The sequence below is a fragment of the Pipistrellus hanaki genome, assembly GCF_964339955.1.
Source record: "Pipistrellus hanaki genome assembly, chromosome: 16".
Classification (NCBI taxonomy): domain Eukaryota; kingdom Metazoa; phylum Chordata; class Mammalia; order Chiroptera; family Vespertilionidae; genus Pipistrellus; species Pipistrellus hanaki.
The window spans coordinates 47,572,860-47,633,807 of record NC_140518.1 but is presented as its reverse complement, the minus strand read 5'-3'; the positions used below and the strand labels follow the sequence as shown (position 1 = coordinate 47,633,807).

Below are 60,948 nucleotides of genomic sequence, written 5' to 3'. Positions count from 1 at the left end.
CCACCGCGGAGGCGGCGCGGGCCCGGGACCCTCCGACACGGAGGGCCACTGAGCGCCGGCGGACGGTGCGGAGTCGGGGGCCCAGGGGCCGGCAGGGGGGCCGTGCCCGGGCCTGCGGCTCGGCTCGTCGCCCCGCCCCTTTGCCGCAGAGCTCGGCCGGGGCGAACCGGATCCGGGGCCCAGCGCCACCCTCCTCGCCTTTTCACGGCTGGAGACCGGAAGCGGGAGGCGGTCCCGAGCCAGACGGACGACGCTGGCAACCAACCACCGCCGCCGCTGGTGACGAAGGCCAGCGGGCGACCAATGGCGCGGCGCGGGGCGGTGCCTCTGGCTCCCAGCCTCCGCCGCGCGGCCCGGAGCGGGGGACCAGGCGGCGACCTGCGTGGAGGCGCCGTGGCCTCGCGCCCCCCCGCGCCTCCAGTCCGTCTTTGTCCGCGCCCCGCGCCCGTCCCGCCGCCGGCCGGGCCGCCCCCGCCGCGCTGGCGTCGTCCTCGCCCCCGTCGCCGCCCCCCGCGCGCGGCCGGGCCTTGCCCCCGATGGTGTCCCGGCCCGAGCCCGAGAGCGAGGCCATGGACGCGGAGCTGGCGGTGGCGCCGCCGGGCTGCACGCACCTGAGCAGCTTCAAGGTGGACAACTGGAAGCAGAACCTGCGCGCCATCTACCAGTGCTTCGTGTGGGGCGGCACGGCCGAGGCCCGCCGGCGCAAGGTGAACCCCGCCGCCCGGCCGGCCTGGCTCCGCGGACCCTCGGGGCGCGCGCGCCGGGGTCCCTCCCCCTCCCCCGCCGCCCCTCCTTTCCCCTCCGCCGCCCCCGGCGCCTCCTCCCTGGCTCCCGTCTTGACCCTCCTCCCCTCCCTCGCCACCCCTTTCCCCTCCCCCTTCTCCACTCCATCTCTTCCTCCCTGGCCGCTCCCTCGCCGCCCCTCCCCCACCGCCCCTTCCCCCTCTCCCGCCGCCCCCGCCTCGCCCCCCCCATTCCGCCTCTCCCCCACTCCGCCCCTCCCTCCCCGCCCCTCCCCCACCGCCCCTTCCCCCTCTCCCGCCGCCTCGCCCCTCCCCCACTCCGCCCCTCCCCCACTCCGCCCCTCCCTCCCCGCCCCTCCCCCACCACCCCTTCCCCCTCCCCCGCCGCCCCCGCCTCGCCACTCCCCCACTCCGCCTCTCCCTCCCGCCCCCTCCCCCACCGCCCCTTCCCCCTCCCCCGCCGCCTCGCCCCTCCCCCACTCCGCCCCTCCCTCCCCGCCCCTCCCCCACCACCCCTTCCCCCTCCCCCGCCGCCCCCGCCTCGCCCCCCCACTCAGCCTCTCCCTCCCGCCCCCTCCCCCACCGCTCCTTCCCCCTCCCCGCCGCCCCCGCCTCGCCCCTCCCCCACTCCGCCCCTCCCTCCCCGTCGCCCCAGCCCCCGGTCTCCCTCCGCCTCCGGCGCGGGGTGTTGGGAGGGGGCGGACAGGGCCTTTGGGGCGGACGAGGGCGGGCCTGGGGGGGCGTTTTCCCTTCCCGGTTGGCCGTCTAGTGCGAGGAGGCCGGTCTCCTCCGTCCCGGCCGGAGGAGGCGGGTTCGGGGTGGGTGCCCGGAGAGGAAGACACCAACGTAGTCGATGGGCCTGGAGGGCCGCGGCGGCCTGGGGAGGGCCCGGCTGCGCCCGCCCCGGGGGGCGCTCCTGTGCGGGGCTGAGGCCCTCGGGGCGCCGCGCGGCAGGCTCGGGGCCAGAACCGGGTCCGGGCGTGTGGGAGGGGAGGCGCTGCAGTCCTCGCGGACCGGTTCTAGGGAGCCGCAGAGAAGCCCTTGCAGCGGGAGCGGGGAGCGGGAGCGGATTGGACAGACCGGTGAGGCTGGGGGCAGGTGGGACCAGGGTGCCTTCTTCGACCAGAGAAATGAACCACCTCCGTAGACACGGAGGAAAGAGTGTGTAGTGCTGTATTATTTTTAGGTACACATTTCATCCGAGTGATTTGGCTTAATCATTTGGAAACCAGGAAATACCCGTATTTTTCATCTGAATAAGCCTTGGATTTTACAGTGAAATGCGGTTGTTCAAGTTTACAGTTTGAGGTTGGGTGTTGGGCGTTTACCACCTTCAGTGGCATGTTTTAAAATTAACTTTTAAATCACAAATGAAGGAGATCAGTCTTGTCAAGTAGAGAAGATCAGATTCTTAAGGAGCTGGTTGGGGACCTACCTCAATGGGAAGACGCTCTGTGGCCTTCCGGTGTTGGGTCTATTTACCTAGCACTTCCGCAGGCTTTCCAGGGGGTCTCCTCCTCCCGGGCCTCACTTCCTAATTCCTTACCAGGTCCTGGCTGGCGGTGCAGGGGGTCTGTGTTACTCTGTCCCTCCCGGTGTTTCCCACGGTGTTTCCCAGGAAGCATAAGACATAGTGTTTGCGGGTCCTCAGGTCTAGCCGTAGCTTGGTTAATTGGTTCTCCACCTCCAGGGCGGACTCTGCAGCTTGTCCGCTGCTCCCCAGTCATCTATTTCAGGCCCCTTAGTTAGCATTGATGGCAGGTTTTACTCACATCCTCTCTGATGGCTTACACAGCTTTCTATGTCCTTCACCTCAGCTCGGTGGTCAAAGAAGGTGGCAAAAAGAAGTTGTACTGAGTCTTCAATGGAATTACAGGCCATCTATCTATCTAATACATATATAGATTAAATAGGGGAGTGCCACTTGGCTGGCTGGGGTGAGCAGCACTCCCACAGCAGGAGCAGCCGCTCAGGGCAGGTCCACAGCCGCTTGGCCGACCAGGATGAGGGCGCTCCCACAGCGGGCAAATCCCCGCAGGCCACACAGCCCCACCAGTGCACAGATCCGTGCGCCAGGCCTCTAGTAGCTAAATGAGCACCCCTGATGTGCAGCTCATAAGAAGGGGCATGCTTTATAATGGGAAAACTTAACAGATTCACTGACTTGAAGGGCATGTTTACCTTAATTTTTCTTTTATCAGTAATGGTATTGGGAAGCATTACCTTTTAGGATACCTAAAATCAGAGATGATGAAATTCTTGCTAATGGAATTGTATGCCTTTGGGGAAAAAATCGACTGGCCGAAACCAGTTCTTTTATTTTTTTATTTTTATTTATGTACCCAGGTACATTACATCTGTTTTTTTGTACTAGAGGCCCTGCCCACCTGCCCGCAGCCCCGCCCACCCGCCTGCTGCCCTTCCTTTCAACCTAACTTTTCCACCCAGAGTTTGAGTGCACCACCCCCAACCCCTCCCATCTTCTCTGGCCATTTCAAGCCCCGCCCTCAGTCCCACAAGGCTCCTCGGGCTGGTCCCGCCTCCCCCAGGTGCCTTCCCGCTTCCACCCAGTGTCCAGAGCAACTCTGTGGCTCCGCCCCTCAGGGCACTGGAGGAGAGCGTGAAAGCTTCGTGCCTGCTACAGAGTTTCGAGTGCTGCTTCCTGGTGGCGCGTGCGCTGCACTCCTTCCCCCGGCGGGCGGGCGGGTGGCCGAGCGCTCTGAGTGGAGTGGTGAGTGGCGAAGGACTGGTGAGGGGGCCCTCCCTGCCACAGGATGGTCCCGCCTCCTCCAGGTGCCTCCGGCTATGCACCCAACCTCCTGCTGAACGGTTGTTATGGTGTGAGGGCTTGTTATGGTGTGAGGGCGTCATGACCATTAGCATACTATAATAGCTCTTTGTTTTATAGGACTAGGGGCTGCACTGGGGAGGGGTCCTCAGCCCAGCCTGCCCCCTCTCACATACTGGGAGCCCTCAGGGGATGTCCTACTGATGGCTTAGGCCCACTCCCATTGAGAGCAGACCTAAGCTGCAGTCTGATCTCCCTTTGTGGGGAGACTGATCAGGGGAAGGCACAGCCCCATCACCCCCTGCTGCAGCCACTGCCAGTCACCACAGCCGCCAAGGTGTTTTCATCAACACGGACTCCAGTCCCTTCACCAAGAAAAAATGACACTTTCTTTAGGCGTTTTCAAGATGTGTCTTTCATAGGATATGACATTTCTTTATTTTTATCTTCACCTGAGGATATATTTCCATTGATTTTTTTACCCCCTTCCCTCCAATTGCAGGCTTGACCCCTTCCCAAGCCTAAAGCCTGAGCATGGATGTAAAGGAGCATCTGTGCTGTGGTCCTAGAGTGCTCACAGCTCGCTCTGACCAGTGGTTCAGCTCGGGGCCGTCTCCCGCCAACTCCTCAACACCCCTGTGCAGCTCTCTTAGGACAGTTTTCCACGGTTCCTGTCTTATGGAAGCAAAGGTTGCAGACTGGTGCGCAGGCCTGCACGCCACATGCACGAGTGCTCTGCCTGTCCCTTCTGGGCTGGGCCCTTGCTTGGCCTTGTGTGTGCAGAGGGAAGCTTAGAAGGGACAGTCTGCGGCTGCGAGGGCGAGTGGGCTCCTAGGATCAGGCAGGCCCTGGTCCACCTTCCAGCTGTGCCTCTCCTGGCTTTCCTGCCACAGCATTTACACTGTTTCCTCCATGTCAGAAGGGCTGCCAGCCCACCTCATGGGCGAGTGTGCGGATTGAAGGAGAACAACAGCCCAGTGTCTAGTGAGCAGTCAGCAAGCAGCAGGTAATGTTGGTGTTGCCGGCTGTTATTTTCAGAGGCCCTTTCAGTATTTGTTTTAAAACGTTTTATTGATTTCAGAGAGAATGGGAGATGGGAGAGAGAGCGAGAAACATCAGCGATGAGAGAGAATCATTGACCGGCTGCCTCCTGCACGCCCGCTGCGAGCGCGGCGCGGAGTGTTCGTGCGGAGAGCCTGTGGAGCGACGTGGGCGGTGAGCTCGCAGAGCGGGCGGCCAGGGCACGGTGTGCATTGCAGAGTGCGGAGAGAGCAGCGCGGGCATCATGGGGTGGTGGCAGTGTCATGGTGTGTCTCAGGGCAGCGGTCATGGCCCTGATCGCAGGCTAGGCCTAGGAACCCTACTCGTGCACGATTTTGTGCGCTGGGCCTCTTGTATTTAAAACAAGTGTGATTGCCATATTGTGCTAGAAAACTGAGCTTGGTTTTTGAGTTACTGTGTGAGTTATTGTCCATTGGGCTTATGATTGCTGTGACTAAAGTTTTATGTTTCTGTGGTCTAATTCTTGGCAAAAAAAAACTTCCTTTTTCCTGTTTTTGTATATTGCTTTGGATCATGTCCCTTTCTGTCTATTTTTTGCTTCTAAATTTGCTGCGGTTGGGGGTTATCAAATTTAAAATGCTACCCAGACCCAGGCAGGTAGGCCGTGAGTTGCTAGCCTGCTGTGGGGCTAGGAGCTGGGGCTGAGGCCGGGCCTGGCGGCTGGTGGGGACAGAATGCAGACTTTGCTTCTAAAACCGAATGTGGTGCACATCTAAGGAGCTCGCAGGTTTGGGTGAACTGTGGACGTGCTCTGACATGGAGCTAGTGTTGAAGTTGGTCTGAAGGGTGTGGGTTATTGTTCAGCTGATTAACGATGGAGCTAGTGTTGAAGTTGGTCTGAAGGGTGTGGGTTATTGTTCAGCTGATTAACGATGGAGCTAGTGTTGAGCTAAATGAAGGAGGTGCCTCTAGGGGTCTGGAGGCCATTGAGACGATAAACAGAGTGATCCGTTCACAAAATTACACTCTGAGGAAAGTCCCTGCTTTCCCTCCTGCCCACACTGTGCCCCTGTGGATGGATGGACCCCCTTGCTCGCAGTGCTGGTTTTCATTCTCTTCTCTGTTCCAGGCCAAGTCCTGCGTCTGCCACGTCTGTGGTGTCCACCTGAGCAGGCTGCACTCCTGCCTCCACTGTGTCTTCTTCGGCTGTTTCACAAAGAAGCACATTCACGAACACGCGAAGTCCAAACGGCACAACCTGGGTAAGGCCACCTTGACGGCGTTGGGGAGTTACCGCCCTCTGCTGTCTGGATTTAGATTTGCAGTTCCACAGTCCTGAAGTCCATTTCTTCTGAAACTTCACAGGGGAAACGAAAGACAAAGGGAACCCAAACAGGTCATTTACCCAGCTTGCCTGTGGCGTTTAAGTTGGTGGTGTAATCTTTTTAAAAGAATATTTTTTATTAATTTCAGAGAAGAAGGGGGAGGGAGAGAGAGATAGAAACATCAGTCATGAGAGAGAATCATCAATCTGCTGCCTCCTGCACACCCTACACTGGGGATCAAGCCCACAACCTGGGCATGTGCCCTGACTGGGAATCAAACCGTGACCTCCTGGTTCATAGGTCGACTTTCAACCGCTGAGAAATGATGGCCGACGGTGATGTAATTTTAAATGATAAATTATGATGGCTTACCCCTTATATCCTGCTAATTTTCTTTGATGGATTATTAGAGCCTCAACTTGCCTTCTGAAAAACATGGTTAGGATTTAGGTTAGGCAAATGTTCAAAAGAAAGATCTTAAATGCAGTATTAGGTTACTGGTGTTAACAGGAGCTGTGTACATGGGCGCTGTTTTGCTTTCAGTAATGGATTTTATTGTTGTGAGTAACACTCGTTCACTGACATGCTGACAGCACTGAGTGGCATCAGGATATGGCTGGCTCCCTTTCGTACTGGCAGATAGAACTCTCATGTCTGGAACTTCACTTAAAGCAAGGTTTTATTTTCTTAGGGTAGTTGTTAAACATTTGTCTCCTTCACAATAGTGTTTCTGTTAAATTTGTGAGATTGTCACTGTATCCTTAAGAAAATCACTTCCAGCCGAAACCGGTTTGGCTCAGTGGATAGTAGGGGTGTCGAACTCAATCAGAGAAGGGGCCAAAATCTAAAATCCAGCCTAAATCGCGGGCCGAATGGTTTACTGAACAGTCATAAACTGACAATGTCACAAACTGACAGCGGAGTGCAGTGATGACAGCGCGGTGCGGGCCACATTGCAAGGCCTGGCGGGCTGGATTTGGCCCGCGGGCCGTGTGTTTGACACATGTGGGATAGAGCGTCAACCTGCGGACTGAAGGGTCCCAGGTTCAATTCCAGGGCAAGGGCATGTACCTTGGTTGCTGGCACATCCCCAGTAGGGGGTGTGCAAGAGGCAGTTGATGGATGATTCTCTCTCATCCATGTTTCTAGCTCTCTATCTCTCTCCCTTCCTCTCTGTAAAAAATCAATAAAATATATCTTTAAAAAAGAAAGAAAGAAAAAAAATCACTTCCAAAGGTATAAGCCAGAGAATGTGCCACAAAGTGCTTCATGTCGCTCTAATTGAAAAAGGTATTTCACAGATTGCAGAGTCACTGTGCTGATGCGTGTCCCTTAAAGCTCCTGTAAGCGGTGTACAGAGAAGGTAAAGCATGCCTGATTTTTCCTAAAAGTTTTTTCTTAGGAAGCAGAGTGAGGTTAAACAGTACAGACCTCTATCTTATATGATGTGTTCATGAGCCAGTTGTTTTATTGTGAGCACAGGGAAGCTGTAACCTCAATATCTTGCTGTTTTCAGTAGATACAATTACTGAAATTTTGTTGTTAATCCTCACCTGAGGATATTTTTCCTTTTTTTAAAATATATTTTTATTGATTTCAGGGAAGAAGGGAGAGGGATGGGGGAGGGGGGGAAACAGCAATGTTGATAGAAAATCATTGATTGGCGGCCTTATGCAAACCCTACTAGGGATCTAGCCCACAACCCTGGCGTGTGCCCTTGTTTGGAATTGAACCTGGGACCCTTCAGTCCGGAGGCTGATGTTCTATTCACTAAGCCAAAGCCAGCTAGGGCTCCATTGATTTTTAAGGAGAGTGGGTGAGAGAGGGAAAGTCAGAAAGAAACATTGAAGTGAAAGAAGCATCAACTGGTTGCCTCCTGCATGAGCCCTGACCAGGGCCTGGGCTGGGGAGAAGCCTGCAACCAAGGTACATGCCCCTGACGGGTACCAAACTCGGGACCCTTTGGTCCACAGGGCAGTGCTCCATCCACTGAGCCAGACCACCTCAGGCAGTAGCTACAGTTATGATGGAAACGGAACCCGAAGTAAACCTGAGCCTAAATGGTCAGTTAAGACCTGGCCAGGTGGCTCCATTAGAACGTCCCCCCCTGTACCAAAAAGGTTGTGGGTTTGAATCCCAATCCAGGTGTGTGGGAGGCAAGTGATCAGTGTTTCTCTGTCACATACATTCTCTTTTTTCTTTCTCTCTCCCTTCGTCCTCTTAAATTAACAAAAACATATCCACAGATGAAGATTTTAAAATATTTTTTAAAAAGATCGATCTTTGACAAAGGATGCAAGAACATACAGTGGGGTGGGTAAAGGTAGTAGTCTATTCAGTAAAGGTTTTGAGAAAATTGGATAGATAGATGCAGAAAAATGAAACTAAACCACCTGGTTATTCCATATCCTATATAATAAAAGTCTAATATGCAAATTGATCAAATGGCAGAACAACCGGTGGAATGACCAGTGCTATGATGCACACTGACCACCAGGGGGCAGGCATTCAATGCAGGAGCTGCCCCCAGCCTGCAGGCCCCAGACCAGCTAAGGCGGGGGGTGGGGGGTGGGGGGAGCAGAGGGGAAAGTCTGATCGCCTTGCCAATTGCCCCGTAGAGGGAGGCTGCAGGGTTATCAAGGGACAGGGCTGGCTGGTGAATGGGCTCGCGCCGCCCCCAATTTTCCTGCCAAGTGCCTCTGGTAGCAGCGGGCAGAGCCAGGCCAGCCAAGGCAGGTGCCAGCAGGGCCCCCCGATTGCTCCGCCAGTCTAAAAATCCTAGAAGAAACTTCTGGGCAGCAAAATCTCAGACATCTCTCATAGCAATATGTTTTGAATACATCTAGAGCTAAGGAAACTAAGGAAAAAATAAACAAGTGGGTATACCTCAAAATAAAAGCTTCTGCACAACAAAAACCATCAACAAATGAACAGGGCCCACTGTATGGGAGACTGTATTTGACAATGATGCATCTGATAGAGGGTTAATATCCTAATATGTAAGGAACTCATACATAAGGACCTAAATAGACACTTCTCCAAAGTAGACATGCAGGTGGCCAAGGGACATACGAAAAAATGCTCAGAGTCACTGGTGATCAGAGAGATGCAAATTAAAACAATGAGGTATCACCTCACACCTGTCAGAATGGCTGCCATCAACAAATGACAAGTGCTAGCGAGGATCCGGAGAAAAGGGAACCCTAGTGCACAATATGGAGTTCCCTCAAAAAATTAAATATTGAATTGTCATTTGACCCAGTGATCCCACTTTAGGAATCATATATAATAAAGAGCTAATATGCTAATTAGACGGAACAGTAGAATGACCGTCCGGACTACATTCCATACAAAGCTGGGGCTGCGAGGACCGGCAGAGGCTGTGAGGGCCAAGCCCCTTGCGTGAATTTTGTGTATCGGACTTCTAGATATCCTAAGAAACCTGAAGCACCAATCAGAAAGAATGTATGCATCCCTATGTTCATAGCAGCACAATTTACAGTAGCTAAGGTATGGCTGAAGCAGATTCCTTTGTACACCTATTGTGAAGATGTACCACAGTTTGTTTATTTGTCCAATGCTAGGCGCTTGGATTGGTTCTTATAAACAACTAGAGGCTGGTGCATGAAATTGGTGCATGGGGTGTGTGCGTCCCTCTACCCAGCCTGCACCCTCTCCAATCTGGGACCCCTCAAGTGCAGTCGGACATCTCTCTCACAATCCAGGAGTGCTGGCTCCCAACCTCTCACCTGCCTGCCTGGCTGATTACCCCTAACCGCTTCTGCCTGCCAGCCTGATCACCCCTAACCACTCCCCTGCCAGCCTGATCAACATCTAACTGCTCCCCTGCCAGCCCGATTGCCCGTAACTGCCCTCCCCTGCTGGTTTGGTCACCCCTGACTGCCCTCCCCTGCTGGCCTGGTCACCCCTAACTGTCCTCTCCTGCAGGCCTGGGTCCCCCCTCCCCCCCCCCAATAGGCCAGGCTGCCTCTAACTGCCCTCGCCTGCCAGCCCAGTCACCCCCAACTGCCCTTCCCTGCTGGCCATCTTGTGTGTTGGAGTGATGGTTAATTTGCATATTGCCTCTTTATCATATAGGATGTCATAATAACATTGTTTATAAGCTTCGGTGTGCACATATGTCTTCCTTTCTGGGACGTGCCTGCAAGGGAAAGAAAGGGTGATTTCAGGTTAGTCAGCCCCGTCATATTCATGATCTGTAGATAGTCTTCCATCCTGTAGGTTGTCTCTCCCCTTTCTTAGTAATATCATCTTCTTCTTTTTTTTGTTTGTATTTATTTAACTCATTTTTATTCTACCTGAGTGATTATTCAGTTTTACATTCAAGGTATACATTTTTTTTTTAAACTTCTTTATTGATTATGGTATCACATAATTGTCCTCATCCCCCCATTACCATCCCAAACCCCTCCCCACGTATGCCCACCCCCTATTGTCCATGACCTCTGGTTAGGCTTATATGCATCCACACAAGTCCTTTGGTTGATCTCTCCCCTTTGCCCCGACCCTCCCCGGCCTTCCCTCTAAGGTTTAACAGTCTGATCGCTGATCTGTCTCTGGGTCTGTTTCTTTTCATCAATTTATGTTGTTCATTGTTTCCCCTAGATGTGTTAGGTCATGAGATACAAGGAATCCCCTTATAAGGACCAAAACAGAGACAACCCAGAATAGTTATGCTGAGAGGCAAATGAATCAGTCTATAGTGAGTTTCTTTCTTGGCCAACAGTTCTTTTGAGTCCCAATTTCAATGTCAAACAGTTCCTTATGTGTACATGTCAGCCATGGTATTTCAGATCTGGTTGGTGGACAAATGGTGGTGATGCAGGTCTGAGCATCTCTGGTTTGGTCCTAGGCATCCTTCAGTGACGCACAGCTCCTGTCTGCTAGTATGGCAAGCTGTTGTCAGCATCTTCCATCTCTGGACTGATTCTCTTCTGTCTTCATGGCTGGGGCACTCCTGTCAATTCCTCTCTGTTGCAGGAATCCACATGGTCTTGGAGTTGTTTTCTGAAAATATACATACATATTCTTGACCAAAAGTTAATAAAGGGATATTTTCTATAAATTTGACTTGGGATCCTTTTTCTTTTTTCCCAAATGATTTTCCTCTGGCTTGTTTTGACACTATGTATGTTTTTCATGGGTATTTCATATGAAAGTTAATTTTCTAAAGTACAAATTTTCTAGATGTAATTTACTTGCAGGATATTTTTCCTTACATGATATTTTCCCGTTATCACCAACTTTTTAAATTTAAATATTAGGAGGCTTTTGTCTTTAAAAAAAAAATCTTTATTGTTCAGATTATTACAGGTGTTCCTCTTCTCCCCTCCCATAGCTCCTCTCCACCTGATTCCCCACCCCACCCCATGCCCTTACCCCCCCCCCCCCCCCGCCCCGCCACTGTCTTCATCCATAGATGTAAGATTTTTGTCCAATCTCTTCCCACACCCCTCAGACCCCCTTCCCCCTGAGAATTGTCAGTCCACTCACTTTCTATGTCCTTGATTCTATTATGTTCACCAGTCCATTCTGTTTTTTAAGATTTTTTTATTCACTTGAATTTTAGATTCACTTGTTGGTAGGTATGTATTTTATGTCTTTTTGTTGTTCTTTTTTTTTTTTTTTTTTTACCTTTACCTTTTTTTCTTCTTTCTCTTCTTAAAGAATACCCTTCAGCATTTCCTGTAATCCTGGTTTGGTGGTGATGAACTCCTTTAGTTTTTTCTTGTCTGTGAAGCTCTTTATCTGACCTTCAGTTCTGAATGTCAACTTTGCTAGGTAGAGTAATCTTGTTTGTAGGTTCTTGCTGTTCATCACTTTGAATATTTCTTGCCACTCCCTTCTGGCCTGCATAGTTTCTGTTGAGAAATCAGCTGAGAGTCATGGGTACTCCCTTGTAGGTAACTATTTGTTTCCCTCTTGCTGCTTGTAAGATTCTCTCTTTGTCTTTTGCCCTTGGCATTTTAATTATGATGTGTCTTGGTGTGTTCCTCTTTGGATTCCTCTTGTTTTGGGTTCTGTATACTTCCTGAACTTGTAAGTCTATTTCTTTCACCAGGTAGGGAAAGTTTTCTGTCATTTCTTTCAATAGGCCTTCAATATCCTGCTCTCTCTCTTCTTCTGGCACCCCAAAAATCCGGATGTTGGTTTTCTTAAAGCTGTCCCAGAGGCTCCTTACACTATCCTCACACTTTTGGATTCTTCTTTCTGCCTCTCTGGTTGGGTGTTTTTTGCTTGCTCATATTCCAGAACTTTGGTTTGACTCTTGGGGTACGTTGATCTACAGTTGAGTTTCTGAATATTCTTTATTTCAGACAGTGTATGCTTAATTTCTGACTGGTCCTTTTCCATTTTTTTGGCATTCTCATTAAGGTCCTTGAAGATCTTACTAAGCTCCTTGGAGGTCTCATCAAGTTTCTCAACGGTTTTTAGAAGATTCTTGAGTAATCTTATAAATGTGGTTCTGAACTCTGTGTTGTCCAATAGTTTACTTTCCTCCATCTCTCCCATTTGTGACATGCTTCTGTGTCTCCGCATTTTGGTTTTCTCCCTGTGTTGCTGGAGTGGCTTTGTGTGGTAGGTGACCTATAGGGGCAGGTAGCTCAGCTTCCCCAATCACCTGAGGTGGTCGCTCTTGGTACACCCCTTTGTGGGCTGAGTGCAAAGTCTTGGTGTAGTTATGCCTTGATTGCTGTTGGTACGCTGGGAGGAATTGTCCTCCAGGTCAATTGGCTGTGAGGATCCGCTGTGTCTATAATGGAGGAACTGCTGCGCTGGAGACACGCTTATGGTGCAGGCCTGGTTTCAGTGGGGCTTTGGTGCTCACTGAGTCTGCCTCCCAAATGTTTCACTTATGGATGTGAGGAGTTGAAATCTGGTGTCTCACACTGATCACTAGGTACACTGGCTTCTGGATCTCCAATGGGGTGCAGGTCAACTACTGTCTGAGGTCACCCTGTAGGAGCTACAGTGAGAACCACAGTCTTCTCCTCCCTGCTTGGAGCTTGGAGGCTTTGGAGCCTGTCTGCACCAGGTTGCAAGTTTGCTAGGTTAAACTGCAATAGAGAAGGCCATTCATATGCAAAAGCCACTGCTGGGAGCTTGGGTGAGTTTGTAGATTGTGCGGGGCAGAGTCTCATAGGGCGTGGCAAACAACTATGGCTGCCAGTCAGCGGTCTCTGCCTCTCCAACCACGTCCCCGCGTCTTGCAACCCAGCACAGCAAACAGTTATTCTTGCGTACAGCTCTGCGAGCAAGCCACTCTCACTTTCTGACCCGATGGCAGACAGTACAGCTTCTCCCCAGAAACTGGATTTCAGAGAGATCGGGAGCTTGTCTCTCTCTGGGTTGAAGAAAGCAATGCCCGCTGCCAGCCGGGATCCACCACCAGCCCGTATTGCATGTGCCCCTGTTCCTCAGTTTTTCAGCACCTGTTCCCTGATTGGTCTTTTCTCTTTTCGTCTAGTTGTAGAACTTCCACTCAGCCAGCTTTCCCGTGGTTCTGAGTGATAGACGTTTTGTCTTTTAGTTGTAGTTTGAAATTGTTGTGAACGGCCGCAGTTTAGATGTTTACCTACGCCGCCATCTTGGATCAGTAATATCTTTGATGCAGAGTTTAATTTGGGTGAAGTCAGGTTCATCTTTCTCCCTTTGGTGCTCGTCCTTGTGGTGTTCAGTATTTTGATCCATGAAGACTTGCTATTGCGTCTTCTCAGGCTAATAAACTTCTAGCTCTTGTGTTTAGGTCCCAGGTCCAGTGAGTTGGTGTCTGTTTTGTCGGGTGAGGCCCAGCCTCACTCTGGCCTGTGGAGACCTCGTTGTCCCCCCACCGCTTGTTGAGAAGGCTGTCTTTCCACTGTTGACCCCCCACCCCACGTTAGTTTGCACAGTGCATGTGAACACACCCCAGATAATGGCATGCCTCTTCCTGGCTGGGAGTTTTGTGATTGGCTGTCTGCTTGGCGTATTTTTCTTTTTCTCTTTCTTTTTTTTTTTTTTTTTTTAAATCAATCTTTATTGTTCGTATTATTACAAAGGTTCCTCATTTCTTCCCCCCTCCACCAGGTTCCCACCCCACCCTCTGCCCCCTCCCCATCCCACATTGTCCTCATCCATAGGTGCACAGTTTATGTTCAGTGTCTTCCTCCCTCCCTTTCCCCGATAGTAAATCCCTTTTCAGATAGTAAATCTGTTACTTAGCATTTTCTCATATCAATAATACCTCCACATGCCCAATGATACACTTCACACAAAAGACATTTCCAAATAGGTCAACCAGCCTCATCCAGGCCCCACCCAAGGCACTCACAGATCAACACCCCAGCGCTATACTATATAACTCAACACATCCAGATCTAAGCCTTCATCACTTGATTCAGCAGACCCTCAAGTTCCCACAAAAGTTTCCAGCCATGTCTGAGAGGCAGCCGTGGGCAGGGACAGGCGAGGAGCGAGCTGTTTCGGGCCTGGCTGCTCCGGGCCTGGCCTCTGTTGCTCTGGTTCGTTCCACAACCAGCTGCTCCGGGTCTGGTCACTGCCGCTCCCGACCTAGTTGCTCTGGACTTGGCTGTTGCTGCTACAGGCCTGGCCGCACCCGACCCGGCTGCTCTGGGCCCGGTTGCTCCGGTCCCGGCCGCTCTGGGCCTAGCCGCTCCCAGCCTGGCAGCTGCTGCTCTGGGCCTGGCCACACCAGACCCGGCTGCTCCGGGCCTGGCCGCTCCCAGCCCGGCATCTGCTGCTCCGGGCCTGGCCGCTCCCAGCCTGGCAGCTGCTGCTCCTGGCCTGGCCGCACCCGACCCGGCTGCTCCGGGCCTGGCCGCTCCCAGCCTGGCAGCTGCTGCTCCAGGCCTGGCCGCTCCCAGCCTGGCAGCCGCTTCTCCAGGCCTGGCCACTCCCAGCCTGGCAGCCACTGCTCCGGGCCTGGCTGCACCAGACCCGGCTGCTCCGGGCCTGGCCGCTTCCAGCCTGGCAGCCGCTGCTCCGAGCCTGGCCGCTCCCAGCCTGGCAGCCACTGCTCCGGGCCTGGCCGCACCAGACCCGGCTGCTCCGGGCCTGGCCGCTCCCAGCCTGGCAGCCGCTGCTCTGGGCCTGGCCGCACCAGACCCGGCTGCTCCGGGCTTGGCCGCTCCCAGTGCTTGGTGTATTTTTCATGGAATGCCTTTGCTTTTCTGAAAATGTTTCTTCTCCCTGTTTAGCTTGTCCCATGGGTATCCCCATGCAGGACAGTGCCGTTAGCCTGTGGTGCCGTGCAGGGAGTGTGTTGGGTCTGGTTGGGGAGGCGGGCTCCTGTCCTGCTGGGTGTGTTGGAAGGGCCTGTTCCAGAGGACCTGGCTGGCCTGCTAGTGCTCTGAGCTGAGTCGTGGTCGCGGGAGACGCACTGGGAGGAGCTGCAGGTCACGAGGTGTGGCTGCGCACCGGGACGGCCGCGGTGTCCATGCGCTGACCAGTGACCAGACAGGACTGGGAGGATCCATGATACCAAACGGGACAGGCGGGGAGTAATTTGTCAAAGAGCATGACTACCAAGCACAGCACTGAATTACCCGTTACTCTAAGTTTGTGCTGTTTCCTCCATGCTCTTGCCTCTCAAATCTGATAATGCTTGTTGACTCCAAGCCAAAATAATTCCTTTAAATTGTTGAATTGATACTCATTCAGTTCAATTGTCCATTGCTCAAAGAGCTTCATCTTATTTACCTTTATAATGAACTAATTTGAAATCAGCTGTCTCCCTATTTTACAGAGATTGAGAAAGTACACAGGACCCACTCAAGGTGGGTAACTGGCAGCTCTGGTCAGAGAATAATTTACTGCTCTCCTTAAAATAAGAGTAGGAAACAGTTCCTGCCTTCCTGTTTGTAATAGGCCCGGGAATCCCAGGTGTAGGAGACCATGGTTACTGAATATCAGGCAAGAATTTTTATTTAAAACGCAATGAGAGTTTCCCTTTATTTAAATGTTACTCTTTCAGATACTTGACTATTGGGTTCTTTAAAAACGATGAATGTGGCACCTCAGCCTGATGGGGTGTCCCGAGCAGAGGCCCGCATCGTCTGCGTGGGACATGCTGCCTGAGGGGAGGAGCCTTCAGTGACAGCTCTGCGGGGGACGGGATGCTGCACACAGCCCGTGTCGAAAGCACTGTGTGTCCGATTCGTTTCCAGTCACCTTTGTCCTCTCTCCCTCTGTCTCTCCAGCCATAGAACTGATGTATGGAGGCATCTATTGCTTTTTGTGCCAGGACTACATCTATGACAAGGACATGGAAACCATCGCCAAGGAGGAGCAGCGGAAAGCTTGGAAACTGCAAGGTGGGTCTCGCCTTGCCTTGCCTGCCCCCTCGTTTCCCTGCCTGCATTCCGCACGCGGTCAGGGAGAAGCTCACCGAGAGGAAGACCGGCCGTCCAGGAAGAGGCCGTGGAAGAGGCGGGGGCTAGGGGAGCAGCTGGGGTTGTGCTGTTTGTTGGAAAGACAACACCCTGTTCCCCTCCCCCCACAGACAGCTGTGCCTCCTGCACAACTGCAGCCCGCGGAGGCAACCTGGGCTGCCCGGCTGCCCTGGGGGGCAGGTGCCCATCGCTCTCACCGCCTCCCAGAGCTGCCCTCGCCCTGGTCCTCGGGGCCTGTGGCTGTTGGGGGCTCTGGTGGGCTTGAGAGACAAGGTGCACTCACACGTAGTTCTCCCGACTGCGGACACTTCACAAGAGAGCAGCGGTCCCCGGTGAGCAGCTTGCCTAGCTCTCCAGGATCCCAGAGAGCAGTCTCGCCTCAATAATGTTCATTATGTGCCTGGCTGTCCCCGGAGGAGGGGATAGGCCCTTCCTGGGCCCCAGGATGGGGCAGTGGGTGCCTCTCATCCTACTCAGCATTCTGAATGCTCCAGAACCGGTGGTTCCTGCTCCTGAACGACCCCCCCCCCCCCACCACCAGCTGTGCCCTAAAGAGGTCATTCCGGGACAGACACGTTGAGGCCTCTAACTGCAGAGGGGGGCACGGGAAAACTCTTAAACTCATCTTCAGTAAAAGAGCACGTGGACTGGGGGGGTGCGAAGGGGGCGATGGAGAGGAGGCGTGTGCCTAGCCACCTGCAGTGTCCCTGGAGTGACGCACACTCCGGGGCGAGGACGCGAGAGGCTGAGACTCAACTGGCTCGTTGTCGGAAGGATGTGGGGTGGCAGGATGCTTTATTGCCAGGAGAACTCGGGCCAGCCAAGGGCAGGGACGTAACTCCTGGGCCCAGCGGCACCCTTTCCAGCATGCTGCTTCCTCACCTCACCGAGGCAGCAAGCACAGGACAGAACGTTCTAGATACAGTTCAGACAGCAGTCCAGCAAATATTTTGCTCCAGCTTGCTCCAGGCAAAATAAATGTATATAGTTTTATCTTATTTATTTATTTATTTTTTAAAATATATTTTATTGATTTTGTACAGAGAGGAAGGGAGAGAGATAGAGAGTTAGAAACATCGATGAGAGAGTGTCATCGATCAGCTGCCTCTTGCACACCCCCTACTGGGGATATGTCCGCAACCAAGGTTCATGCCCTTGACTGGAATCGAACCCAGGTCTCTTCAGTCCCCAAGCCGACGCTCTATCCATTGAGCTAAACCGGTTTCGGCATAGTTTTATCTTATTTAATGCAACATTCTATAAAATGTCTGTTATCTTATTTATGAAATGGTTAAGAATTTGGAAAATTAATATTTATTTCATGTCAGTCTGTATTCTAATAAAACAAAAATAGACAACTGTGGTCCAAAAATATAGGTCCCTGGCTTCCTCCAGGAGGGCGACTGCTTTCTGATTAAATTATTATAGAATCTCTTTTAAAACTGAACTGTTTGGGTTATGTTTAATCTCTGTTAACAGAATTAAGATTGCCAGATGGAAAATGTCATAATCCACCACTTCCACAGCACCCTGTGTGCAGGGCCTCGTGGCTGTGCCGTTGTGGGCTCTGTCTGCGGGCTTCCACCCACACGCACGTCTTCGTGGGGCACCGAGGCGGGATACACCCAAGCGAAGCGCCCCGTTTTATGTGTTGTTCAGGCACTTCTTCTTGGTCACCCTGCTCCCCCTTTATTAGTTTTTTTTTTTTTTTTTTTTTTTTTTTTATATATTTTATTGATTTTGTACAGAGAGGAAGGGAGAGAGATAGAGAGTTAGAAACATCAATGAGAGAGTCATCGATCAGCTGCCTCTTGCACAACCCCTAACGGGATATGCCCGCAACCAAGGTACATGCCCTTGACCGGAATTAAACCCGGGTCCCTTCAGTCCCCAAGCCGACGCTCTATCCATTGAGCCAAACCGGTCTCGGCCCCTTTATTCGTTTTCATTTCCAACGTGTGCTGGTGCTGTTAGGACAGGATGGAGCGCGCCCCCACAGGGCTGGTGAGCTTGTCTCCGCAGCCGCCAGCGTTTACAGAGAGAGCGTAGCCACGTCTGCTCCCAGCTGGCCTGCATGTTCTGCTTCACAAACAGTCCATTGTTTTTGAGAAAGGAAGCATAGACATGGGTGTGATAAAATTGCTTATTTTAACAAATCTTCTCTGGAGAACAACTTTAACTTCAACTTTCTATTTTAAAAATATATATATATTTTATTGATTTTTTTTTTTTTTTTTTTTTAACAGAGAAAAAGAGGTAGAGTTAGAAACATCGATGAGAGAGAATCATCGGCCAGCTGCCTCTTGCACACCCCCTATTGGGGATGTGCCCACAACGAAGGCACATGCCCTTGACCAGAATCGAACCTGGGACCTTTTAGTCTGCAGGCTGACTCTCTATCCACTGAGCCAAACCAGTTTTGGCTCAACTTCCTATTCTTTTCCCCTCAGAAATGTAGTAGCATTGCCCCTGGGACTGAGGGTGCCGTGTCTTTGCGCAGAGCACTGACCCACAGGGCACAGGCCTCCTCGGGCCTCGCCGCCGGGCCCTCAGTCAGCAAGGTGCTGTCCTGTCGCGGTTACTGTGCAGGGTGTTCAGGGCACGGAGCAAGTGCCTTAAGTGGACACGGGCTGTGGTAGGTGAGATGTGACTCTTATTAGCATTGACAGCTTTGTCTTTGGTTTAAATCTTTTAAGGGCACATCTGAGCATGGAAACTATTGTGTTTTTCAAATTATATTTTTAAAAGTCCCATGTTCTATCAGTTTTGTTCGTTAGCCAGAGAATCCCTCAATTGAACTGCTGTGCACTCCCCAGGGCTGGCTGCGGCTCTGCTCGGGGAGGCGGTGGGAAGGCCTGGCATTGGCGCGGGCTGGCCGTCATGGGCGTTGCCTTCCGTGCAGGAAGCAGCTCATTGCCAGCACAGACCGAGAAACTCCTTTCGTGTTAGCCTGTCGCAGCGAACAGGCTTTATCCTTAGCGGATGGGCCCTCTTTGAAATACCTTTGAAGCCATGTGCCCTATGAGCACACTCGCTTCAGATTAGCTCACAGCGCCCGGCCTGTCTCCTCTGTAGGTGTTGGAGAGAAATTTTCAACATGGGAACCAAGCAAGCGGGAGCTCGAGCTGCTGAAACACAACCCCAAACGGCGGAAGATCACCTCCAACTGCACCATAGGTGGGTGGCGTGCTGGCGCTGGCCTGCGGTGACTCCATTGGGCTCCTGGCTGAGGGTTAACGTTGTAGAAAATGGCTTCCTGGCACAGAGCCTGCCCTGCCCTGAATACTCCCTCTCCCACCCTCTCACCAGCCGCCTCTTCGGCTCCTGGAGCAGGCGTGGGGGCGGAAGCTCAGGTGTGCTCTCACCAGGTTGAGGCTGTGTGCAGTGATACGTGTGAATGTTTCCCCTGGGTTTCCTAACAATTGGAGAAATAGAACTTTTCAAAAAGCTTTCTGTTGTTAGGCTCCCTTCTGACTTGTCCTGTTGCCTGAATATCTTCGGGCCCTAGCCGGTTTGGCTCAGTGTATGGAGCATCAGCCTGTGGACTGGTCCCAGGTTCGATTCCGGTCAAGGGCACATGCCTGGGTTGTGGACTCGATCCCCAGTAGGGGGCGTGCATGAGGCACTGATCCGTGATTCTCTCTCATTATTGATGTTTCTATCTCTTTCCTTCTCCCTTTCGCTCTGAAATCAATCAATAAATAAAAAGAATATCTTTGGGTAACGTTGTCAAAACAACGGCTAAAGCGGGGCCAAGGGTGGGGAGTGATGGTGACGAACATTCCTCAGTGTAGTTTATATAAAAGCGGCGTGACAATATTAAATTCCTTCCTGGATGGGTGAGCAGAGGGAAGCGGCCAGGCGAATGTGAAGGAGCGGTGTACCCGGGGTCAGCCTGCAGCCAGTGCCGTCACCGCCCCGTCTGCCCCCAGGGCTGCGCGGGCTCATCAACCTGGGCAACACGTGCTTCATGAACTGCATCGTGCAGGCGCTCACGCACACGCCGCTGCTGCGCGACTTCTTCCTCTCCGACCGGCACCGCTGCGAGATGCAGAGCCCCAGCTCCTGCCTGGTGTGCGAGATGTCCTCCCTCTTCCAGGAGGTGAGCTTCTGCAACCACATGGTCTCTCTTCCCCTCAAACAAGAGCAGGTTGCCTGCGATCGGATAAAGGGCGGTGCGTTGGCTGTGGAAGCTCCCGTCTTTCCAAAAGGAGTAGTTAGGTAGGAGCCTGGCAGGAAGGGGCCTTGGAGGCTGAGAGGAGGCTGACGTTGGTCTGTGAGTACTGACCCCTTCTGTCGTGTGCCACCTGGCCACAGGAGTGTGGAGTGTGTGCACCCCGTCCCTGCCTGTCTCGGGGCACGAGCTCTCCTGCTGCTGGGCATTCTGAGTGCAGCGCCCTCAGACCAGCCTCTGCTCTGGGTTGGATCATGGGTGACACACTGTGCTGTCCATGTCTGTCTCTGACCGGCACTGGCAGGTGACCACCCTAGCACCTTGGGTGGACCATCGGCACCCAGCTTGGAAATCTCAGCAAAGCCTCTCAGAGCTGAAGCAGCTCAGCCACCCAACTGCAGACGGATTGCTGCCCACCCACAGGCTGCTGGGAGGGTGTACATGTGCCCAGGTGTCCTCTGGGAGGGTGTACATGGGCTCAGGTGTCCTCTGGGAGGGTGTACATGGGCCCAGGTGTCCTCTGGGAGGGTGTACATGTGCCCAGGCGTCCTCCGGGAGGTGTACATGGGCTCAGGTGTCCTCTGGGAGGGTGTACATGTGCCCAGGTATCCTCTGGGAGGGTGTACATGTGCCCAGGTATCCTCTGGGAGGGTGTACACGTGCCCAGGTGTCCTCTGGGAGGTACATGGGCTCAGGTGTCCTCTGGGAGGGTGTACATGTGTCCTGCTGGGAGGGCCTATGTGGGCTCCAGGTGTTGGGCACAGGAGCCAGCAGACGGCCTGGTCTGCTTGTTGATCGCCTTCGATGGCAGTGTTGCTGTGCCGGCTCTCCCACATCCTGGGCACGGCTGCTTTTGTGCTGCAGCAGAGGAGGTGGGACAGTGGACAGTTGCTGCCAAAACCACCTGGCCTGCAAAGCTGGAGCCACCGACTTTCTAGCCCGTTCCCCTCGTGCCCACAGCGGGCCAGTGTCTGCTGGGACCACTGCAGTGCGCACTGAATGAACTGGTGGGGCCCAAACGGGAATCGGGTTTAATTGAGAAACTAATGGTGGGTGTGTCAGTTTCAGGTGTGGGTTTAGCGTTTACACTGGGCACTTTGGTTGATGAATTCAGATAGGCTCGTGTTTAAGGCACATTTTTGAAGCAGCAGAATCCGTTGTGAGTGTGCAGACCTGTTTCTCTGACAAACACGTCGTAGCTCAGCCCCCAGGCTTGTGGAAAACGAGACCGGGCTCAGGGAATGCGGGACGTGGACCTGCCCGGCACTGCTGAGTGTGCGGTGCGGCCCGGCTCCTGACCCGCATTCGTCTCCTCCGCCGCAGTTCTACTCGGGGCACCGCTCCCCCCACATCCCGTACAAGCTGCTGCACCTGGTGTGGACGCACGCCCGGCACCTGGCGGGGTACGAGCAGCAGGACGCGCACGAGTTCCTCATAGCCGCCCTGGATGTGCTGCACCGGCACTGCAAAGGTGGGTCCGCAGGGCGGGGGCGGGGCACTGCAGAGGTGGGTCCGCAGGGCGGGGGCGGGGCACTGCAAAGGTGGGTCTGCAGGGCGGGGGCACTGCAAAGGTGGGGTTCAAGGGGGGGGGAGACACTGCAGAGGTGGGGTTGGGGGGGAGGTGGAGGCACTGCAGAGGTGGTGCCTGCACCTGCACATGGGGCAGCAGTGGGGGTCAAGTGTGCGCTTCTGCACCACGGGGCGCAGCCCACCTGTTCACATTGGGTTTGTGTCTAATGGAGTTCCCCCAAATAATAAAAACTGCAGTTACCTTAAGGAGGCTCTTTACGGTTTGTTTTCTCAAGAGGAGCAATAGGTTTCGGTGTTGTCTTCCCTCCCCCAGGGTAGAGCAGCATAATGGTTGGTCCTCAGCAGCCTGTGACTGGCAGCAGTGAGCTCCCTGCCCCCCTCTTTCCCTCCCTCTCTCCCTTCCTGCCACTTTCTTCCTCTCTCCCCGCTCTCATCCCTCTCATCCCCCTCTCCCCTCCCTCTCTCATCCCTCTCTCCCTTTCTCATCCCCCCCATCTCTTTCCCTGTGCCTGTGCCTCGAGTCCTTGGCCCCGGGTCCCCGCGGCCTCACCTGCAGCTCCTCAGGCGGCAGCTTCGGCGTGGGCTCAGCACGCCGTGGCCTCAGAGCCCTCCGCTGTGGCCAGGAAGACGCCACTGCTCTCCAGGGCTTGGAGCTGTGCACATGGCCCTGCCCTGCCCCTGCCTGACCTCCCAGGCCTGAGTCCAGTTCCTTTCCTTCTGGGTCTTCTCAGGGGCTCACTGGACATGGGGGTTCCCAGATACGTGTGGGTCCAGGGGAGGGGCAGCTGGCAGCAGCTCCTAGGGCGGAGGCAGGAGGGGGAGCCTGAGGAACACACGGCGGGGTTCCTCCCCCTGCCCTGCCCCCTGCGTGGACTTCCTGTGTGGGCGCCGGTGCAGCCCCAGCTGAGGGGCTGGGGGCCCTGAAGCACACAGTGGCCTGTGGTGGGCCTGGGTGAGGGCTGGTGGTGCTGCTGGCTCGGCTGTGCTGCTGGGCAGGTGAAGCTCGTTGCAGGGGCTCTTCCTGGCCAGCTCTCTCCTCCTAGTGCGTCGTGTCCTTTCTGACAGGCCCTGCTGTTCTGGGGCACTTGGTCGTACAGCCTCACGCTGCTCCTCGGGCCTGGGTGTGGGCCGTTCAGACGCCTGAGTCCGAGGCTCCAGCTCAGACAGGCGATGGGGCCAGCTGTCCTGGCTCAGGCTGGTGCTTCCTCCTGCCAGCAGATGTGTCACTGTTAACGTCTGCCCGGGGGCCGATCGAAGCTGCCTAGTAGCCTAGGTGAGGTGTGCTTTCCCCGCAAAGTGTAAGCGCGGGCACAGCCAGCCGTGAGGCGCCCCGCTCAGTGCTGCAGTGGCACTGAGGAGACGTTGGAACGCTGGTAAATGTGCACATGACGAAAAAAGGATGAAGCACGCGGCCTACTTCTGACACGATTGCTTTGAAACCAGCGTGAGGCTCACTAGGAGCAGGGCCCTCTGATTCCGAGCTCATGGAGCTGCTGGCTCACGGGGCTGGGGGGGGGGGGGCAAGGGGGGCGGGCTGACGCACCCACACCTGCTTTCTGCCGCTCTTTACGGGTGGGCCTCGGGTCGGCTTCTGCTCACCGGTACACATCTCTGCATCCTCACGTGTTCCGTGAGTTTTAGATCCTTGTGGGTGGCATTGCCTCCGATCTCTAGGCAGCTGCTGTCAGAGGCTGTGGCTGCCCTTCATATTACTCGTGATAATGTGGCTTTCTATGTAGTGTACGCAGGACACATGTTCTAGCCCATTCTCTAGTCTAGGGGTGTCGAACTCAATCAGAGAAGGGGCCAAAATCTAAAATCCAGCCTAAATCGCAGGCCGAATGGTTTACTGAACAGTCATAAACTGACAATGTCATAAACTGACAGCGGAGTGCAGTGATGACAGCGCGGTGCGGGCCACATTGCAAGGCCTGGCGGGCTGGATTTGGCCCGCGGGCCTTGTGTTTGACATATGTGCTCTAGTCGAATGAAAGTCGTATAGAAGATGTGGGATATATGTTAACATGTACTATATCTAACCGTGTAAATTTTATATTCGTATACCTACACAAATTATGTGCGGGGGGGGGGGGGGGAATCGGTTTATAGTTGTTTGTATGGGAAACGTATAAATACATAAAATAGAGGAATATGCAAATTATCCAGGACGCTGTCGCATCATGACCCTTCACAGGGTGGGCGGGGCTGGGGGCCGCAGGGTGGGACTCCAGGTCTATGCAATGTCCCACCCACACAGACTCCCCTGCGGCCCCCTAGCCGAATTCCGACACCAACCTGGGCTTACTAAACGTTACCGGAGCTGCTCCCCACACCCACCCTGCCCAGGACCGCGCTGCCCACAGCAGGGCGCCCCGCAGTCTGCGGACGGGCTGGTGCCCGGGAGAGCCGAGTGGGGTGGGTGGCCCGAGCCACGTTCCTGGGGGTCTAAGGATGACAGGAGCCCGGACTGCAAAAAGGAAGAGGAAGTGACCACCGGGAGCTCTTCCAACCCCCCGCACGGACACCCTGACCCCGCACCCGCACTGGCACCTGCACCCCAGGGGGAAGACCCAGCCTTGGGGGTAGCCGCAGCCCGCACCTCCAACTCCCAATCTCTCCCGAGGCACCCAGGGCCTGGGCCTGGGCACGCCTCCTCCCTACAACTCCAGACCCGGGTGGAGGCAGGCCTGAGCGGCCCCCCAGGGTCAGACCCATCCCCCCTCCACACTCAACAGCGGCGCCTTCTCCACAGCGGGAGCCACTGAACCTCGCTGGGGGCACAGCTAAGCCGGCCCTCCTGGCCCCCGGCCCGGCCCCCACCCCGCTCGAGGAGGTTGGAGCCCCGCCCTGAGCAGGCACAGCGGTGAAACTGGCCACACACAGTTTAAAGCATGGCACCAAGCGGGGAGGTTTGACAGTTACTCCCCCTTCGGCCTCGCTGCCCCCCCAGTTCCCCCTGCCTCCTCCCACCTCCCCTGGTAGTGTCTCCAGGGACGACCACTGCTCCAGGGCTGCTGGCCAGAGCCCGCCCTCCGAGGCCTGCGGACCCTCTGCAAAGCTTCCATAGCCACAGTCCTCCCCGAGTCAGCACCTGCCACTGCGAGGGCACCCGTGGGCTTAAAAATAATCCCTTTTAGACATCACTTACTGGATGGGACATTCCTAGGTTTATCAGCTCAGAAGCTCCTCATGACAACCCAGTGAGGGAGGCAGAGGAGAGATTACAGTTCCTGTGTTAATGTGTATGTGTTCAGGAACGAAGCTCAGAGAGGACCAGTGCCAAGCCCGGTGGTTCCCAAGGGGCAGCACACGCCCCGCGAGGCAGGGAGGGCAATTTGACTTTAAGTGGGGCAATTGGAGAATGAGTTAACTGGATTTTTTGCATATGGTTCTAGGGGGCCTCATCTACAGTGTATCGTATATTAAAAAGCTAATATTAAAATGACTGAGTGGTGGAGTGACCCATCACTATGATGTGCACTGACCACCCAGGGCCAGACCCTCGAAGCAGGAGCTGCCCCCTGGTGGTCAGTGTGCTCCACGGGAGCTCACAGCTGGCGAGTGCAGCGGACCGGCGGCGGTGGGCGCCTTTCCCACCTGATGGCAATGCTGAGGATGGGACTAAGCCGGCAGTCAGACGTCCCCCCAGGGCTCCTGGACTGCAAGAGGGACACCCCCCCAAGTGCATGAATTTTGTGCACTGGGCCTCTAGTAATACAATAATTAATCATACAAGAATAAGCCATGTAGTGCAGCTGGTCTAGCTCAGTGGATTGAGCGTTTCACCAAGAGGTCACTGGCTCTCCCTGGCCCATTGGCTTAGTGGATAGAGTGTCGACCTGTGGACCAAAGGATTCAGGGTTCAGTTCCGTCAAGGGAACGTGTGTTGGCTGCAGGCTCCTCCCTGGCCTGAGCCCTGGTCAGGGGTTGTGCAGAGGCAAAATGGATGTATCTCTTTCACATTGATGTTTCTGTCTTTCCCTCTCCCCCACTCCCGTAAAGATCAGTGGGAAATATCCTCCGTGAGGGGTAACAGGAAAGGGCGGAGGGGGCTTCGCAGGTTCTAGTCCCGTCTGCCACATGCTGGGTTTCAGGCTCGATCCTCCGTGGGGGCATGCAGGCGGCAGTTGATTGATGTTTCTCTCTTATTGTTTCTATGTTTGTAAAAAAAAAAAAAAAAAAATCAGTAAAAATAAATTTAAAGACATTTAGAAAAAGCACTATTTTACAAAAAGAATAAACTATCACATACACACAGCTGTAATTTGCGCACCCCCCCGCCCCCATATACACTTGACCCTTGAACAGGGGGCTACCAACTGCCTGTGCAGTTGGAACTCTGAGCATAACTTACGTGGGCCCTCAGCGTTCTCGGGTTTCCACCCTCAGCTGACCCTGGAACAGTGTGGGCTTGAACTGTGCGTGTGAGCGGCCTGGGCAGTTCAAGCCCACGCTGTTCCGGGCTCCCTGCAAACCGTGCGTTGCCCTGGCCAGGGTGGGAACTGTGCTTGTGCATCTGGCTGAGCAGACTGAGCCTGCAGCCCGGGCGTGGGGACCCTGAGAAACACTGAGCGGGAGGCCTGCAGGGACGGTCCCGGAAGCAAGGCCACTTCCCAGGACTGTTCCCCCAGCGTGTCGGGCCGCTCCCGAGGAGATCCGCGCCCGGCCTCAGCGGGAACGGAGCCGCTCACCGCCCGGTCACTGGCACTGATACCCGGTGGGCTGAGCTGGGAGCTGAGCGTCCGGGGAGAAGAAAACGGAAAATGAAACTGACCTCTGGGTCTTCCGCTCCCGCCACACCCGCCTTTGCTGTTCAGTGTCCGCGCTGCCCTTCACCTCGGCTTCATGATGCCTCTGCTGAATGGCCTGGTCCCTGGGTCTGTGGCTTTGGAAGCTTGCTGGCTGTGGGGTTTCGGGGGCACAGATGTGAATTACAGAGCTGCACTCTTTCCCCAGGTGATGATAACGGGAAGAAGGCCAGCAACCCCAACCACTGCAACTGCATCATAGACCAGATCTTCACTGGGGGGCTGCAGTCGGACGTCACCTGCCAGGTCTGCCAGTAAGTGGAGGCTTCGCGGGGGCCCGTGCGTCCGGCTCCTCCCTGCCCTGCTCGGAAACACTTCACTGGACGGTGCTTGTTAGCATGGTGCACATTTCCAGCCCGCAGACTGGTGTGTGAGAAGTTTTCAGTCTAGAATTAGGGGTGTCGAACTCAATCAGAGAAGGGGCCAAAATCTAAAATCCAGCCTAAATCGCGGGCCGAATGGTTTACTGAACAGTCATAAACTGACAATGTCATAAACTGACAGCGGAGTGCAGTGATGACAGCGCGGTGCGGGCCACATTGCAAGGCCTGGCGGGCTGGATTTGGCCCGCGGGCCTTGTGTTTGACACATGTGGCTCTAGATTCTTGAGCGTGAAGTTTCGCCCCCTGGCTGGGTCTTGCAGTGGAGTGTCTGCAGCACAGCCAGATGGGAGCTGGGACACTGATCAGGGATTCATCCGGCCGCCACTGCACGTGTGGGATGATGAGCCCCAGCGGTGACGGCACAGAAATGAGCAGGCCCGAGTGCAGGTGGCCGGGCAGAGTCCGGGCTCGGGGCTGTGGTTGGGCATGTGCTCTGTGCACACACAGCGGGGGCTGTAGGCTGCCCCACCCTGCTCTCTTCAGGGCCCTGGAGCCGGGAGCCAGGTACAGGGCCCCTCAGAGACCGACATGTGTGCTCCTGAGTGAGTCACTGAAGTGCTTTCGTTTCCTCCCAAGTAGTGTCCCTGAACCCTTTTGGTTCTGTGCGTAGAGCTCGAAGCTTTTATTTCTGGGAGGAGAGTGCATTGGTGATGAAGATAGAAAAACGCCTTCCGCCGGGACCAGTTTGGCTCAGTGGATAGAGCGACGGCTTGGGGACTGAAGGGTCCCGGGTTCGATTCCGGTCAAGGGCATGTACCTTGGTTGCGGGCATATCCCCAGTAGGGGGTGTGCAAGAGGCAGCTGATCGATGACTCTCTCTCATTGATGTTTCTAACTATCTCTCTCCCTTCCTCTATGTATAAAATCAATAAAAAATATATTTTAAAAAAAAGAAAAGAAAAAAAAAGAAAAACGCCTTCCTTCACCTTCAGTGCACTCCCATGGCTTTTATTTCACTCCAGCTTTTTTTTATTTTATTTATTTATTTTTTTATTGTTCGTTAATCTTCACCTAGGTATATTTTCCCCATTGATTTTTAGAAAGAGTGGAAGGGAGGGCGGGAGAGAGAGAAACATACATATGAGAGGCACGTTGGTTAATTGCCTCCCACATGCACTCCATCATGGACCAGGCATGGAACCTGCAACCCAGGAATGTGCCCTTGACCAGGAATCGACCCACAGCCTTATGCTCTAACCGCTTAGGAACGCCAGCCAGGGCTCACTTCAGCTCCTTAGAGAAGCCTGGTCGTGCTCCAGTGAAATTAAAAGTCGATAATGGATTACTACTTGCAGTGTGCATGGGAGAGAGGATTGGGAAGGAGTCGGTTTTGCCTGTAAGAGTTAGATAAGTAGCATCTGTATCACGGGCCGTCACTCCCAGCAGTTGGGGCTCAGGCTTTACTATTTGACCCTATTGAGCTCCATCAGCAGGAGACTGTCAGAGTAGACCCTGTTTACTTTTCTGTGGTCAGGTTCCCAATCTGTGAATTTCCTGATTGTATAGCTTCCTTTATAATAAAAGGCTAATATGCAAACTGACCAAACGGCAGGATGGTCGCTATGACACGCACTGACCACTAGGTGGCAGACGCTCAGTGCAGGAGCTACAGGGGAGCGCTGCTCAGCCAGAAGCCGGGCTCACTGCTGGTGAGCCTATGGCAATGGCAGGAGCCTCTCCCGCCTCTGAGGCAGCGCTAAGGAGCAGTGAGCCGACATCCTCTGAGGGGTCCTAGACTGTGAGGGGGCACAGGCGTTCTGAGTGCCCCCCCTCCAGTGCACAAATGTCGTGCTCCAAGGCCTCTAGTTTGGAAGTAAATCTCTGGGAGGGAATTGGCTGGTGCTGCCGTTCAACCTGGGAAGCTGTGGTTCGGGCACTGTGTGTGAAGTGTGCTTGGGGTCTGAGTTACTACCCAGGCTCAGCAGCTCCCGTTTCCCACGGCCGCTGGGGTGAGAGTCCATTAATTCAGAACCTCCAAGCGGGGGCCCACAAAAACAATGGAGCTCATCTTCTCGCTGTAGAAACTGTTGCTTTAGGAGCAGACTTTGTCTTGAGTGGTTTGCACTATGTCCCTCCTTAAGGCCTTGGGAGCCCAAGATGCATTGGGTGCGAATACACCTGAGATGTCATTTGCATAGAAGGGCAGAGCTGCGGCTCCGCCAGCAGTGGCTCAGTGGTTGAGCGTGGACCTATGAACCAGGTCATAATTAGATTCCTGGTCAGGGCACATGCCCAGGTTTTGGGCTCCATCCCCAGTATGGGGTTGCAGGAGGCAGCTGATCAGTGATTCTCTTTCATCATTGATGTTTCTCTATCTCCCTCTCCCTTCTCTCTGAAATAAAAAATACATATGTCTTTTAAAAAAGAAAATGGGGCCCTGGCGGATTTGGCTCAGTGGATAGTGTCAGCTTGCAGACTGAAGGGTCCTGGGTTTGATGCTGGTCAAGGGCACATGTCCGGGTCGCGGTCTTGGTCCCCATTAGGGGTTATGTAGGAGGCAGCCAATCAATGATTCTCTCATCATTTATGTTTCTATCTCTTCTCCCTCTCTGAAATCAATAAGAATATAACATATAAAGAAAAGAAAGGGGTAGAGCTGTGAGAGGATGTTGGGGTATACTCCATGAGGTGGCACCTCGGAAACTGTGTGTAGCTATCAGTTCTCACTTGGTTTTCCTTCTGCTTCCAGTGGAGTCTCCACCACCATAGACCCCTTCTGGGACATCAGCTTAGATCTGCCCGGCTCCTCCTCCCCATTCTGGCCCTTGAGCCCCGGGAGTGAGGGCAGCGTGGTGAACGGGGAAAGCCATGCGTCAGGAACCACTACGCTGACGGACTGCTTGCGAAGGTAAGGAACCTGCCAGCACTTTTGCAGAAAAATAAAGTGCTTTCCTTGCAGGCAGTTGTCTCTCTGGCCTTGAGGCTGTTGAGGAGTCAATCCCTGATACTGTAGGGCCACCCAGGGTCTCCGTAGTCGTTTCTTTCACGTCTGGTATGGATCCTGAGGAAAGGTGTGACAACATGCAAATAGCTTCACTTGGTGCCCAATGACTCATACTGGTTTGTCACATTTTTGCAAGGTGAGGAGATACTGTCCATCTAGCTTTGTCTGTAGGACGTTTGTATGTCAGCTCTTCACCCCGTCCCCAGTGTGAGCGAACGGTGATCTCCCTCCCTCCTGTGCTCAGAACCGTCCGGAGTCTGCACTGAGGAGCCCTCCGCCGGGCGTGAGGATGGCTCTCAGCTAACCCACTGTGACGACTGCCGTGACCCCCAGAGGGGCGGTCTATGGGGCCGACTCCATTTGTTTCCCATAGAGGCTTCACAGTCTGACTCCCACAACAGTCTATGAGGGTTCCTTTTCTCTGCATCCTCTCCATCACTTGTTTGCTGATTTATTGATTATAAGCTATTCTGACATGTGTAAAGTGAATACCTCATTATAGTTTTAATTTGTATTTCTCTGATGATTAGTGACATTCAGCTTTTCATTTTTTTTAAAATATATTTTATTGATTTTTGTACAGAGAGGAAGGGAGAGAGATAGAGAGTTAGAAACATCAATGAGAGAGAGTCATCGATCAGCCGCCTCTTGCACACCCCCCACCGGGGATATGCCCGCAACCAAGGTTCATGCCCTTGACCGGAATCGAACCCGGGTCCCTTCAGTCCCCAAGCCGACACTCTATCCATTGAGCCAAACCGGTCTCGGCTTCTTTTCATTTTTATTGGTCATTTGTATGTTCTATTTGGAGAAGTGTCTATTCAGGTCTTTTATCCATTATTAACTTGTTTATGGTTTTGAGTTTTATAAGTTCTTTATAAATTTTGGGAATTAACTCCTTATTAGATGTATCGTTGGCAATGTTCTCCCATTCAGTGGGTTGTCTTTTCATTTTGTTAATGCTTTTCTTTGCTGTGCAAAAACTTTATACTTCAATGTGGTCCCATTTGTGTATTTTTTGTTTTGTTTTTCTTGCCCAAGGAGATAAATCAGAAAAAATATTGCTTTGAAAAATGTCTGAGATTTAGCTGCCTGTGTTTTCTTTGGGGCTTTGATTGTTTTTTTAAGCCTTTTATTTAATTCTTCAGTCCATTTGAGTTTATTCTTGTGTGTGATATGAGAAGGTGGTTTAGTTTCATTTTTTTGCACATATTTGTCTAATTTTTACAGCACCATTAAATAGACTGGTTTTATCCCATTGCAGTTTATTTCCTCCTTTGTCAAATGTTACTTGACCATAAGCTGTGGGTTTATTTCTGGGACGTCTCTTCGGTTCCATTGATCTATGTGTCTGTTGTTATGCCAGTACCAGGCTCTGTGATTACCATGGCCCTGTAGTATAGTGTGATGTCAGGTGGTGTGATCCTCCAGCCTTCGTTCTTCTTTCTTAAGATGGCTGAGCTTGTTTGGTTCCATAAAAATTTTGGACCATTTGTTCTAGTTTTGTGAAATACACCATTACTGTCTTCATAGGAATTGTCTTGACTGTATAGATTGCTTTGGGTAGTGTGGATATTTTAACGATGTTAACTCTTCCAGTCCATGAACCTGGTATATGATTCCTCTTATTTGTATCTTCAATTTCTTTCTTCAGTTTTATGAGTTTTTGATTATAGGTCTTTTACATCCTTAAATTAACTCCTAGGTAGATAGATTTATTTAAAGCAATTGTAAATAGGATTGTTTTCTTAGTTTTGCTTCAGATAGTTCATGATTTATTTATTTTTTCAGATAAAAGCCAAAATATTTTATTCCATTAAAACAAATAATATAGCCGGAACTGGTTTGGCTCAGTGGTAGAGCGTCTGTCTGCGGGCTGAAGGGTCCCAGGTTCGATTCCCCTCAAGGGCATGGCATGTACATTGGTTGCAGGCACATCCCCAGTAGGGGGTGTGCAAGAGGCAACTGGTCGATGATTCTCTCTCATCTACATTTCTAGCTCTCTATCCCTCTATCCTCCTCTCTGTAAAAAATCGATAAAATATATATTTAAAAAACAAACAAACAAAACACAATATATATTCCTTTATTCTTTTCTCTTTTTTTAAAATTATCACCCTAGGACAGTGGTCGGGAAACTGCAGCTCACGAGCCACATGCAGCTCTTTGGCTCCTTGAGTGTGGCTCTTCCACAAAAGACCACATGCGGGCACACCTGTACAGTGCGATTGAAACTTCGTGGCCCATGCACAGAAGTCCGTTTTCGGCCTGGGAGAGTCTATTTTGAAGAAGTGGCGTTAGAACACTCAAGGGGCCAAAGAGCCACATGTGGCTCGCGAGCCGCAGTTTGTCAACCACTGCCCTGGATGTGGGTTTTTTTTTTTTATTTTATTTATTTTTTTACATGCAATAAACATTAATATTTCAAGAAAAATTATCTTAAATATAATGTTACATGCAATATCTCATTACTCTCTTAAGAAAAACTTATTTTAAATATAATAATGCTACATACTAATGTTAAATATAATAATGTTATAGATCTTTAAAACTAGTATTATAATATATGCAATAAAACATAAATATTTCAAGAATAAAAGGATTTTAAGTATAATATTACCAAAACTGTATTAACATAGTATGATATCACAAAAGTTGTAGAAAATATTAAAAATCTACAAATAACAGGATTACCTCTATCCTAAACTATTTTTTCCCCTCTAGCTCTATTTTTGTTGATAGTTCATTATTGATGTACTAGGTATACCGGTTAATAATGGCAGGTTTTGTAATCAAAGAAAACAGGATAATTTCAGGAGAAACATCAAAAGTGCTTTATTCCAAGTAATGTCCATTGTTAGCTACCCCATCTTTCAGGTAATTTGTGGGTACCATCCCAATAGAACTTTCCTTGTTTTGAGGCAGACCATTCAGAGATCCCATTTCCCCCTCCTTCATACATTTGAAGTGCTGCTCAGAAAGTGCGTGTGCCATTAATCAGAGCAAGTGGTCATCTGAAGGAGCAAGGTCTGGTGACTATGGCGGGTGGGGTAAGACTTCCCAGGCAGGATCTTCTAACGTGTCTTTAACTGGTTTTGGAGTGTGTGATGGTGCGTCATCATGAAGCAAAATTACTTTGCCGTGTCTTCTGTCACATTCTGGTCGTTTCATGATCAAAGTGTGGTTCAAATTGATTATTTGTTGTCGGTAACCATCAATATTAACGGTTTCACCTGATTTCAGAAGCTCATAATACACCACACCTTCCTGATCCCGCCAAAGGCAGAGCATTGTCTTCTTTCCGAAGCGATTTGGCCTTGCAGTCGATGTTGATGGTTGACCTGGATCAACCATGGTTTTGTGTGTTTGGGATTCTCAAAATAAATCCACTTTTCTTTTTTTTTCTTTTTTTTTTTTTTTTTTTCTTTTTTTAAAAATATATATTTTATTGATTTTGTACAGAGAAGAAGGGAGGGAGATAGAGAGTTAGAAACATCGATGAGAGAGAGTCATCGATCAGCTGCCTCTTGCACACCCCCCACTGGGGATATGCCCGCAACCAAGGTACATGCCCTTGACCGGAATCGAACCCGGGTCCCTTCAGTCCCCAAGCCGACGCTCTATCCATTGAGCCAAACCGGTCTCGGCTCAAAATAAATCCACTTTTCATCGCCAGTCGAAATTTCATGCAAAAAGAACTTTCATGCCGTTGAAGTAACATTTTGCGGATGACTTCGGTTTTCCATTTGTCTTTTGTTCCGTTGATGTGGCATCCATTTTCCTTGCTTTAAAATCTTCCTCATTGCTTGTAAATGATTGGAAATTGTTTGCTGAGCAAAGTTTAATCTTTCTCCAAGTTTTTTTTGAGTTTGACACACATCTTTATCCAATAGTGCTTGTAATTGTTGGTCTTCAAACTTTTTTGGTTGACCTGGACGTTCTTTGTCTTTCACATCGAAATCATCACTTTTAAGCCAGCATTCACAAGGATCTTGAGATGGAGCATGTTCACCGAAGTATGATAACTTTTTCTCCAAAATAATGTATTAAAACTTCCCACAGGCCGAAACCGGTTTGGCTCAGTGGATAGAGTGTCGGCCTGCGGACTGAAAGGTCCCAGGTTGATTCCGGTCAAGGGCATGTACCTTGGTTGCAGGCACATCACCAGTAGGGGGTGTGCAAGAGGCAGCTGATCGATGTTTCTTTCTCATCGATGTTTCTAACTCTCTATCCCTCTCTCTTCCTCTCTGTAAAAAATCAATAAAATATATTAAAAAAACAAAACAAGAAAACTTCCCACAAATGCTGTTTTTTGGCACGAAACTTGACATTTTTAAGCGTAAAAATATGTATGATGTTAACACCTTCAGCAAATTTGACATGAAGTTTTGAAGCTTACTGTCAACACAACAAAACAGCATACATATCAAATTGCATATATATCAACATATGTGTAACTTCATTTATTGAAAAAAATCGGCATTATTAACCACTACACCTAGTATAAAACTGCAGCTGATTTCTGGATATTTATTTTGTATCCTGCTACATTGCTGAATTTATCAGTTCTGGTAGTTTTTTGTGCAACCTTTAATTTAGGGTTCTCTATATATGGTATCATGTCATCTGCAAATAATGACAGTTTTACTTCTTCCTTTTCGTGTTGGATGTTTTTATTTCTCTCTCCCCATATCCCCAAGAAATGTTTTTACTTGATTTTAGAGGGAGAAGGAGAAACATTGATTGGCTGTCTCTTGCCACCCCTTACTGAGGATTAAGCTCACAACCTGGGTATGTGCCCTGATCGGTGTATGGGACTATACTCAATCAACTAAGCCACACCCACTAGAGCTATTTTTTCTTCTTGTCTGATTGCTGTGGTTCAGACTTTCAGTCCTATGTTGAAATAAGAGTGCTGAAAGCACACATCCCTGTTTTGTTCCTGATCTTAATGGGAACACCTTTAGCTTTTGCCTTTTGAGTATGAGGTAGGTGGTCACATATGGCCTTTATTGTGTTGAAGTGTGATTCATCTATTTCCACTTTGTTGAGAGTTTTATAAAAAAACTAGTGGCCCGGTGCATGAAATTCATGCACATTAAAAGGGGGTTAATTAGAGGAAATATTTTAATATTGCTATTTGCCCTTTCTCTATAATAGAATGTCAGAGATGAAAGAAAATTAGTAAAATGTGTATGAAAACCTTCCTCCTGTCAGAGACGGGCACACCACAGGACCCAGAGTCAAATTCCTGCCCACTCACATACGCCTCAAAATTGTGTGAGACCCAGACCTGGCCAACCTGCCCCCCCTCTTCCCCCCCCTTTGGGCTAGATCCAGAACGGGCCAGTCCCACCCTTGTCAAGCCCTGCCGGGCAGGAGAAGTAGCCTCAGGTCCCCTGGCCCGGTGCCAGGGTGGGGGGGTATGGCCTGAGGTCCACCAGCCCAGACCAGGAGGGGGAGGGGTGTGCCTTGAGATTCTCCTGTCAAGCCCCGCTGGCTGGGGAGCATGCAGCTTCAGGTCCCCCATCCAGCCCCACCAGGTGGGGGGTGTGGCCTGAGGTCCCTGCTGATTGCTCATCGAGGCTCCTATGGGAACTTGGCCTCAGTGTGGGTGCAGCCATCTTTGTGACAGTGATGGTCAATTAGCATATTCCCTTTTTTAGGCGCTGGGTTTTATCAAATGCTTTTTCTGCATCTATTGATACGAATTTTATCCTTCATTGTATTTATGTGATATATAATGCTTAACCTTGCATTCCTGGAATAAATCCCACTTGATGGTGGTATATAATCTTGTTAATGTATTGCTGGATCTGATCTGCTAATATTTTGTTGAAGATTTTTGGCATCTATGTTTATCAGAGGTATTTGCTTATTGTTTTCTTTCCTTGTGGTTTGGAATTAGGATAAGCCTGATCCTGTATAATGAGCTTGGGAGTCTTCCCTTTTCTTGAAGGGAACTTTTCTTGTTTCCTGACTCACTTGTGAAGCTATTCAGTCCAGGACTTTTCTTTGTTGGGAAGTTATTATTATTTTTTTAAAAATATATTTTATTGATTTTGTACAGAGAGGAAGGGAGAGAGATAGAGAGTTAGAAACATCGATGAGAATCATCCATCAGCTGCCTCTTGCACATCCCCTACTGGGGATATGCCCGCAACCAAGGTACATGCCCTTGACCGGAATCGAAACACTTGACCGGAATCGAAACAGGGACCCTTCAGTCCCCAAGCCGATGCTCTATCCATTGAGCCAAACCGGTCTCTGCTATTGGGAAGTATTTTTGTTCATTTTAATCCTCACCGGAGGACGGGCTTCCACAGATTTTAGGTGGAGCGGAAGGGACACGGAGAGAGAGAAACATCCGACTGGTTGCCTCCTGCACGCACCCTGACTGGGGATAGAGCCGGTGACCCTCTATGCACGAACCACACTGGCTAGGCCCGGAATCCTTTTATTACTGCTTCAGTCTCATTCATTGTAATCTGCTTACATTTTTCCATTCTTCTTGACTTAGTTTTGGAAGATTGTATGTTTCATCCAGATTGTCCAATTTATTGGCATTTAGTTGTTTGTAATATTTTTGCAATTCTTTGTATTTCCATGGTGTCAGTTTTTATTTTGCTCTTTTTATTGCTGATTTTATTTATTTGGGCCCTCTTTTTTTTTTCCTTGATGAGTTTGGTTAAAGGTTTGCCAATCTTGTTTTCTTTTCAAAGAACCAGCTATTGGTTTCATTGATTTTTATAAAGTTTTTTAGTACTTTTTTTTTTTTTTTTTAGATTTACTTATTTCTGCTCTGATTTTATTATTTCCTTTCTTATATTCACTCTGGGCTTTGTTTTTTATTTTTCTAGTTCCTTTAAGTGCTAAGTTAGGTTATTTGAAACTTGTTTCTTGAGGATCAGCCTATGATACTATGAATTTTTCTCTTAGGACTGATTTTGCTGTGTCCCACAGATTTTAGGTTGTTGTGTTGTTGTGTTCTCATTTTCATTTGTTTCAAGGTATCTTTTGATATCTTCCTTGATCTCATTCAACAATGAGATCATTTATTGTTTACTAACGTTATTTAACCTCCATGTCTTGGTGTGTTTTCAGTGTCCTTGTGATTGATTTTAGTGTCATAGCGTTACGGTCAGAGAAGATGCTTGATATGATTTCAGTTTCCTTAAATTTATTTAGACTTGTTTTGTATCTTCATGTGCTCCATCCTAGGAAACATTACATGTCCACTTTTAAAGAATGCTCTGAAGGTAACAGTTAAATCCATCTGCTCTAGTGTGTCATTCCAGGCGGCCATCTCCGTGTTGGTTTGCTGTCTACAGTTCTGTCCATAGATGTTGACGGGGTTACTCTCCTCCTCTGACTGCGTTAGTGTCAGTTCCCCGTTTGTCCGCCAAGATCGGCTGTACGTATTGAGGTGCGCTGTGTTGGGTGCATAAATGCTTACAAGGGTTACGTACTCTGTTGGATTGATCCGTTAATGTGTAATATCCTTCTTGTCTCTTATTATCACCCTTGTTTTAAAAGATATTTTATCTAGGTATTGCTGCCCCAGTTTTTTTCTCTTTTCCATGTGCCTGAATTATCTTTTTCCATCTCTTTGCTGTTGGTCTGTGTGTACCTTTTCGTATGAGGTGGCTCTCTTGTTTTATTACCCTTTCAGCTATAATGGAAGCATTTTTAAAAGTCATACAGAGAGAAGGTGACAGATGTATGAATGTATGTATGTTTTTACTAGGGAAATGAATCCATTGAAAGTGACAAAATAACTTTTCTGTCTTTTAACTCTTCCATATTTTTTCTTAAAATACATTTTTTAAATGCCTTGTAGATTTACCAGACCAGAGCACTTGGGAAGCAGTGCCAAGATCAAATGTAGTGGTTGCCATAGCTACCAGGAGTCCACTAAACAGCTCACCATGAAGAAGCTGCCGATTGTAGCCTGTTTTCATCTCAAAGTAAGTTCTCCAGAACAGCTTCCGTAGCAGACTCAGCCCCGGCGCAGGTGAGCTGCTGGTGGGCACCGAGCACGTGCGGCCAGCGCAGCGCTCCGCTGCGGGCTGCGGTGGGCGCCAGGCGGTCCTCTCCCTGCTCTGGCAGGACAGCCCGGAGCAGGAAGTGGCTCCTGCACCGCGGAGAGGGTGGGCGGGCGCTGGGTCAGGCTTTGCTGTTCCTGCCTACCATCTCCTATCCTCACCCCAAGTTTCCATTTTTCTTTCACTTTAAAAGCAGCAGGTCCCTTAGCATTATGACCCATCTAAGGGCCAGCAGGTGCTTTCCGGGAAGGGTCCAAGAGTAAGTTTTTAGGCCTTGCTGCCATGTGATCTCTGTTTCATAGTCTTTGTTTTATTTATTTACTTATTTTATATATATATATATATATATATATATATATATATATATATATGTTATTGATTTTTTTTTTTTTTTGCAGAGAGGAAGGGAGAGGGATAGAGAGCTAGAAACATCAATGAGAGAGAAACATCAATCAGCTGCCTCCTGCACGCCCCCTACTGGGGTGTGCCTGCAACCAAGGTACATGCCCTTGACTGGAATCAAACCCGGGACTCTTCTGTCCACAGGCTGACACTCTATCCACTGAGCAAAACCAGCTAGGGCTCTTTGTTTTGTTTTATGGCCCTTTAAAAATGTTAAAAAGCAAAAAACAAAAAGGACTCCTGCTTCCTGGCGCCGCGGGAGGAGCCGGTGCTGGTTCTGCTCCGGGGCTCCTTCCTGGCACGCTGTGGGTCACTGTAAGGCTGCTTTGTACACAGCGTGTTACCACTTTGAACTTCATTTCAAACTTGCCCGGAACCCATACTTTACATTCATGTGGACGCTGTCTTACTGAGCCTTTCAGCTCCTCACACGGCCTGGGCCGTGCGAGCATTGACGGAAAGCCCCGAGGGGCACGCTCAGAACAACTCATTCCTCTCCCTCTCCCCTTTCCTAGCGATTTGAACACTCAGCCAAACTGCGACGCAAGATCACCACGTATGTGTCCTTCCCCCTGGAGCTGGACATGACCCCCTTCATGGCCTCCAGGTACGGGCTTCTGCAGGGCTCTGCCCCGGGAGGCTGTGGCTTTGTGGGGTCAGGATCGGCACTGGGTCTGTGGCAAGACCATTGTTGGCGTTGGCACAACCATAACTGCTAAAGCCAAGCTCCTGTCTTGATCTTACCCAAAACACATTTTATTTGTGTATTTTTAAATTTTTAAAAAAATATATTTTATTGATTTTATACAGAGAGGAAGGGAGAGAGATAGAGAGTTAGAAACATCGATGAGAGAGAGTCATCGATCAGCTGCCTCTTGCACACCCCCTACTGGGGATATGCCTGCAACCAAGGTACATGCCCTTGACCGGAATCGAACTCGGGACCCTTCAGTCCCCAAGCCGACGCTCTATCCATTGAGCCAAACCGGTCCCGGCTATTTTTAAATTTTTATTTCTTGATTGTAGAGACATCGATTTGCTGTTCCACTTATGTATTTATGCTGACCGGGGACCAAACCCCAACCTTGGTGTGTCCTATGGGGACAGTGCTCTCACCCAGGCCCCTCCCAGCCAGGGCCCAGACACGCTGTGTTTAATGAGCTGCTTTCCTAAGCTGTCCTTTGCTTTGGGGTTTCCCAGCCAATCCTTCAAGATGGGACCACAGCAAGAAGGCTGCACGTTAGCCGATGGGATTGGTTTGGGATACAGATAAGCATAGTTGTTTGCAGCTGTAGATTCCATTTTTCTTGTTTTCAAGTCATTATTATAGAGCACTTAAAACTTACCCTCCAAAAGAACCGTGGCACTAATATCTTGGCCACATATTGGTTTCCTGGAGCCACTGTGACAGACTGCTACAAACTCGGTGGCTGAAAGCAAGCTGGCAGAGCCGGGAAGGCCTCATTGCTCGTGGGCGGGGTGCTCCGGGAGGCCGGCAGCGCTGCCCCCAGGCAGGCCAGCCGGCACTGCCTCTGCGTCCTTCTGGCCGGTCTCGGCAAAAGAGGTAGAAAGTGTGTAAAATGGTGCAGCACGGCAGGCCCATGAGGTTGCTGTTGCCGTCTGAGCCTTGCGTCCCTGGAGTTCATGATTGTCATCCGTGTGCCGTGAGAGTTTTCAAAACACGCAGGGCCTGGCCATGTAGTCAGGGCGCTGACCGCCTCCCCCCAGGTGGCCCATGTAAGAAATGACAACAACCAACACAAAACAGTGCAGTGCGAATGAATCAGTTATAGCTCTTTTGGGGGTGGGGGGTCAAATCTGCAAAATATATCTGTCTTTGGAGTGCTGCAGGATTTTAAGTAATTAGTTTATGTGCCAGGAGATGGAAAAGGTTGAAGATCTCTGCTTCAGTTCCTTAGTTTGTTGATGTTGAATTTTGTTCTGTTTGCTGCAGCAAAGAGAGCAGGATGAATGGACAGTACCAGCAGCCGGCCGACAGTCTCAGTAACGATAACAAGTGAGTGTGCCTGGCGGTGTGCGGGCCTCTCGGGTGGCAGCGGCGGACCCAGCCTTTCCCGGCGCGCTTGTTCCTTCGGCCGCTGGCCGCTTCCTGTCGTGCTGCCCGTCCCTCTTAGGAAAGGACCTGCTACAACCCTGATCGTGGACACTCGCCTGCTGTGGGCCTGACCTCCCGGGCCCGAGGGGAAGCTCAGCCTGAGCTCTGGGCCCTGGGCCCTGGGCTCCGGGCTCCTCCTTCGCGAGCATTGCCGCGGCTCTGCTCCCCGGCCTGCCTGGTGCCTCTGCCGTGCAGAAAGGGTGGAGGGAGAGCGGTCACCGGTCTCCCGGCCCCTTCCTCCCGCCACGCCCACACGCCCGCCGCAGAGCGAGGAGTCCATGCACCGGCGCCGTGGGCCGCGGAGCCCCTGCTGTGCAGGCTCTGGTGGTGGACACGGCGGTCATGGCGGCGCCTTCCCTCCCGAACAGGTACTCCCTGTTCGCGGTCGTCAACCACCAGGGGACCCTGGAGAGCGGCCACTACACCAGCTTCATCCGGCAGCACAAGGACCAGTGGTTCAAGTGTGACGACGCCATCATCACCAAGGCCAGCATCGAGGATGTGCTGGACAGCGAGGGGTACGTCGGGCGCAGCGTGGGCGCCACACCCAGGGCCACACGTGGTGGCAGTGCCCAGGGCCATGTGCCCCCGGTGGCTAATGCCAGCAGACTTGTTGCAGACGGGCCCGCCTCTGGAGCGCCCTGAGCGTTACGAGGGCTGCCCTGGCGGCCAGAGCGGGCTGGGGCTCCGGCCGCTCCTTGCTCCTGGCTCAGTTCAGGAGCTGTTCCTGGTGAGTGGGCGGAGGGTGGGCTTAGGGGGCTTGGGCACGAGCTGGGCACCGCCACTTCCCAGCTAAGGACCCTCCTCCTTGGGGACTAAGAACCAAAACCCATCCAAACAAGAATCCGCCTGCGGGGCCGGGGCCGGGGCTGGGGGAGGGGGAGGGCCGGTCTGAGGGGACTGAGGGGCCGTCAGCATGCCCTTTTCCTCGCAGGTACCTGCTGTTCTACCACAAACAGTTCCTGGAGTACGAATAGCCTCACCTCTGCTCGGCGGAGCGAAGGCCACCAAGTGGCAGCCCCACAGAACACCCCCAGCATCGCGGCACCACACCCCTAGCAGCGCCGGGCCTGGGAGCTGCACAGCAGGAGAGCCCGAGCGGAAGGCCTGCTGCGAGGGGGGGGCCCTGCTGTATCTCCTCCCCTCAGTGTGGGGCCCCTCAGGGCGCGGCGCTGTGCAGCCGAGGCCAGGCCAGAGGACCTGGCGGTGTGGAGTGTCCGTGTCGCATGTGCAGGGAGGCGCTTGGCTTCAGCCCGCAGAGCCTGTGGGTGGAGGACACGGACGCTCAGGCCTCTGCCTCAGAGAGCAGCCCCGACGCCCGGGGTGCCCAGCCAACCACTCTTCTCCCGGCCACGAACCCCCACCCCTGCTCTTCCCGCCACGGACCTCGTAACCACAGTGTTTGTGACAGGTGCATCGAGCTTACGCTGAAGCTGAGAGTTTCCCTCGAGAGAGAGAGAGAGAGAGGCTTGCTCTTCGCTGTTTGTTGCCCCCACGCATGCCCTCCCCCCCCCCCCCCCCCAGCCTTGGTGTCCTGGAGGCAGCTGGCAGGTGCGCGTCAGGCCACAGTGTGTCCTCTGGAGTAAACGATGCCTTTCCCACGGCTCCGCTGTTCTCCTTCCTCCCTCGTGTTTCCCCTTGGCTGCCTGTCCACCGCCCCTGGCACGGCTGAGCCCCTGGCACGCTGAGCGGCACTGCCCGGTGAGGCCGCGCTCACCTTGCTGCGGGCCTGCCTCCGGCCAGGGCAGCTCCTGCCTTGCGAGCGGAGCCGAGCTCGGCCTGTGCTGTGCTGGTCTGAGCTTTGGTCCCTTTCTGAGACGGGAGCCGCGGGGGCCGCGCTGCTTGGATGCGTTGGTAGCGCACCAGGGCCCCGAGCTGCGCTGCCTCGGCCAGCAGACTCCGGAGACCGGGTGACTGCTGGCTCTGCGGCCACAGGTGAGCTCGCTGCGTGCCCACAGGGTGAAGACTGAAGCTCGAAATCCATGTGATGTCCCACCGGGACGCTCTTTCTCACTTTGAGAACATGTCACCCCTCCTAGCTGACGGGCCGCCCAGAGCAGGCCGCGGGCCAGACCAGGCGCTAGCTGGGGGGTTGGCAGGCGGGACTGCAGGGGCGGGGCAGGTGCACTCCCGGCAAATGCTGGGCTGTGCAAAGCCGCGGGCCGCAGAGCCGCCCTCGTGGCAAAACCCCAGTGATGGCTGTTCTCTCGTTATCTCCCTCCTCCACCCTCTCCCGGTCCCCTGGCGGCCCCACACTGTGGTTTGTGTCCATAGCTTTGTTCCCCCTTTCCCTCCTCCCTCCCCCTTCCCGGGCCCTGCCCGGAGCTGGCAGCCTGCTCCGTCCCCTGGGCTGCCCAGTGAGGGACGGGTACTGGCTCTCTGGCGGTGGTTCCCCTCCGCAGTGTTCTCCAGGCCCGTCGTGCCGTCGCGAAGGGTAACGCTTTCTTCCTTTTAACGATCAAGTAGGCTTCCTTTGTGGATGCGCCACGGCTGGCTGACCCCTCGTCTGCGGCGTCCGCCTCGCGGCTGTTGAGAGAGCGCCCGGTGGCCGCGGCTCGTGGTGCTCAGGGGCTTGCTCCGCTCAGTCAGTCGCTGCGTTTATGGGGCGCAGGCTTTCCAGAAAAGGGGGGGGGGGGTGCGTCCTCGGTGATGAGCACAGCTGGGCAGCGTGCTGACGGCTTGTACCTGGGTCTCCCTGCGTCTGCTGCCGGGCCTCCGTGCGGGTGGCGGGCGTAAAGCCGGGGAGTTTCCGGGAGGTTATCTGATCTGGCCGGCCTGTGCCCCCCGCCCGCCGCTGGTGCGGCTCAGCCACCTGAGGACGGGGGACGGGAGGGCCGTGGGCCACACCTGTCTGTGGACATTGAAGTGTGTGTCTCCACGTTGGTCCTCCCCTCCGGCCTCCCACGGGGCTGTGGTGGCGGTGAAAGCTGACACGGAATGGCCTTTGTAAAGAAGCTCCCGGTCCAGCTATTAGATTCAGGAAAGTGGTTTTGTTTCCTCCCCACCACCAGTGTGTGGGCTCCTGTCGTCACCAAGCGTGTCTGAGCAGCACGGGCTCGGGCGCCCGCCCCGTCCGTGTATTTACGTTCACCCGAGCCCCTTCCTGTCCCTCTTGGGGTGCAGATGGCTCCGAGCAGGGGAGGTGCTGGCCCTCCTGCCGGGCCGGCCGGCCGGAGCGTGTGTGGTCGGCTCGGTGTGTGCGCTTCGTTGTGTAAAACTGCTGGTGGGGTTTGCATGTGTTTGTGTTAGCTTGTTTTTAATAACTGAAGTGGCTGGGCCGTGGGAGCCAGAACAGGCATGGAAAGGAAGAGTCCGGTGGCTGTGCCGTGGTTCGTACCAGATGTCCGCCTCTTCCCCTGTGTGAGGCATGTGCCTTCCCTCCCTCCAGCTTGTAGTCGTCTGTGTCACAATAAAGCAATTTTACTCCCACACCGGCTGCCTCGCCCCTTCCTCACACCGCAGCCCAGGGGGCCGGCCGCCTCGGTCTCCGTCCGGCCTGGCCCCCGGGGCGGGGTGGTGACTGCCTGCACCGCCTGCACCGTGCACAAGCCCCTCAGGGCTCCTTCGCATGTGGACGCGCGTCTGATGCCAAGCCCTGGCTGTGGTATAGAAGGCCTCCGGGTAAGTAAGTAAGGGGAGACGTTTGCTGTCAGCTCTGACGGCCAACGGCGGCGGGCCCCTGGGGACCCTCCCCGCACCTGCTCTGGCCCCAGCACCCCGGCTGCCGTGCCCCGAGGGCCCGCGCCTTCGTTGCGAGGCGCTCCCCCTCAGAGCTGGGCCAAGGAGCCCGCCCTCCAGGGCAGGGGGCGGGCGTTGGGGTTCGGTGTGAGCAGCAGTCCAGCCGCTCCCGCCGAGCCTGGCACTGTCCGTGTTGGCGTGGGGAGCCGGCACCGTGTAGCGGCCTCTGTTTAGAAGCACACGTGGGCCCAGAAGAGCAGACAGCCCCAGCCGTGCCCTTCGCGTGACAGCAGCTGCCTCCCCAGTCGGGCAGAGGCCGCCCTGCCTGCTTGGAGGCAGCTGCCGGAATCCGCGGTGCGGCAGGCAGGGCGCGGGCGGCTGTTCTAGGGGGGAGAGTGCCGCCTCCACCAGGCAGCCGGCTGGCCCTGGACATGCTGTCCGGAGTCGGCTGCTAGGCGGCGCTCAGCATCAGCCTGGTGAGCTGGGTCAGGGCAGGTCAGGGGCATTGACTCTATTCTAGCTTCCTCCTCGGTCTTTAAAACAAATTTTTTCTATTGATTTTTGAGAGAGAGGAAGGGAGAAAGATAGAGAAACATTGATGAGAGGAACATGTCAATTGATGGCTGGCCTTCGTGTGGCTTCCTGGTGGCAGCTGGCAGGTGCAGCTGTAGATTCCATTGAATCTTTTAAAAATGTATGCCCCCCCCCCCCAAAAAAAAAAAAATGTTAAAAAGCAAAACAAAAAGGACTCCTGCTTCCTGGCTGGGTTAGGTATCTGGTCAATGCTCAGCCACGAAGCCGCACTGACAGGGCCTCCCGCTCTCTCTTGATGGCCACTTCTCCGCCAGTCCGCCCAGCACGCCGGGCCGGGGCCACGACCTGCATCCGAGGCCTGTGCTGTGCTCCTTGAGAGCTCTGTCCCATCCAAGTCTGGTCACTAACTTGTGCCCTCTCCCAAGTCCTTGACAATCCATCCGAGCTGTTGGTGACTTCCCATGAGCCCCTGTGGATCAGCGCTGTGGGCCTCTCCAAGGCGGTCACCGATGTCCAGCTCCCAGGTTCTAGGGTTTCCTTCGTTACGTCCGGCAGGTCTCCTCAGTTCCTGGTCAGAGAACTGGCGGGGGGGAGAGGGAGGGGGGGCACGGCAGGCCGCTGGCGAGGCCTGAGCCACCTGCTCAGGTCACTCAGCACCTTCCGGACACGGCCTTCCCACGCTGGCACTACCCACCCCAACTCAAGGCTAAGCAGGGCCAACGACACTCGGTTGAGGGTGATGCTCAGGCTTCCCGGTCGGCTGTTGTGCTATGAATGGTGTGTGGTCCTAAGTCTCCGGACAGCAATCGTGTTCCCGAGAGGAACGCCCGCAGGGGAGGTGCTCTGCCTGCCCCGGAGTCCGCTGCCCCATCGCCGGGCCTGCCGGCTCCTGTTGCCCTCACCCCGTTGAGCACCAGTGGTCTCTGGACCATGAGGTCTGAGTGGGGTGCAGCCTGAACTTGCTGCCTGGGTCCCACTGGGAGTGAGCCATGTGGCGCCTCTGGCGATGGGTCGAGCTGGCACTTGGTGGTGTGCTGCCTCTGATCCCAACAAGGCCTGCCGCGCGTTGGGCCTTGTAGGCGGTGCGAGGTGCAGCAGCTTCCGCCTTAAAGGGGATAAAAACATCCATGAGAGGAACATCATCGGTTGGCTGCTCCTGTAACCGGGCGTGTGCCCTCGGGATTGAACCGGCAGCATCTTGGTTCTGAGCCACCCTGCCTGAGATGGTATCTTGATACACTTCAAACCACTGGGACATCATTTGAGTGGGGAGCCCTGAGTTTGGGGGAATTTATTTATCATGCTTTGGTTCACTTGTCTTATTAAAGCATTTATAGAATTTGCTACTTTCTGCTCATCAGCAATAAGTCATCAATATTGTGAACCTGAGTGATCTATAATAACAAAAGTGCAATATGCTTATTAGACTGGACAGCTGAACATCCTTCCGGACGTCATTCCGGACACAGCCACGGAGGCTGAGGAAGAGGTGGTTAGGGGCGATGAGGCAGGCAGGCAGGCCACCGGTTAGAAACCAGCAGTCTCGGATTGCAAGAGGGACGTCTGACTGCCAGCTTAAGGTCTAAACTGGCATTTGGACGTTCCCCCGAGGGGTCCCCGATGGAGAGGGTACAGGCCAGGCTGAGGGAAACCATGTGCACCTCCAGTATTTTATGAAATAGCAAGATGGTTAATACTTCTCTAGGTTGTATGATAGCAGCAAGCAGCATTAATCCAGTCCTTTTCACTGGTCTGGAAAGGAGAGTGTCAGAATGGAGCAGGAAGGAAAAACGAGGCATTTTGCTCCGATGGTTTGGGAGATCCCTGATGGGCTGGGAGCCGAGGCGCACGGGGCAGCCTCATGCCCAGAGCGAGAGCCGCCTGGGAGCCTGGAAGGCCTCCTGACCCCCGAGTCTGGCCTGATTGGTCTAAGGGCCTCAGGGTTTTGTTACAGATTTCCCAGGGACGCCTGGGCCGTGCAGCTCCTGGTCGGTGGGAGTGTTGCCGGTAGGTTGCCTTCCTGGTCTGGCACCATTAGTGATGTAATTGTGGTGTAATTGGGTGCATGAGGGAGGCAACCAGTGGGTGTTTCTCTCTTTCCTTTCCATTCTCTCTAAAATACGCATATTTAAAAAACAAAATAGAAAAGAAACACCATCCTGCCAAAATCAGTGGATAGAGCCTGCGGATTGAAAGGTCCCAGGTTCGATTCCGGTCAAGGGCATGTATTATACATTGGCTGTGGGCACAGCCCCAGTGGCGGGTGTTCAGGAGGCAGCTGATCGATGTCTCTCATCGATGTTTCTGGCTTTCTGTCCCTCGCCCTTCCTCTGTAAAAAAATCAATAATATATATATATATATTTAAAAAGAAACACCATCCTAAATGACCTGAGGGAAATTTTAGGGCCGAGAAAACAGAAAAACGCAGGCAGTGGCTGACTTTTCATCTCCTTGGAGATCCAAGAGCCAGTGTACCCAGTGGTCATAGTGGGGTCATCCAGACTACAACTCAGATCCATAAGGGACACACTCGGGGCAGACTCAGGGAGCACCAAAGCCCCACTGAAGCAAGTCTTGCCCCATAAGGGTGTCTCCAGCACAGAAGTTCTCGCATCGTAGACACAACTGATCCTCACAGGTCAGTTCCTCCCGGTGATACAGCTGAAACTGGTTTGACTCAGTGGTAGAGCGTCGGTGTGCGGACTGAAAGGTCCCAGGATCGATTCCGGTCAAGGGCATGTACATTGGTTGGGGGCACATCCCCAGTAGAGGGTGTGCAGGAGGCAACTGGTCGATGTTTCTTTCTTATCAATGTTTCTGACTCTATCCCTCTCTCTTCCTCTCTGTAAAAAATCAATAATTTTTTTTTTTTAAATGTCATGAAAATCTGTTTTAAAAAAAGGCTGTGCACACAGCCCACAAAGGGGTGCACCAAGACTGTCCACCTCAGGTGACTGGGGAGACTGAGCCACTGGGCCATATAGGACACCTAACACACAAAGCCACTCTATCAACACAGGGAAGTAGCCAAAATGCGGAGACAAAGAAACAAGTCACAAATAAAAGCAAACTACTGGATATAGAGTTCAAAACCACAGTTATAAGGTTTCTCAAGAATCTTCTAGAAACCTCTGAGAAATTTAGTGAGATCCTCAAGGATATGAGAAAGGACCGACTAGAAATTACTGACTGAAATAAAGAATAATATACAGAGATCCAACAGCAAACTAGAGGATCCCAAGAATCAAGTCAAAGATTTGAAATGCGAAGAAACAAAAAACACCCAACCAGAAAAGAAAAGGGAATGAAAAAATATGAAGATAGGAGAAACCAAGATGGCGGCATAGGGTAGACACCCGAATGCAGCCTACCACAACAAATTTGAATTTAGAACTGGGAAGCAGGGGAGGCATTGCACTGAAGCGCCAAACAGCTAGCTGAGAGGAGGCTCTGCCATCTGGGAAGGAAAGAGAAGGCACGCTGAACCTCAGGAACTGTGAAGATGGAGGAAGGAAGGAGAGAGAAGAGAAGAGAGAGGTGAGGGTGTAACATCAATCAGCTGCTTCCTGCATGACCCTAGCAGGTATGAAGCCTGCACCTGAGCATGTACCAGCCAGAGCTGTTCTGCTACTTTTGAGGAGAATAAAATGTAGGGAGCAACAATGAAAGCAAGTACATCAATTTGGAGGCTTCTGACTTGATCTTTTCATCCCTAATGCCTAAGATAGCACTTGGTATACAAATCTTTAGATATTTAACACCTAGGCCAATATTTATTGTCACATCTTTATTATTATTTTTAAAAATATTTTTATTGACCTCAAAGAAGAAGGGAGCAGGAGAGATAGAAATATCAATGATGAGAGAGAATCACCAACTGGCTGCCTCCCGCAAGATCCACACTGGGGACTGAGCCCTCAACCCAGGCATATGCCCTTGGCCAGGAATCGAACCCGGAACCCTTCAGTCTGAAGGTCGATGCTCTATCGGCTGAGCCAAATTGGCTAGGGCATCACTTATATCTTTAATATACTCAGGTATGGAGAGGATGCAAGATGGCTGCTTGGGTAGACATCTAACCGCAGCAACACACAACAATTTCAATGGAATACAACTAAAATGTAGAGTGGACATTGCCCAGAGCTACAGGTAGTCGACTGACTGAAAATTCTACAACAAGAAGGAAAGAAAACCAGAAGGAAAATCAGAGGAGCTGAAAAAAAGCCTAAGGTATGGAGACATGGTGCACGCCTGCACGCATGTGCGCGCGCGGAGAGGATGCAGCCGGAGAGGAGGAGAAGGCTGGGTGCTGCCTGGTGTTCTCTAGCAGGAAGGAAATAAAAACCCCAGCCTGGGCTGAACCCCCGAACTGGCAGCGCTGAGCCCCAGTTATGGGCCAGACCCTGGGGACCCAGGCTCCAGCAGGGGGAGACGGGGCTGTGAGGCGGAATCCCAGGGGAGCAGTGAAAAGCAGGGCCCCCAGAGTCGCGCGCACATTGCGCACAGAGGACTGAATGTTGACTCTGATGCTGTATTGCCCTGGCGGAAAGAAACAAAATCTCCAGCGGTGCTGAGCCCCACTCCCGACTGCCCTGAACTCCAGTTCTAGGCCAATCCCTGGGGACCCAGGCTCAAGCAGAGGGAGACGGGGCTGTGAGGTGGAGTCCTGGGGGAGCTGCGAAAAGCGGAGCCCCCGGAGTCGCGCACACTGCACGCAGAGGACAGTCTGTTGACTCTGATCCTAGACTCCCCTAACGGAAGGAGAAAGAAAGCTACAGACTGGAGGAACGCGACAAGGAGCAGGAGCCCCTGCCGGACACCGGCCAGCCGGGCACCAGCAAGGAGCCGGGCGATGGGGCCCCCTGGGGGGGGGGTGCCCCTGAGCCTTCGACCGCTGAGCACGGGCAATGGAGCCAAGGCCGGGGGCTGCTTCCTGGGTGGCGCCGACCCCGGCAACAGGCTGGAGCAGCGCAGGAGCCCGCGGAGAACAAAGGGTGCCACAGCCCAACCTGCTGAGTTCCCAGGACAAGGAGGAAGAAACCAAGGAAGTTCTCAATGTGAAGAAATCATGTGAGAGCAAAAGATAGTAAAATTACTTAAGAAAGAATACAAAGAAGATCTTGAAAAATCAAAGACTAATTCAGAACTCAATTCAGCAGCCAACATTGCAACATAAATGCGTTTAAAAAAAAAAAAGGACAGAATGTTGGAACAGCGGCAGCGAGGCCTAGAGTGGCCAGGCACAAGGCAGTGGCAGCCGGGCCCGGAGCAGCAACGGCCAGGCCCCAGAGCAGCAGCAGCCAGAACCAGAGCATCAATAGCCAGCACTGGAGCAGCCAGACCTGGGGCAGTGGCAGCCAGGCCTGAGGCGGAGGCAGCCAAGCCCAGGGTGGCCAGTCCAGGAACAACCAGACCCGGAGTGGCCGGGCCCAGAGCAGCCGGGTTGGGAGCAGCTGGGCCCAGAACAGCAGTAGCCAAGCATCCAGGCTGGGAGTGGCCAGGCTCGGAGCGGCCAGGCCCAGGGCAGCCGGGCCCAGAGCAGCTGGGTTGGGTGCGGCCAGGCCCGGAGCAGCAGCTGCCAGGCTGGGAGCAGCCGGGCCCAGAGCAGCCGGGTCGGGTGCGGCCAGGCCCGTAGCAGCGGTGGCCAGGCCCGTAGCAGCGGCTGCCAGGCCCGTAGCAGCGGCTGCCAGGCTGGGAGCAGCCAGGCCCGGATCAGCAGCAGCCAAGTCCAGAGCAACTAGGTCGGGAGCGGCAGTGACCAGACCTGGAGCAGCTGGTTGTGGAATGAACCAGAGCAACAGAGGCCAGGCCCGGAACAGCCAGGCCTGGAACAGCTCGCTCCTCGCCTGCCCCTGCCCCACGGCTGCCTCTCAGACATGGCTGGAAACTTTTGTGGGAACTTGAGGGTCTGCTGAATCAAGTGATGAAGGCTTAGATCTGAATGTGGTGAGTTAGTATAGCGCTGGGGTGTTGATCTGTGAGTGCCTTGGGTGGGGCCTGGATGAGGCTGGTTGACCTATTTGGAAATGTCTTTTGTGTGAAGTGTATCATTGGGCATGTGGAGGTATTATTGATATGAGATAATGCTAAGTAACTGATTTACTATCTGAAAAGGGATTTACTATCGGGGAAAGGGAGGGAGGAAGAGACTGAACATAAACTGCACCTATGGATGAGGACAATGGGGGATGGGGAGGGGACAGAGGGTGGGGTGAGAACCTGGTGGAGGGGGGAAGAAATGAGGAACCTTTGTAATAATATGAACAATAAAGATTGATTTAAAAAAATAATTAAAAAATATTTAAAAAATAATAAAAAAATAATAAAAAAAATAGTGTAAGGAGCCTCTGGGACAACTTTACGTATAACATCTGAAGTATAGGCATGCCAGAAGAAGAAGAGAGCGCAAGATACTGAAAACCTATTTGAAGAAATAATGACTGAAAACCTCCCCCACCTAGCACTCCCTGCAGAAGGCACTGCTGTCCGCGGGACCTGGCGGCTGCAGGTAGGTCTGCAGGAGACCCAGCCGCTCAGCAGGGGTCCCAGCGCTGCTCCTCTGGGCAGGGCTGCATGGTCAGCCCGCAGGCCTGTGGGGCTGAGGGCCGGGAGTGTGGGCAGCTGGGACCAGGGCGCTGCTCTGTGAGCAGGAGGGGAAGCGGACAAGTCTGGCTCAACCCAGCTGCCATCGCTGTGGGCCTGGGGCATCCCCCGCCAGGGCCTGAGCTTCCTGGTCTGTGAAAGGCCTGGCTGGGCCTCCTCCGGTATCAGGCTGAGTCCTGCTTAACACTGCTCTCTGCCCTCTTTCATTTCAATTGTTTTTCAGAGAGAGAAAGGGGGGAGAGGAAAGAGGGGAGATAGAGATTGGTTGTCTCCCACATGAGCCCCAACTAGGGATCGAACCCACAATCTAGGTATGTGCCTTGATAGGGAATTGAACCCACAACCTTTCGGTGCACAGAGCAATGCCCAACCGAGCCCCCTACCAGGGCCAGGGCAGCTGTCCTGTTCAATGTGCCGTCCCTCTTCCTCCCACGGACCTGTTGTTGCTGGTAACCCACATCAGAGGACATCTTTCCCATTGGCTTTTACAGGAGAAGGGAGGGAGGGACGTGAGGTGGAGAGAGAGAAGCATTGATGTGAGAGACATTGATTGGTTGCCTCCCGCAGATGCCCTGATGGGGCCCAGGGATCGAACTTGCAACCCAGGTATGTGCCTGGACTGCGAATTGAACCCAAGACCTCCTGTGCTCACACTAGCCACTGAGCTCCAGGGCCTCCACAGGATCCTCGCACAAGCTGATCCACACATGTGCTCCTCGCCTCCCCCTGGGGGTCCTTCCTCTTCCGCCCAGGAGCCTTTCTGACTCCTCCAGGGCACGCCCCTCCTCTCTGGCCTGCCTCATCACTTCCCTTCAGGAGTGTGCTTTCCCGGTGCGACGGAGCAGCCGGGGGTCTGACGGCCTCCGCTGACGGAGCAGCCGGGGGACTGATCCTCCCTCTGACGGAGCAGCCGGGGGTCTGACCGCCTCCCTCTGACGGAGCAGCCGGTGGGGGGGGGCGGGGGGACTGATGGCCTCCAGCTGACGGAGCAGCCGGCGGGCTGATCCTCCCTCTGACGGAGCAGCCGGGGCTGATCCTCCCTCTGACGCAGCAGCTGGGGCTGATCCTCCCTCTGACGCAGCAGCCGGGGCTGATCCTCCCTCTGACAGAGCAGCCTGCAGGCTCCGTCTGGGGGTCCCGCTGTGACACAGCAGCTGTCACTGAGGAGCACGTGCAGAGCCGCACTCAGAGGCGGCCACCCCCTCCCTTTCCTCTGACTGAGGCAGCGGCACACGCGATGTTACGTGTAGCGTGGAAGTGCAGGGCGCATACCTGTGCCTGTGAATGTGGGGACACATCCGAGACCCTCCGGGATCCCGAAGCTCCAGGAAGTCCAGACCCTATGTATTCTGTCTTCCTACACACGCGCGCCTGTGATGAGTGTAACTTATAAATGGGGCCCAGTGAGAGATGAGCAGCAATAACTAATAATAAACAGAACAATATAACGTGCATTATAATAGAAGCTGTGTGAACGTGGTCTCTCTCAAACCATCTCGTGCCACTCACTCTGCATCGCAGAAAGCACTGTATGTTCCCCGTGGCCCGTGGCCCAGCCTGTGACTTTGGCGCCGTGGATAGTGACAGCGACCTGGACACAGCGCTGCCGCCTTCTCCGCTCTGAGGCCCGGAGAAGGCCGCGGTTTGGGCCCAGAGCCCAGGTTTCTGGACCTGGAGCCTCAGCACGTCTGGCAGTGGCAAAGCGTGGAGCCGGCCGGTGACATCCGTGTTCTACACCCTCGCCCACCCGGGCCGAGTCGGGTCTCCTCAGACACCGAGGGCAGCAGTGAGCCCCGCCCCGCCGAAGGACGGGGCGGTCGGGCCGAAGACGCCCTGTGCCGGCCCTCCCCGGCAGGGAGGCCGCCCGCTCTGCTCTCCGGCCGGAACCGGGCGAGGGGAAGCCCTGGGGTCACCGCCTGGGAGGTCCTCCGGGGAAATGCCCGCGCTGCCTGGCCCCCGGGAAAGCTGCCTCCTCGCAGCCGTCCGGGACCCAGAGCCGCCACGGCCGTCCTGCCGGCGAGCGGCTGCCGAGGCCACCGGCCCGGCTCTTCCCGGAGAGCCTGAGCGAGCGAGGAGGAGCGCCTGGGCCGCGGCCCCGCAGGGAACGGAGGAAGGTGATGTCACATCCCTGGAAAAGAGGGGAACTGTTTGAAAGAAGAATGTGCATAGAAAAGAATTACTAGACATTTAAAAACCTGACACCCAGAATAAACATCGGGAGGATTGTAAGATGTAATTGGAGAAGTTTCCCAGGAAACCAAACGAAAAGACTTAAAAAGTTACGGAATCGTGAGGCCCAAAGGCTGCTGCGGGGATGCTGGGAAACATGGAAAGCTATTAGCTTCCAATACACAGAGCCAACTGATGCCGGACAGACACCGAGACTGCGGCACCCACCGGGAGCACCGCGAGGACGGCCAGGTCCCAGACCCGAGAGCAAGCAGCCCCGCGAGCAAGCAGCCCCGCGCTGGGAGAGCAGAGAGGTCAGTGGGCACTGAAGGTAGTTTCCGTCAGGTCACCACTGCCTGCGGGATAAAGGAACAGAAACGCCAGTGGCCACGCAGAAGAAACACGTGCTTTGCAAAAAGAGTTTGGAAAAGTCACAAATAAATTCAAACCCTCAACAAGCAGCATCTGGCAAATGGCGAGGAGTGGGAGCACAGGTCTCCAGACACCACAACATGAGACCCGACAGCACGGCACACTCGCAGAGAGAAAAGAAAAAAGAATTTGACAGAAACCACCCCTGAGGAAACAGACATTGCAAATTAAATCGACTGTATTTTTCTTTATTTTTTATATTTTTATTGATTTCAGAGAGGAGAGAGAGAAACATCAATGATGAGAGAAAAAATCACCAATCGGCTGCCTCCTGCATGCCCCCCACCAGGGACTGAGCCCACAACCCAGGCATGTGGCCTTGACCAGAATTGAACCCGGGACCTTTCAGTCCACAGGCCAGCACTCTATCCACTGAGCCAGACTGGCTCGGGCTCAGCCGTCTTTAATATGTTCAATAAGCTGAAGGAAACTGGACAAAGAACTAAAGAAAATCAGAAAAATAATGCATGAACAAAATGAAAATGCAAACTTAGAGATAGAAGTTGCATAAAAGGAATCAAAACTTGTAAGCAACCAAGATTTCCTTTAGTAGGGGGATGGGTGAGCAAACTCGGGAGTTATTCAGCACAAAAGGTGAGCTACCAAGCCAGGAAAAGCCACGGAGGAGCCTGATGCGTGAACGGATGGGAAGAAGCCACGCTGGAAAAGCTGTTGCACGAGGGCAGACAGGCCGTTCTGGAAAAGGCTGAACTGTGGAAACAGTAGAAAATCAGTGGCAGTCAGGGTTGGGGGTGGAGAAGGGAGGGAGAAATAAAAGCAGAGCACAGGGGTTTTATAGGGCATGAAACTACTCTGTGTGATACTGTCACGGTGGGTACATTTTTCAAATCCCATAGAACGGACAACACCAAGAATGAACCCAAGTGTAAGTGATAGACCGTGGGTGACAATTTAGGTTCATCAATTGTAACCAATGTTCCACAAGGGCAGGATGTTGGACGTGCAGGCGGCTGTGCATGTGTGGGGTAGGGAACAAATGGGAATTTTTGTACTTTTCATTGATTTTTTTTTCTTCTGTGAACCTCAAACTTCTCTTTTAAAAAGTATTTTTCAAATGGAAACATACAGGAATTCTAGAATTGAAAAGCCCAACAAATAAAATGAAAAAAGCCCACCCTCACTGGATATTTAAGCAGGTAGGAAAAAGGATCAAATGATTGAATGATTGAAGACAAATGATGGAATTACGTGGTCTGAGAGGCAGAAATAAAGAGTGAGGAGGAAAGAACAGAACTTGGGGAACTGTGGCCCTCATCAAACACCACATTGTGCTTGTCGAAGCTCCAGAAAGAGAAAAGGGAGAGAAAGGGGCACAGCATTTTATGAAATAACTAGAGGCCCAATGCATGAAATACGTGCGAGAGCAGGCCTCCCTCCTCGGCCGCCGGCACCCAGGACCCGGGCTTCCCTCCAGCAGCTGCAGGCACCCGGGGCCTGGGCTTCCCTCACAGCCCCTGCTTCGTCCCGAAGGTCACCAGTCTAATTAGCATATTGCACTTTTATTATTATAGATGACTGAAAACTTCCCAAATCTTAGGAAAGTCCTGAATATACATGCTGAAGAATCTCAATGAACTATCAGGTTAAACCCACAGATTTTTGAGAGACTCACACTGAGACACCATAATGATATTGTCAAAACACAAAGAGAAAGAGAAAATTGTGAAAGCAGCAACTTTTTATGTACATGGGATTCTTATTAAAATTAACAGCTGAACTAATTATCCGAGAGGTGCAAATCAAAACAACAATGCGGTACCATCTCACACCTGTCAGAATGGCCAACATCAACAAATCAACAAATGACAAGTGTTGGCGAGGTTGCGGAGAAAAAGGAACCCTCGTGCACTGCTGGTGGGAATGCAGACTGGTGCAACCACTGTGGAGAACAGTGTGGAGTTTCCTCAAAAAACTGAAAATGGAACTCCCATTTGACCCAGTAATCCCACTTCTAGGAATATATCCCAAGAAACTAGAAACACCAATCAGAAAGGATATATGTACCCCCATGTTCATAGCAGCACAATCTACAATAGCCAGAATTTGGAAACAGCCTAGGTGCCCGTCAGCAGATGATTGGATCCAAAAACTATGGTACATCTACACAATGGAATACTATGCTGCCATAAAGAAGAAGGAATCCTCATCATTTGCAGCAACCTGGATGGAATTGGAGAGCATCATGCTGAGTGAAATAAGCCAATCAACGAAAGAGAAACACCACATGACCTCACACATCGGTGGATGATAAAGATCTTTATAAACTGATGAACCAAGAGACAGATATAGAGAAAGTAAAAGGCGAAAGATTTATGCGGTCTGAAGAGAAACCAGAGCATAGATATAGAGAAAGTAAAGCAACAGGCAGACTGTCAAATTACAGTGGGGAGGGTAGGGATATCAGGGGGAGATAATAGATCAACCGAAGGACTTGTATAAATGCATATAAGTACAACCAATGGACATAAAACTACGGGGAGGGAGGGGATGTGTGGGAGGGAGGGAGGGGGGCAAAAAAAAAAAATCAAGAAAATATGTAAAAAAAATAAATAAATAAAAATAAAATAAAATAAAATAAAAAATTAAAAAAAAAGAATAATAAATACCACATTTTCTTTTTTTATTTCAGAGAGGAAGGGAAAGAGAGAGAGAGAGATACATCAATAATGATAGAGATTCTTTGATAGGCTGCCTCCTGCACTGGGGATTGAACCTGCAACTCGGGCATATATCCTTACCAGGAATTGAACCTTACCACCTGGTTTATAGGTCAATTATCAACCACTGAGCCATGCTGCCTGGGTTAATGCCACATTTTCAATTCATTAAGCAGGTAAAAAAAACAGGTTAGCCAAAATCATTTCTCATGTATTTTTACAACTTAATTTTGAGGTAAGCAAGTAAAAACATTATAAATTTGAGCTATTTTTTTTTTCTGTGAATTTGACCCATATAGGTAGTCAAATGAATAATCAAGCAAAAAAATTTGCTTTTTTCCCCCTCAATATTTTCACACCTATTACCCTCAACCATGATGCCCCCCAAACTCTACTGATTTGTAATTATTATGTCAATAATTGATGCATTTTAGTAAAATAAATATGTATGACCCCCTTGTTATCATAAAATCTTATAGGAAATAAGTATTGTTAGCAAAAAAAAAAAAATATGTACTTCTTTAGGCACATATTGTGTTAAGTGCAGAATATAATTAGAGAAATGTTTTATCAAAAAAAAAAAAAAATTAACAGCTGATTTCTCTTTAGAAATCACTGAAACCAGAAGACAATGGGATGATATATTTAAAGTCTAAAAGAAAAAACCTGCAGAAAAACTAGTTTTCAAAAGTGGAGAAGAAATTAAGACATTTTCAGATAATCAAAAGCTGAGGGAGTTCACTACCTTAAACCTGCTTTATAAGAAATGCTGAAGGGAGACCTTCATGTTGAAATGAAAGAAAAAAATAAAAAACAAAGGTTAAGGTAACTATATAGATCAATATAAAAGCTAATATTATTGTACTTTTTGTGTAGTTTGTAACTCCTCTTTTTTTTTTTTTTCTATATGACTTAATGGAGCAATGCATAAAACAATGATTGTAAACCTATGTCTCTGGACATAAAATGTATAGAGTCAATCTGAGGTAATAACAATATAATGGAAGGGGAAGAGCTCTAGGGACACAGTGTTTACAAACCACTCAAACTAAGTATTTTTCTAACAAGGTTGTCATAAGTTTAAGTTGTTAATTATAACCCCCAAGGTAATCAATAAAAAAGTAACTTGAAAAATACAGGAAAGGAAAGAAAAAGGAAATCAAAATGGTGCATGGCAGGTAATCAACAAGCTACAAGAAAGGGCAGTAATGGTGATGTCACAGCATGGTGGTGCCCTGGCCAGTGTTGCTTAGTGGAGAGGGCCTGCGACTGAAGGGACCTGGATTATATTCTGGTCAAGGGCATGTACCTCAGTTGCAGGCTCCTCCATGGCCCGGGCCCTGGTCAGGGCGCATGCAGGAGGCAACCAATCGATGTGTTTCTCTCACATCGACGTTTCTCTCTGTCTTTCCCTCTCTCTTTCACTCAACAAAAGGACAAAAAGAGTACTTTATCAAAGAGACTAAAACCTTAAAAAGGATCCAGATAAAAATTCTGGAGCTGAAGAATTCAATAAAAGAAATAAAAAAATAAGTTTGCAAGCTTAGGAAATAGAGCTAATCAGATGGAGGAAAGAATTCAAGATATCAAAGATAGAAATCTAGAAATGACACGGACGAAGAGAGAGACTTGAGAGTAAAAAGTAAATGCTATATAATGAAAGCCTAATATGCTAAGTGTCTGGTTGAGAGGTCAGCCGTTCAATTAATCAAAGCATAATATGCTAATAATATGCTAATACTGCTCAACTGCTTGCTATGGCATGCACTAACCACCAGAGGGGGCAGTTGACATGACAACCAGTTGCTATGACATGCACTGGCCACCAGGGGGCCGACGCTCTGACTAATAGGTTAGCTTGCTGCTGGGGTCTGGCCGATTGGGACTGAGCAAGACAAGCTGGACATGCCCTGGACATCTCTCCACCCCACAGGCCCTCAACGGCTAGCCAACCTCCCACATCCCTCCCCAGTCCTGATTGTGCACTGGATCCCTCGGCCTGGCCTGTGCTCTCTTGCAATCCGGGACCTCTTGGGGGTGTCACAGAGTGGGTTTTGGCCTGATCCCACAGGCCGAGTGCTGCACAGCCAATCAGACATCCCCCGAGGGCTCCTGGACTGGGAGAGGGTGCAGGCCAGGCTGAGGACCACCCTCCCTCACCAAAGTGCACGAATTTTGTGCACTGGGCCTCTAGTAAATAAATAAATAACTCTGTCAGAAAGAGCAATGCAAGAATAATGGGTATACCTGGAGAAGGGAGCAGAGAGCCTACATAAATGAATAGTTGACAACTTCCTGAGACTATAGAAAAATCTGGATTCTCAAATTTAAGAAGCAAGCAGAACACCTAATTATCTCAATTCACAAAGGCCTGATAAAGACTGATGAACAAAATAGATTCAGAGACATAGAAACAAGAATTCATCCTTCTGATGAATCTCAGAAGGAAGGTGGGGGTGAGTGGGAAGTGGGGGTGGGTGGGAAGAGATTAACCATATATGCATAACCCATGGACACAGACAATAGGGTGGTGAAGGCTGGGGGCAGCGGGTGGGAGCAGGCTAGAAGGGGTCAATGGAAGGGGGGAGGGGAGATATGTAATACTTGAAACTATAAAGATATAAAAAAAAAGAAAAAGAAAAAGACAGAACAAATAAGTAAATCATAAATGGAAGTTGAGACATTTAATAAATTGTAAGAAAGAACTATGAACTATACACCAACCAGTTAGGTAATTTTGATAAATGTACAATTGTTAGAGAGTGGGAGGTTTTGAGCATGCTTCCTCCTAGTTGACTTGGCCATAAGAACCAGCTTCACCTCACAAAATAGCCCATGAGAACAGGATGTCAGTGAGGATGCCAGTAAGCCTTACAGGTTAGATCACTGTCAACTTTCCTGATAACGGGATGCAGTTACTTACTGCACCAGGCGCCAGGACCCTGTATATAACACGCTGACATTACTTAAGAAAAACTACTTTGGCCGGGACCGGTTTGGCTCAATGGATAGAGCGTCGGCTTGGGGGCTGAAGGGCCCCGGGTTCAATTCCGGTCAAGGGCATGTACCTTGGTTGTGGGCACATCCCCAGTAGGGGGTGTGCAAGAGGTAGCTGATCGATGACTCTCTCTCATCGATGTTTCTAACTCTCTATCTCCCTTCCTCTCTGTACAAAAATCAATAAAATATAATAAGAAAAAAAAAAAAGAAAAACTACTTTGTTTTAAGTTATTTTAAACAGGATGTAGTGAATGTTTTTTTTTCTTTTTTTTTCTTTTTTTTAATATATTTTATTGATTTTATACAGAGGGGAATTGAGAGGGACAGAGAGTTAGAAACGTCGATGAGAGAGAAACATCAACCAGCTGCCTCCTGCACACCCCCTACTGGGGATGTGCTCACAACCAAGGTACATGCCCTTGACCAGAATCGAACCCTGGACCCTTCAGTCTGCAGGCCGACGCTCTATCCACTGAGCCAAACCGGTCCCAGCTGTAGTGAATGTTTTTAAAAACTGTTGCTCACAAAGAGTCAAGACTGCTCTCTGGACTTTGTGTGTGGAGAAAGTCAGAGCAGTCAGCTGGCCGGCAATTAAAGGCTCCCTAAATTTTAATCTGGTCTGGACTCCAGTGGTCGTTCACTCTCATTCACTCCACAACACAATTTCCTAGAAACACTCAATCTGTAAGAAAGAATATCTGAATATACCTATAACAATAAGAAGATTGAATCAGCTTGAAAAGTTCCTAACAAAAAGCCCAGGAGCAGACAACTTCACTGGTGAATTCTGTCAAACATTTAAAGAAGAATTAACACTAATTCTTTCAGACGTTTCCAAAAAAATTGAAGAGGAAGGAATATTTTATAACTCATTCTATGAGGTCAGCATTACATGGATACCTAGTAAAAACATCATAAGAAAAAACTTACAGACCAATATGACATATATTCATTAAAACCCTTAACATATTATCAAATTAAATCCAAAAATATATTAAAAAGGTTATACACCAAAACCAAGTGGGATTTCCAGAATGTAATGATGGTTCAACAAAAATTAATCAGTGTAACATATCAAAATAAAAGAATGAAGAAAAACTACACAATTATCTCAACTGATACAGAAAATGCATTTTACAAAATTTAACACCTTTTCATGATGAAAACACTCAATAAAGTA

At 51.7% G+C, this 60,948-nt stretch overlaps 1 protein-coding gene across 1 annotated transcript; it reads left to right on the top strand.

Moving 5' to 3' along the window:
- The first annotated feature begins 358 nt into the window (after positions 1 to 358).
- USP22 (ubiquitin specific peptidase 22) lies at positions 359 to 42,277 on the top strand. The gene is made up of 14 exons (XM_084861519.1): positions 359 to 438; positions 474 to 707; positions 5,663 to 5,795; positions 16,079 to 16,192; positions 19,346 to 19,447; positions 20,203 to 20,372; positions 21,768 to 21,915; positions 26,931 to 27,036; positions 29,855 to 30,013; positions 37,950 to 38,076; positions 39,072 to 39,163; positions 40,511 to 40,573; positions 41,041 to 41,190; positions 41,607 to 42,277. The coding sequence occupies exons 2-14, from the start codon at positions 537 to 539 to the stop codon at positions 41,647 to 41,649; spliced, it is 1,578 nt and encodes a 525-aa protein (XP_084717645.1). The 5' UTR covers positions 359 to 438; positions 474 to 536; the 3' UTR covers positions 41,650 to 42,277.
- Positions 42,278 to 60,948: the final 18,671 nt, after the last annotated feature.

Coding starts and splice junctions, on each gene's coding strand:
- USP22 (XM_084861519.1), top strand. CDS start 537: ATGGTGTCCCGGCCCGAGCCCGAGAGCGAGGCCATGGACGCGGAGCTG. Junction 708..5,662: donor CCGAGGCCCGCCGGCGCAAG/GTGAACCCCGCC, acceptor TCTCTGTTCCAG/GCCAAGTCCTGCGTCTGCCA. Junction 16,193..19,345: donor GAAAGCTTGGAAACTGCAAG/GTGGGTCTCGCC, acceptor TCTCCTCTGTAG/GTGTTGGAGAGAAATTTTCA.